At 33.4% G+C, this 72089-nt stretch overlaps 1 protein-coding gene across 1 annotated transcript; it reads right to left on the bottom strand.

Moving 5' to 3' along the window:
- Positions 1 to 16213: 16213 nt before the first annotated feature.
- LOC124366227 (neuroligin-1-like) lies at positions 16214 to 34259 on the bottom strand. Its single transcript, XM_046822616.1, has 11 exons — positions 33853 to 34259; positions 31660 to 31966; positions 29955 to 30107; positions 27886 to 28071; positions 25873 to 26242; positions 23336 to 23582; positions 20594 to 20745; positions 19127 to 19245; positions 18371 to 18517; positions 17297 to 17467; positions 16214 to 16730 (listed from the first exon to the last, which is right to left on the bottom strand). Exons 1-11 carry the CDS (start codon positions 33955 to 33957, stop codon positions 16531 to 16533), a joined length of 2157 nt encoding a protein of 718 aa, XP_046678572.1. The 5' UTR covers positions 33958 to 34259; the 3' UTR covers positions 16214 to 16530.
- Between the last annotated feature and the right edge of the window lie 37830 nt (positions 34260 to 72089).

Here is a 72089-nt window from a genome sequence, read left to right on the forward strand (position 1 = left end):
GCATTTAAATTTAAAGCCTAGTCATTAAACATTTTTGCATTAGCAAAAACATAAACCTACCTCAGTGCATTCCAGCCCCATATGCTGGATTGTCTGGATCTTCCTCTGCCCTCATACTCATTCTTCCAAACGCCTTTTTGCTAATGTAGAGCTTTGTCTACACTTTCTCTATATAGCTTTCTGAGCCTTTGCACTCCCGGAACAATGCCTAGATTTACTAAGACTTTACATCTGGCTATGTTTCCCAAATTAAAACAAGCCAAGGCTTCATACACACCAAACTCGAGTGTATTGCTCATCACAAATGTCCTTTTGGGAATGCGAGAGACCAGATCATATTATTGAGCGAATCGCTCGGATTTTGAGTGCCTCCATGCAAACATTTCTTCAGAAGTTCTGGAGACGCTAAATCATTGAAAATAGATTTTATTTCAGACATTACAGTGTCAGGTAAATGAAAATGTTAATCATGATCATAAATGTCCTTATTTTCTTTTGCTTTCTGAAACTTGCACCAGCTACTTGTATATATATATATATATATATATAATGTATTCTACGGGAGATTCATATAATTTTAAACTTTCCTAAACAGCAAAAATACATAATCCAAAACTAAACTAAAGCCTTTAGAGTTATATATTAGTAATGTTAGCCCCCCCCCACCCCCCCCCCCCCCCACCCCCCCCCCCCCCCACCCCCCCCCCCCCCCACCCCCCCCCCCCCCCACCCCCCCCCCCCCCCACCCCCCCCCCAGGCACGACACCGCCCTCGCTAATTGGTTAAAACCTGTCCGTTTAACTTGCCGGTCTCGGGTGTCAAATTAAACCGATTCTATCCGCCTATCCATCCGCTCTGTGGGACTAATTAATTTGGACAACACTGTTAAACAATTAATACTGGATTATGATGTTGATCTTTCTGTGTTGTTATTACACTATAAGGAAGAAAATTTCAAATCATAATAGAAATTTATTTTTTAAGACTCCAAAATGGAAAATTAAATATTTGTTATATACATATATAATTTTAATACAAACTGAATCACAAAAAAATACTTGCTCCACCTGGAAAATATACATACCTGTAACGATATTAAAGCATTTAAACAAAAATTAATTTGTGTACTTTTATTCAAGTATACAACGCAACAACCAGCCAAAACCATTGTACTATAGTGTACATTTACGACTTTTTTTACTTTCTAACATTTCAGACTCAATCCTCAGGTTCTGACTCTATTAATGAAGTTCTATGATTCTACACTAAGGTTTAAGCCAACATAAGCTTAATTAAGTTAGGGTGATTCAAATATATGATGAATAATCCAATTCACTTACACAGGATGTTTCAAGACATATTTTGATTAGTATGAATTCTTTCTTAACAAATATGAGATCTTTTTGATAATCAGAAATATATGATCATAATACCACTACTACTGAGTTATGTTCACTCACTCTGTAAGACCGTATATTTTACACATAATTTAGGTACTTTTATGAATATATTCTTCTGTAAAAATATGGTTTAGTATATTGCATTTTTTAGTTCCAACAAATACAAACGCCCGGTTTAGTTAATAAACTAGTTTGTGCTGGATGTTTAAATGGAACTGAATATAGAATAGTTCCCGGCCTTGCAGCTTTGGTGTAGTTACTTCATTGTACATGTATCTAACTTTGAATCGTAAGTGATGCAAGGTTAAAGCATACATTAAACAAATTTAAAAAAATTTGTAACGTATTAACAATAGTTTTAGATCATTTTAATGTCCTATAGTTGGTTTTAATACTAAGTCAGAGCGTAAAGACTATAATATATGACAATTACACTTGTGGGCATACTATAGACATTATATACACTAATGAATAACAATTGGTAATGCGGAAAATTAAGATTAAAACTGTATAAAATGTGACAGATAAAACAAGTAATATCTTATCACACCAGGAGATATTAGGGCTAATAATTCCTCTCAACCAGTTTACCTGGGAAGTAACGGCTTGAATATTACTTCCGAACTCTCAACGAATGCTTGCAAGGAGAGATCGGTCAGCGGTCCAAGTATCCAAGCAGCAAGCACGCTGCTTGATTCCTTTATTTCATTAGATAGGGTTACCCGATAGACTGATACGGACGACATATATGGTCAATGATATGTAAAACCCAATTGTCCTTGTGTATTGCGCTTTGTGAGTAGCAAATGCTGGCTCTTAATTGCGCATGATAGTATTTTAATTTTTTTGATTTCTTAAAAAAAGATAAGTCAGATTTATGGAAAAAGAAACGACTAACAGGAATTTAAAGGAATGATGTGTAAGGCACTAGACCTAAGAGAGCTAATATAACTTTTCGCATTAAGGGTCAGATGATTCAAAGACAAATCCAGAAAAAAAGCGAACGCCAACAAAAGGAAAGTAAGAGTAATTTACAAATAAATCGGATTGATATACTTCACTAGAGACGGTCTTGGTGCTGACATACCACTTATAGTCATGTATAGTAGTATTAATTAGGAGATAACCTCAATACACGAGTCACGTAGCTTGAGTGACGTATTCAGACGTAGTACTATAAAACTGCAAAACAGGTATATCATATCCCATTGCTAATGATTCATAGTATAGAACATTTATTAATTACTACCAGCTATACAAGACTTTGCACTCAATTTAATAATGCACAAAAAGAACATCATGAACGTATTCTTTTTTAATAGCATTTTAAACAATCCTGGGTTAAGTGATAGTTGCTATCTGATAAAAGTGGAATTTCTCTAGATCTATTTTCCATGTAGCCTAAGTGTAAAGATGGGGCCGAAGCTAGAAAGTGAAACTCTAATTTCTCTCCAATATTGTATAATATTCTATTGAATAGCTCAAATGGCTTCAGTAGCAATTGAATAGTTGTAGATAAGTGTGAAAACATTCTGTGAGTGTGAAAACATTCTTTATAAAGGAGGACTAAAGTCAGAAACCTTAGCCTTTAATTTTCTTTAAGTTAGTAAACTTATAAAGTAATAAACTATGCAATTTAGTTTATTTAAATATAACAATAGAAGCAGAAAAGTACATTTCTGCATTAATAATTCATAATGTTTCATACAGTTAACTCAAATCCAATATATAGATTCACCATATCAGAACTAATTCTTCTATATGAAGAAATGAAGTGTCATGGAACATTTAAATTCTACAAGTGTAATGCTTCACGAGCTGTTTTACGGATAAATATGCTATCCGTGTAACCTTTTCCCATGTTAATTTGTCATATGGTTTCAATATTATAATAGTTTCAACATGAATTTATTGCGTAATTTTATCGTGGGAATCATGGTTAACCGTAAGATCTATTTACAAAAACGATAGATTTTTTCATATGAATTCCTAGGATTGACATATCATATAATCTAACGATATTTCCTTGTATAGAATTCAAGCTTAATACACAATTTTCTTCCTGTACGTCAGTTCTTTTGCGAGATATATTTAAACATATTTGCTAACACTCTTGCAATGAACATCATGAGTTAAAACGAAAAATATTTCTTTATTTGTTTTTATTAGTATTAAGAATCAGTTAAAACATATTAAATTTGATACAAGTTTATATATCATACGATATAATTCAATAAATTTTCAGAAATGTTTTTGGCATTCTCAGCGGAAAAGATTTCATATCGCATATAGCAATATGATCTACTTGTTTCACTCAGTGTTTGATGCTGTATTCAGCCATGTTGTTGCCATACATTTACCAACCACTAGCTGTCAAGTCCTTCATTGTGGTAACAGCTCTTGGAGAGCATAGAGGATATCACATTTAAACTGAAAATACCGATAAAAGTGGTTAATACTATGGTACACCTTGTGGTATATATGCATACATCTTATTCCTTCAAAGTCTTCAGTAACATTAGTAATTGAGTTTAAAACAGATTCACTTAATTCTCTGCATAAGTCAGGAAACATTGCAGTCTGCGTGACCCCAATATATTTAATTTTCAAATATGATCTGCATGGCATTGTTTTGTAAAATAAAAGGTGATTACTTAGGTATGTGTCTTAAGAATAAATTAGTAAACACTGTTAAATTTCATTATTTGGCCGAGAAGTAGTGCAAAATAATTTTGAATATTACGTAAGTTTTCTCGAAGTGTAATTGGAAAGGCGATGGCCGCACCATTAAATAAATGAACAAAGTTTTACACAGATCTCTGAATCTTGTTTATGTAATCCATATTCATAACTTCTACCTGGCACATGGCTTTTTTATTAAAACAGTTTCGGTAGGCAGCTGAATAATTAATTTCATTAGGCTGCTGCTTGAAAAATGGTACTAAATTATCATTTTAAAATATTTGGCAGAGGTAAAACCGCTATTTTTATATTTTTGTGAAGTATATTACATAGAAACATTTATAGCAAGATAATAATAATTAAAAATGCTCTCGAAAATATAAATAATAATTAACTATTATGATTGATAACATCCTGAGAGTGAAAATAATATTATATCTGTGTGTAGCGTATTCTAGACGTACTGAAAAACTATTGTGCATATCTCATATTTCATAATGTAGAATAAATGTAAAAACAGGTGAATAATTTTTTCCACTTCAAGTGAATTATTAGTATCATTTAAAGGTTCAAAATATAAAACCTAGTGCCATTGATATTTTTGCCATTATAAGTCAAATCCTTTATACATATCGGGTTTTAAGAATTCTACTGAGGTTGTACCATTTTTTCAGATCAGGAATAATACACTAGTTTCATATTATTAAAAGGTAAAATGTTTAGACACAAAAATGGCAAATTCGCGAGTAGAGCGGCCAGCAGTTGATAAACAGAGCTCAATCTTACGAAGAGATTTTAATGTCACGCGAAGATTTCTAAACCGAAGTTATGTTATGAGAGTTAACAATAATAATAGTTGTGAGTATTTATAGACTCTTATATACTTGATAATTTAAAGAATAATCATACAGTACGTTTAAAGAAATAAAAAAATTATTTATTGTTTGATTGTTTTCGCTAGAAGTATATCACAATTGAAATATAAAGTGTGGGTGTATAACTAAACTTTGAGGGTTTCAATGACATATAGATGTACTATGTAGGTCGAAATAAATCTTACCAACAAAATGTAAGACACAAATCTTTACCTTTAATAAAAGTAATAAAAGGAAGAGAAACTTCCAGTAGTATTTTTTCTGATGGTTTTTTTAAATATAGTTTATCTAAGTATTAAATAATTAGATGAAAATTTAAATGTAAAAATTGTAATAGTCAATGAAATAATAAAATAATTTCGAGTATTTCTTCGGTTAAAATGAACTTCTATATAAAAAAATTAATATCAAAGCCGTTTGCACAGTACAAATATTAAGTAGGCGTACATTCCCCCCCTCTGTCTCTCTCTCTCTCTCTCTCTCTCTCTCTCTCTCTCTCTCTCTTCTCTCTCTCTCTCTCTCTCTCTCTCTCTCTCTCTCTCTCTCTCTCTCTCTCTCTCTCTCTCTCTCTCTCTCTCTCTCTCTCTCTCTCTCTCTCTCTCTCTCTCTCTCTCTCTCTCTCTCTCTCTCTATCTCTCTTATAACGTTTAATCGGGTCAGGGATATTATAAAAATATATAACCCTAAGACACCGGATAAAACAGTCGAGAGGGGTAAAATCCAGGGTTCGAAAGGGAGAGGTAGTTTCCAAGTTCAGCTCAGAACCGAATTAATGTAAAACCAAAAGCCGAAGCAAATACAGCACCGATGATCAACGGATCAACATGCTTTCATCATCGCAAACTCAGAAACGTAAGGGAATAAAGGGAAGGCTTCATCATTTGCTTTAGGATGACTGTTCCACTACCTAAACCTCCCCTAATACGACAGTTGTTAGTTCAACTGAAGCTCGAAAACGAGGAACGCTGGAGCCAACTTACGACAAGCGACCCAGCGGCCAAAAAAAAGAGAAATGATAACTAAATAAATCTAAATGTGAACACTAGTTCGCTCGAAATCACACATAGCTCGACTCGAGCTCGAAACTAAGGAACGCTGGTGCCAACGTACGTCAAGCGACCCAGCGGCCTCGAAAAGAATCGATGAACTGAATAAAAACTAAATGCAAACACTAGTTCACTCAAATTCGCGCCTAGCTCTACTCGAGCTCGAAACTAAGGAACGCTGGTGCCAACGTACGTCAAGCGACCCAGCGGCCTCGAAAAGAAACGATAAACTAAATAAAAACTAAATGTAAACACTACCTCGCTCGAAATCACGCCTAGCTCGCCTAGAGCTCGAAACTAAGGAACGCTGGTGCCTACGTACGTCAAGCGACCCAGCGGCCTCGAAAAGAATCGATGAACTGAATAAAAACTAAATGCGAACACTAGTTCACTCAAATTCGCGCGTAGCTCGACTCGAGCTCGAAACTAAGGAACGCTGGTGCCAACGTACGTCAAGCGACCCAGCGGCCTCTAAAAGAAACGATAAAATAAATAAAAGCTTAACTAAATCAAAGCTTAACTAAATTACGTCCTGCCCGATGCTAAGGAACGCCGGTGCCAATGTACGTCAAGCGACCTAGCGGCCTCGAAAAGATACGATAAACTAAATAAAAAATAAATGTAAACACGAGCTCGCTCGGAATCGCGCCTAGCTCACCTAGAGCTCGAAGCTAAGGAACGCCGGTGCCAACGTACGTCAAGCAACCCAGTGGCCTCGAAAAGAAACGATAAACTAAGTAAAATTAAATTAAATTAAACCTAGCCCGAAGCTCAGGAACGCTGGTGCCAACGTACGTCAAGCGACCCAGCGGCCTCGAAAAGAATCGATGAACTGAATAAAAACTAAATGCAAACACTAGTTCACTCAAATTCGCGCCTAGCTCTACTCGAGCTCGAAACTAAGGAACGCTGGTGCCAACGTACGTCAAGCGACCCAGCGGCCTCGAAAAGAAACGATAAACTAAATAAAAACTAAATGTAAACCCTACTTCGCTCGAAATCGCGCCTAGCTCGCCTAGAGCTCGAAACTAAGGAACGTTGGTGCCTACGTACGTCAAGCGACCCAGAGGCCTCGAAAAGAATCGATGGCCTGAATAAAAACTAAATGCAAACACTAGTTCACTCAAATTTGTGCGTAGCTCGACTCGAGCTCGAAACTAAGGAACGCTGGTGCCAACGTACGTCAAGCGACCTAGCGACCTCGAAAAGATACGATAAACTAAATAAAAAATAAATGTAAACACGAGCTCGCTCGGAATCGCGCCTAGCTCACCTAGAGCTCGAAGCTAAGGAACGCCGGTGCCAACGTACGTCAAGCAACCCAGTGGCCTCGAAAAGAAACGATAAACTAAGTAAAATTAAATTAAATTAAACCTAGCCCGAAGCTCAGGAACGCTGGTGCCAACGTACGTCAAGCGACCCAGCGGCCTCGAAAAGAAACGATAAACTAAGTAAAATTAAATTAAATTAAACCTAGCCCGAAGCTCAGGAACGCTGGTGCCAACGTACGTCAAGCGACCCAGCGGCCTCGAAAAGAAACGATAAACTAAGTAAAACTAAATTAAATTATGCCTAGCCCGAAGTTCAGGAACACTGGTGCCAACGTACGTCAAGCAACCCAGTGGCCTCGAAAAGAAACGATAAACTAAATTAAACTACGTTCAATCCTAGTCCAAAATTCAGGAATGCTGGTGCCAACGTACGTACGTCAAGCGACCCAGCGGCCTCGAAAAGAAACGATAAATTAAGTAAAACTAAATTAGATTACTCTTAGGCTGAAGCTCAGGAGCCCTGGTGCCAACGTACGTACGTAAAGCGACCCAGCGGCCTCGAAAAGAAACGATAAATTAAGTAAAACTTAATTCAAACTCTTCTTTACTAGTAATAGAATCTAATCCTATTCGTACTGATCTATTTTCTTGCTACACTTTATATCTATAATTATATTCTGTTAGCAGCTTAAGTACGCAATGTCATGTACTTATCCTATCGTTAGTGACTAGGCAAGTTCAGGTAAAAGTGTGTTTTGGCAGGTAAATAAGCACCTACTTACTTGCACCTTATCGTGGCGTGTGTGGGGGCGGCGACTCCGACTCGACGACTTCGACTGCTAGACACCGACCGAAAGACAGCGACCGAGAGCCAGGAATCCAGGCATAGCGTACTTACGTACTGTAGTACTGGAGTCGTCCGCTGTAAGGCGCTTCAGCCCTTGAAGCGAACTCCGGCGGATGTATCCTGAAACTCTGCCTTACCCGGCCGAGCCGCACCCCGCCAGCTGACGTCTCCTGCGTTGATGTTGTGCTTCTGGAGTATAATTGTAGGTGGAAGAAATAAAAATCATAACATGTCATTAACTAAAAAATATTCTCCTCTCATAAAAATAAAAATGACTTATTTAAACCCCCTGTAAAAATGACATGTTACATCCCCCACCCACTTCAGGGAAACAAAATGAGAAAAAAGTTAAACTTTCGATTTCTATCAGTTGGATCCCATATACGTTTTCACGTCTTTTACGTGGGCCGTTTGAGTTTTGTTTGTCGAACGGTCTTTCAACTCGACGATATTTGGGCCTTTGAACCTAATTACTTCGAAAGGGCCTACAAATCGGGGCGCTAGCTTCGATGCATACGCGTCAGGAGCTGAAGACAGGGTGTGATGTCTTTTCCAGACCAACTGTCCAACACGGAGGTTATGATCTCGTCGTCTGAGGTCATAATATCGAGACTGCCTCTGAAAGGCACGGGCTAATTTGCGATGACAGCTTTGATAAATCCTTTTAAATTCTTCCATTCGTTGCTCGTGTCGTTATTCTCGTGTAGTCGTTTCCTGGTCGCCGGAGTACTCAAACGCAGGTCCACATATTGCTTTCGGCAGTCTGAGCTCACGTCCAAAATTAAGCACGGCTGGCGTGAAGTTTGTCGATTCATGGTTCGCTGTGTTTAATGCATACCTAAACTCACTTAGTTTAGCATCCCACGATCGGTGGTCTTCACCAACGAATTGCGATATCAAGGTTTTGATGACGCGGTTAGAACGTTCTACTGGATTGCTCTGAGGACTATAACGGGCCGTCAGTTGACAGTCGACGTTCCAGTCCCTACAAAGATCCCGAAACAAATTGGGGCCCATTATCGGTTATTAAAACGCTAGATGCGCCGTATCTGAACAAAATCATCTCTTTGAAATTCTTTACCACATTAGCTGCCGTGGCCGATCTAAGTGGACTAAGTTCTAACCGCTTGCTGTAGTAATCTTGACATACTAATATAAACCGATTTCCACTCTTCGATCGTGGTAAGGGGCCCACAATATCTGCTGTAACCGTGTACCACGGACCTTGTGGCTTACGAAAATACATCTTCCCGGCGGGCTCCGTTTGTTCAACTTTATATCGTTGACATATTAGACATTTTTTTACGTATGCCCTTACATCACGAAACCAACCTGGCCAGTAATAACACTGGGAGAGCTTTAAGGCAGTTTTTCTAACACCCAAATGACCTGCAGTTTCTTTGTCGTGATTTTCTTGCAGTACTTTCGGGCGGTCTTCTTCGCGAACACACATTTTCCAGTGGGCTTGTCTGCGTCCGTTATTTCCATTTACTACTATTCGACGATAGAGGTTCCCATCTTTTATAATTAGATTTGAGTCACCCTTTGTGGCCATCTTGTATAGCCTTTTATACCATCGGTTCCTATCAACCATCCCTACATCACTGGATTCATGCGTAATTTCCTCCTTACGTGGTCTTCTGTTTACCTGTCTTTTTTTCTGAGCTGAACAATTTTCAGCCGTAAACGATCCTATATGTTCAATTTGTTGCTCATATACCGGGTTTCTCGTATAGTTTCTTTGTTTAATATGTCTATTATCGATCAAGCGAATATTGTGTTCGACTAATGTTGTTTTACCCCTAACATGATCGAATTTAGGCATCTCCTCTTTTAGAAATTTTTCGAAGACCTCTTGTTCATCTTCTGATAGCTGATTCAATCCGCCAACATCCCCTACATCACTCTTCTTTAAGAAGATATTACGTTCATGTCGCGTCCGGGGAGGGAAATCATATGTCAGCAACCCCAACGATTCAATCGAATCGACACCAACTATCAGGTCCGAAGTAAGTGACGGCACGCAAAGTGCCTCGAACGTATGCGTCGTATCTCTATAGGAGATCAAGCCTTCGAACTTATAATATTCGTCTAACGATGTCTGTGAGCCATCAGCCATCCGGATTTTCATCGGGCGTTTAAATGGTACATTTCCGTTTCTTCTCAAATGCTCAGCTAGTCTCTTTCCCACCATCGAAATCGTTGCCCCAGTATCTATTAGAGCAGAAAATATGCTACCGAAGATTTCTATTTTGATGTGTGGTCTGCTGTCCATGTTTCTACTACTCTGTACTGATCCAGAAAAATTGGCTATTGTGCGAAGCCAACTCTGCCAGTCTTCTAGGGTCGTTTTTAATTTCTTCGCTTGGGACTCAGGTGACCCCTTCTCGGCTGAGTCCACCGATCGTTTCCCGTCTGGCAATTGCAAGCGGTAGTTGCTATACCTTGTCGCTTACAATAAAAACACCTTAAGGTCTTGGGCCTCTGGCATTCTCGAAAAAAATGCCCCCTTTTTTCGCAGTTCCAACATATGCTATCGTTACGTATACGCCTCACTGTGTTAACTGGGGTTTGGAACCGTACGTTAAGCTCACGTTTATCTTTTTGAACGTTAGGTTTGACAATTTTGGTTTCTGTCGTCCGCCTTTGCATATGGTTCGCCTCGCCATGAATGGTGCAACTCATTTCGTTTTCTACTTGAGCGGGTTTTGTCTTTGTAACGCCGTTTTCGCTAACCGCAGACGCTTCGTGGGATTTATCAAACTTCTTATTTGCTTAGTATGCCGTCTCTGGAACTAGGGCGAATGATGGCAGTGGAGGAGGCCGGTAAGTGTTTCGAGCCCTCAAATATTCTTCATACTGCTCAGCCTGGTGAATCTTATCAGATATGGTCCTACATTCCTGTCGTTTCGACGTAAGTTTGTACTCGGGACGCATGTTTGAATATAAAATATTGAGTTTTTCGTCTAGTGTTAACGACCCTCTTCTGCGCATTAATGTCATTAAAGCCACGACAAAGTCTTTAAATTGCTCCTCTTGACCTTGTGTACGCTTCCGGATCTCGTCGTCAAGATTTTGCTTGTATCCAGGAGGAAGAAACTGTGTTTCAAAGTCCCTCCGAAAATCCACATAATTGTTCCATAAGTCCTTGTTGTTCCTATACCACAGGAGTGCAGAGTTTTGGAAAATCTCTGGCAAGGCTATAAGGATGTCGTTTCGTTCAATGCCGTACGCGTCGAGTAGCTCATCCAATCTCTCTAGGAACGAGATCGGTCCTTTCACTCCGTCAAAACGAAGATTCCATTTCCTTACTAGGTTGCATAAGTTAGGCGAGTCATTCTGCAGATCGAAACAACCTGGTCGTTTTTGTAGTCCGACCGGATTCGTTTGTGTATACGTCGGAAGTGAATAGTTCGGTAACATCGATTGGTGGCTATGTACTAAGTTTGTGTGTGGAGTTTCCATCGTGCGATTAGCTGAAGTTTGGGATTCTCTAATGGTTTTTAACGATAAAATCATTTCCCTTAGAGTTCTGCTGTCAGCGTTAGGAGGGAGTTCAAGAATTTCACGAAGAGCAATGCTTTCGTTTTGCTCGTTGCTGCTCAGTACCCTGTGGGTGAGAGATACGGAATTGCCTTCTAAGACGCCCGCATAGTCCATTCTATTATTTTCGTTCTCGACCTCGCGCTCTGAAGTCGTTAATTTATCCGACCGTAAATATGCTTCGTATTGTTTTCTTAATTCGTCAACTTTTCCCTCACTATCAAGATTGTATTTTAATAATTCGGTACGTAGTTGGTTTTTGTCTAAGCGATAGACCCATCCAACATATGGGTCATTTTCCGTTGGGGATTTATCTTTTATTGTTTCCGGTTGCCTAGTGGGAACATTAAGTGTGGCCGAAGGTCGACTTTCTGTTTACAGTGGTACAGGCGTATCTTTATCACCCTCAGTACCGTTAGCCTTATCAAAATCGACCCTTTTGTTTGAGGTAGGCGAAATATACAATACTCCCAACAGCCAGCGTAATACTGCAAAGAACTTGCAAAATATAACGTTTTCAAACATTTTAAACTAATTTCCTTAAATAATCAGATAACTAAATTAAATTTTCAGAAAACTATCGTTTAATTTCGTCCAATTGTTCGGGCGCCAAATTTATAACGTTTAATCGGGTCAGGGATAGTTTATAAAAATATATAACCCTAAGACACCGGATAAAACAGTCGAGAGGGGTAAAATCCAGGGTACGAAAGGGAGAGGTAGTTTCCAAGTTCAGCTCAGAACCGAATTAATGTAAAACCAAAAGCCGAAGCAAATACAGCACCGATGATCAACGGATCAACATGCTTTCATCATCGCAGACTCAGAAACGAAAGGGAATAAAGGGAAGGCTTCATCATTTGCTTTAGGATGACTGTTCCACTACCTAAACGTCCCCTAATACGACAGTTGTTAGTTCAACTGAAGCTCGAAAACGAGGAACGCTGGAGCCAACTTACGACAAGCGACCCAGCGGCCAAAAAAAGAGAAATGATAACTAAATAAAACTAAATGCGAACACTAGTTCGCTCGAAATCACACATAGCTCGACTCAAACTCGAAACTAAGGAACGCTGGTGCCAACGTACGTCAAGCGACCCAGCGGCCTCGAAAAGAATCGATGAACTGAATAAAAACTAAATGCAAACACTAGTTCACTCAAATTCGCGCCTAGCTCTACTCGAGCTCGAAACTAAGGAACGCTGGTGCCAACGTACGTCAAGCGACCCAGCGGCCTCGAAAAGAAACGATAAACTAAAAAAAAACTAAATGTAAACACTACCTCGCTCGAAATCGCGCCTAGCTCGCCTAGAGCTCGAAACTAAGGAACGCTGGTGCCAACGTACGTCAAGCGACCCAGCGGCTTCGAAAAGAATCGATGAACTGAATAAAAACTAAATGCGAACACTAGTTCACTCAAATTCGCGCCTAGCTCGACTTGAGCTCGAAACTAAGGAACGCTGGTGCCAACGTACGTCAAGCGACCCAGCGGCCTCTAAAAGAAACGGTAAACTAAATAAAACCATAACTAAATTACGTCCTGTCCGATGCTAAGGAACGCCGGTGCCAACGTACGTCAAGCGACCTAGCGGCCTCGAAAAGATACGATAAACTAAATAAAAACTAAATGTAAACACGAGCTCGCTCGGAATCGCGCCTAGCTCACCTAGAGCTCGAAGCTAAGGAACGCCGGTGCCACCGTACGTCAAGCAACCCAGTGGCCTCGAAAAGAAACGATAAACTAAGTAAAATTAAATTAAATTAAACCTAGCCCGAAGCTCAGGAACGCTGGTGCCAACGTACGTCAAGCGACCCAGCGGCCTCGAAAAGAAACGATAAACTAAGTAAAACTAAATTAAATTATGCCTAGCCCGAAGTTCAGGAACACTGGTGCCAACGTACGTCAAGCAACCCAGTGGCCTCGAAAAGAAACGATAAACTAAATTAAACTACGTTCAATCCTAGTCCAAAATTCAGGAATGCTGGTGCCAACGTACGTACGTCAAGTGACCCAGCGGCCTCGAAAAGAAACGATAAATTAAGTAAAACTAAATTAGATTACTCTTAGGCTGAAGCTCAGGAGCCCTGGTGCTAACGTACATACGTCAACCGACCCAGCGGCCTCGAAAAGAAACGATAAATTAAGTAAAACTTAATTCAAACTCTTCTTTACTAGTAATAGAATCTAATCCTATTCCCACTGATCTATTTTCTTGCTACACTTTATATCTATAATTATATTCTTTTAGCAGCTTAAGTACGTAATGTCATGTACTTATCCTATCGTTAGTGACTAGGCAAGTTCAGGTAAAAGCGTGTTTTGGCAGGTAAATAAGTATCTACTTACTTGCACCTTATCGTGGCGTGTGTGGGGGCGGCGACTCCGACTCGACGACTTCGACTGCTAGACACCGACCGAAAGACAGCGACCGAGAGCCAGGAATCCAGGCACAGCGTACTTACGTACTGTAGTACTGGAGTCGTCCGCTGTAAGGCGCTTCAGCCCTTGAAGCGAACTCCGGCGGATGTATCCTGAAACTCTGCCTTACCCGGCCGAGCCGCACCCCGCCAGCTGACGTCTCCTGCGTTGATGTTGTGCTACTGGAGTATAATTGTAGGTGGAAGAAATAAAAATCATAACATGTCATTAACTAAAAAATATTCTCCTCTCATAAAAATAAAAGTGACTTATTTAAACCCCCTGTAAAAATGACATGTTACACTCTCTCTCTCTCTCTCTCTCTCTCTCTCTCTCTCTCTCTCTCTCTCTCTCCCTCCCCCAACATTACTAATATTTTGCATAGAGTTTATTACGTTCTACGTTAACATATAATATACAATCGAACAAAGTATTCTTCACATAGAAATAAATCTTTATTCGAAATTTCAAGGCCTTGAATGATTTTGACCTTGAGAAAAGGTGTGGAAAATCAGACATAAAGGAAGAAAGACAAACAAACCGAAATTAAATTTCCACAGCGGCTCAATGAATGGACGTCACGTAGGATCATTAAAAAAAGTATTCTCAAGGATAAAATGAACTATCAGAAATGCAATTTATATAAATGATGAAATAACATTTAATTTTTTACATTCGACAAGCTACGAACTAAAGAATGGTAAAAGATGGTGGTTATTAAGAAGACATTTTAACAAGGAACAGTATATTTAAATACGATTGTATAATTGTATACATGTGGTTATAGATAACAACAAATTATCAATGTATGACGTTAAATGGCATTCATTAAAAATTCATATTTTACAATTAACCTGCTATTTACATAAATTCTGTCCATATATATACATATACAAATTAATTGTATTTCAATGGGTTTACCAGAGCCAAATAATGGAAACTATATTTACTGACCCTTTCTCAGCATTTCATTTTTCTTCTGTAAATATTTTCTCCTATAATTAAGTTTTTCTCCCTTTCTTGTACTTTTACAAAATTGATTTATTCTATATTGTGCCTTGCATTGGTACAGTTTACCTTAATCTCTATTTCCCAGCACATATTTTATCGTTAATACAGAAGACATATCTTTGTCACAACGAAAAATTCAAGAAATTGTATCCATTATTGAAAAGTTTCAGTTCCTGAATACAAACCTAATACTCAATAGTCATCATAAAATTTGCAGTATAAAAAGTGTTGCATAAGTTATTGTATATTGTTATTGTTTCTTCCAGGTTTCAAAAATATGTTGTTCCATCTTTCATAAATGTATATAGCTTAATTATATTGCACAAAGGTAAATAGTAATATTATGATGTTTAGAGATTTATGCGGTCTGCATAAAAATATTATTTTACATCAAGAACATTTTTCCCGATGGTATTTCAAAGATTGATTATCTAAATATTAAATATTCTCTTTCCAATGTGTACTACGTTGTCTATATCACAACGTAAAATATCTCACCAAACGTTATTATACCAATGTTGTAAGTTTATAAACGATTACTTCTTATTATCGCTGTAAATAATAAAAAAGCTACTGAAAATTTAAGTAGTATATTTTTTGAAAATTTATACACACATACTCTTCTATGTACGTATACTTATTAGGTATTTATTACAATCCTTAATACATTAATATAACTTTAAATTATAATATTTAAATTAAATTAAATTAATTGTTTAAATTATTTTGGTGTAGATTCTAATAATGTATAGGCTATGTAGTTTAGAAATGGTATGATTAAAACAAATTTTTGAACAGATGCAAGCCAAATAGGTCCTGAATATAATTTTAACTCATCACATCATTGGGCAATAAATCAGCTGTTACAAAACGGTTTATGTTTTACAACGTTCTGGAATTGCTCGTACATTTCAACAAACCCTACCAATATAAAATGTAATATTGTGTAGTTTTAATTTATATTCCTTTTTATGTTCAGTATGTCAGTATGTTAGAAAGTAAATATATTATATAATACTGTTACACTTTAACAAGTTTTCACATTTGCTCATAAAGCCCCTTAATATAAAGTTATATTTCCCAATTTTAATTTAATTTTTTTTTCATTTTTCTGTTACATGACTTATTTTAAACATCACCCAAACAGGGCTATAGACTCCATAATACTTTTTAAATATGCCTATTTCTATTTTGTATCAATAGAATTAATTGTAAAGGAAATTTTAGCACAATGTTTAACATAATAAACATAATAATCAAGTAATGTGTAATTGATTTCCCCTGTCTGCAGGATGAAATTAACAGCCGGATTATTTCTTCCACAATATCGCTCTTGCCTATTCCTTTTTAGCCCTTTTTCTGTATGTCTTCTGTGATTGTAGTGCAAGGTATAGCAAAACGTCCTATTCGACTCGAATTTAGGATATCGGGTTGAACTAAACTGAAATTTCGTCTTCAAGATGAACTCTTCTGTGAGGGGACGGACAAGTTAGGTCAATCTCAGGACTGTGTAGCTGGAGAAGGTCGTGAGGATTCGGTCTGGAGACTCGACGTCGCGCCCGACACACTGTGGCTACCAGAACAGCCAGGTTCAGAGCTGCTAGGAGTCCTCCCGCAGCAACCGTGGCTAGGAGGCCTATAACATAAAACCGTAGAGGTTCAACTACACAACCACTTTCTGTTAGCTTTTTGGAATATTATTTACTCTTAAAGTTTAGTAGAAATAATCTTATAGTTTACAAAAATATTTGTTTGTGTATAACGTTTATCTCGACAAAACCTTCAACAATTAGTGTTAAAAGTGAGTAAAAATACTATTCATATTTTGTTAATACGTAGTAGTGGATTGGATAGGTTTTTTTAAGTTCCTTAACTATAACAATGCTACTAAAGAAATAAAATTATTATTGCTATTTTCTATTCACGAAACATTTATAGTCTTATTAAAGAATATGATATATATCCCACCATCGTTGAACTAGACAATAGGAGTCTTGGGAACAATTATTCCTTTGATGAAGAGCCACTTCTAATTATCCGGTCGTTACAGTTCTTTCTTATTTTTCGGCCATGATAATATAATGTAATTTGAACGTTATATTGGATCCACAAAGTAATAAATCGTTAGAATGTATTTTAAAACACTAATTTTAGTTAAGTTTCATAATTAATTTATAACTTTATAAATTTAATTAGTAACACCTCTTCCTTGGTGTGTGGAGGACTTTCTGGGAGTTCCTTGTTCCTCTGTGCTAGGCTGTGGTTCGCCGTCTTGCTCCACAGTAGAGGAGTTGTCACAGTCCTCCGTGGGTAGCAGAGGGGAAGTGGAAGGAGGAAGGGAAATGCGAGTCACTACTTCCGGTCTCACGATTCCTGTGTTGTAATCATAAATATTTATTGATAACAGGCTTAGACTTGTACAACACATTAATTTATCAAACTAAATAAGGTATGCATTATCATGGGGTTTGATTACAAGTAATCTATAGTTATAACCTATAACTTTAAATAAAGCTACTCCACCTGCATTGTATGAATTAGTACCTTACGTCTTTAAATTTGTAAATAATATCATAATGTTAACTTCAATTCATATACATTTAACAGATTAGGTAATTAGTTAAATATCACCTTCTATTTCGATCATATTCAAGGATAATGTTGGCAGATACGTTCGTCACTTATTTTAAAATTTTTGTGAAATTATGGACTAATATACCGTAACAAATGTACTAAGGATAATTGTTTGAACACTTGACATATCTTATGTTCTGTTCTGTTTACTTAGGAATAGATGCTGAGGAAATTCTTCATTCCCTTCATTACTGACAGGAGATTTAGTCGGATACCAGAGTGATGTTATATTACGGATGGGTTAGTTTGAGGGTAATACCGCTTTCTACCAAGTTCCCGTGTAACCTGGAGAACCGATACTGTTTTAGTTATGTGACTCTAGGATAAAATTCAATCATCTGTACCTACCTCAAAGCAAAATAAGGAATCCCCTATTTTCATGCTTAAAATACTTTTAACACTAAAGAGCATCAAGCAAATCTCAAGATCGCATTTAATTCTACCTGCTAAAAATGCAATCCCCCGAAATTCATTATCCAAACACTTTTTGTTAGTGATGTGCTGCTTCTGTACAACCATAACATAATTACGATATCTCAACGGATTTTCAGGTTACAATTCTATACCCAATGTCGGCGTCATATTAATTCTCATCTTAATTGCACAAGTAAATATAATTTAGATAGCCACACGGAGACATACCGTCATAGTGGGTGTTATTCCGCTGAAAGAAGTAGTGGTGTCTCATGGCCACATCTCGGTCTCCAGGCCGATGAAGCTGAGGTAGAAGGTTGAGCCACACGGACATCTTGTGACCGCGATAATGACTTCTCATCCGTGGCTTTGGTCCTGCCATGAATACGAAACTATAGCTTTAGCACCAATTTTACTAAATTGATTCACAAATACTGAAGACTTAAAAGAAGATTCAAATTTTCCAACTTTAAAATGTTCTTTCATGTAATGAAGAAACCACATTAGTCACTTGAAATATTTTCAGAATTTGTTTTTTTTAAGGATAAGAAAATCACAATAAAGATTTGCCCCCATAAGTTTTTATATTCAAAGGAACATACGGATGGAAGTATTAGCAGTTTCTGTCCAAAATATGTTACTTCAGTTGGCTTCTTAAAATGTAATACCAGGCGTGTAAACTCTAAAATTACAAATATAAGCAATGCATGAGAGTATTGAAATAATAGTATTGTCTTTGGATAGTTGTGTAAATAATATGAAATACTTAATATTTTCTATTTTTAAAATTAATCAAAATATTAGGAAATTTAGTGTTCGAAATTATTAGATGTGTTTGATTTAGTCGGGCAATATATTATTTTATACGTTTGTTGTACACCAGTTAAATATAATGAACCAAAGTAATACAGTTTAACTAGTTAATAGTTATTATTGGATGTAAAGTTTTAATTATCGTGCACCAATTGCTTTATATATACATACCAAGACTTAAGTAAAGTTGACTGTTGGGATTGTACTGTTCCCAAGTAAGTCCCTTGTGGACGTCCTTCTCCTTTAGGACTCCGAACTCATTGCGCTCAAATTTTGGTTCATTGGGATTCCTAAAATGATTAATGATCATCATTCCTTAATTATTAACAACTTACTGGTCTAGGCATACATCAAATATATATCACTTGGAACAGTGTGAGTTTACGTATAGTTTAAATCGTGCAACTATAAAAATAACACGATAATGTATAGGTAATACTTGATTATAAATTATATTTGATCAAAATACACTCTCATTATTCTTGTTAAAACATTAGTCTTTAAATGGCGTATGATTATTAAACTGCAGGTTATGTCTTTAAAGTATTTATTAATGTTTATTAGTAAATGTAAATTCCAATCCTACTGTAAATATTATGTACAATTTATCATACACTTATGATTTAAAGTTTCAATATTATATATTCACCTAATAAAACATTCTTTTCTTTAAGATCTTTAAGAAAGATGCAATTTAATCTATATTATTAAAGCGAAAGTGCTTATGTTTATTTGTGGTTGTTTGTAGTTGGTGCTATTGCACAATAACTATTCAACAGCATGTACCGAAATTGTACATGGAAATTCGTAGGGTCTCTGGGATGAATATAGTCTTATTATTATTTCGAAAATCTCTCCGGGCTACACATCACTGGTTTCTAGCTTTTTGCTTCTTTCATATTTCATATTACCATTCAAACTTGGTGTATAAAGTTGTGTATTATGGAGTTGAAAGAGCCTGTTAAATTTTAATTCTTGTGCAAAAATTGCGTTACGACAACTCGAAGACATGATTATTTCATTTAACCACTATTTTTAATTTGTTTAAATTTATATAGAGTCAATGGATATCAAAAGTACTAACTTATGTGATACGTGACTAAATCCATTTATAAAATATCATATGACCTTATCAAAAGTGTTTTAACTAAGGTTATCAACTTCGATTTTGGATTTCCTCTATTGGTCTGAGATAGTTCAAGTGTTACATAAAACGTGGGTGCTTTACAATAAAATTCATGAAATTTTGCATAGCAATTTTAAACCCAGGTATAAGCTAGTAAATATATACCTTTTACATTGTAGGCACATTAATAAAGTAAAAAAAAATTAGTAACATTTAACACTAAAAATGAATTACATAATTGGCCAGTTCCCTTACCTTAACTACAAGAAACCTAATAAAAAGTATGGAGTAGCGTATGGATGCTACTTTATAAGATTGCCGACTAAATTACTAAACATCATGAGCTATACAAATCCATATATCTTCCGTGTGCATAGAAAATCTCATATTTGTAAAAAGTATTTAAATATCAACCTTACAAAATAGAAAAAAAATCCTTTACTAAAATGACGCTGCTATTATGGCTTATCATTGATTATGAATTAGTAGAAAAAATGGAAATGAAATCTTACCCAGTTTTAGCAAAGTTAGTAACAAAACTAAGAATTGTTTCAGAGACCGCTGCGTCAGCTCGGGTGTAATTCCCTGGGTAAAGGGGAAGACCACCCACCAGAGGTACACCCAAGACGTACGGCAGGTCTTCGCCCCTCAAACTTCCAAGCCTCTGTAACAAAACAACAAATTATACAAATTATAAATTGTGAGAATAAACTTCTGGTCTCACTATTTTCTTCATTAGCAATGGATCACAACGTATACATTAAAGAATTAATTACAAAATATTTTGGAATTTTTTGTTTTGAAAACCAAGTAAATATACAACCGCTGATATCTTTATTTATTTATTAAATGTTCTTTAACATAACAGGAAATTTGACTAAAGTGCTACCATATTAATATATTTTAAACCAAAATTTATTAATCATATTTTTGGAATCTGGAAATGTTTATTTAGTTCTGATATTCTATTAGATTAGTAAGAGTTGATTAAAGTATGAATTTAACATATTAAATTTACTCATCGCTTATGATAACTCTTTTTTGCTCATCCAATAAAAGTTCTGTTATTTTGACATTAATTAATTTTCACTACTAAATAAGTATTTCATTAATAAATATAGCTTGGTTTTGCAATCAAATATAAAATATCATGTCTTGTTAAAAAGTAGAATTTAAAGTATGAGTTTAATGAGTAATAATAATGAGAAATATAATTAAATGCGAAACATTTTATAGTAGTCTAATTATTTACCTTTATATTATTACAAATATTATTTTTATTTAATTTTTAATTTCCAAATATATTTAATACAATGAATATGTGTTATTTATTTTTGATACATTTCGTGTTTGAGACAGTAAATTGTATTACATAATTCCTATCATTAAGTTTATTATAATTCACTCCGAATTCATTGTTTATATTGTTTGTTTTCTTTCACACGTTAGTATTTCGTAACTTAGCAAATACTAGGACCGCTTTGTATAGTACATTTGTTGTATAAACAATTACATAATTTAAATCACTTTTAAAATTAATTATATATGCGTTTTCCCTGAATGATTTTTTTATATGAAAGATAATTATGTTTTATCCTACGTTAATGTATTAATGCATATAATAGTTCTATTATATTTTTAATATTTGAAACATTAGAGCCACAGGAATTTTACTTTTGTGTATGTCACTATGTGCGATAGGGCAGAGCGGTTATAATCTGTAATATAAAGTGAATAATTTGATTTGGCTCATGATGACAAATATAACATCACAGAATAAATAAGTTTGTAAAAATCTGCGTACAATTATATCACTTTACTGTAGTACTAATTGTACCCAAAAGAACCGCGCTTAAGACTGATATTTTGCGATAATCCTGTTACGTTACGTGTGGTCTGTAGTGCTACAACTTTATTTAAGGGTCAAGGGAAATGACAAATATTAGTAAACTGTAATAATGTTCCATTTTGATTGTATCTCAGCTATCTTTAATTGCATCAAACAGTCATGATTACAAATTATGTAACGAGTTAAGAAATATACTTATCATACAAATTACGAAAATCTCCCAATATGCGTATACTGTGAATGTACACTACAATCTTGAGCTTAATATTATTATCAAAAAATGTTTAATTCACGATTGGGTATAACATGGAAATGGGATTTCATAAACATGTTTGAATAGTTTATCAACACACAATCTAGCTGTTGAAAACATAAACACGACATAAAGCATCTTAATTACTGTGCTCTGTTAATTAAATTGGTAATGGCTTGTTAAGTCTAGGCTCTCTAATACGTGAGTAAATGCTTTATAGTTCTGCCTCAGTATAAACATGGCTTTTACGACAAAGTTTAATACCAAACTCTTATTCAAGACTAATTAGCTCTGCAATGTAAGGTACACTTGCTCATATAATTCTTTCTTCATGCCTGGGAGGAAAAGAAATCAACTATATTCTGGGGAAGCTACTGTTGCGAGATATATCATCATTACACAACAGAGGACACAAATACACACTTTCTTACATATGTTAATAACTATAATTATTCATACTCTAGAAATAGACTTTGTAAAAATTTAACGGTTATCTCTCTTACAATAAATAGTATATTTCGCTATTAAATATTCATAAAATATGCAAATACGATTTATTTTATGTTAAATACATGCATAGGTAAATAGAAAACTCAATTTCTGTAAAATAATTCATTAAGAATATAAACATTAAATTTAAATGTTGGGTAAACTTTATTTAAATCTATTTTATATTCCAAAACATATAAGGTTTGGTACAGTCGTTATGCGTGCAAATTACCCTTCTAATTCTTGTACTATAACAAGATTACCACTAAACATTATAACTCCTAAGAAGTAAACGTTCGACATAAAAGCATCTAAAAAAAGTCTTGATAATACATGACAAAATAGAAATAGGGATTATATCCAAATTATTAGTGATAGTAATAAATATTCCATTATGTTTGTCACTAATATCGGATAACACATAAATTCCCTTTTCTTAATTATGTTAACTGTGGGAATTTTCAAAGGAATATAATTAACGTTCACAAATTACTCACCACATGAGTTTTAAGATCAAAATATGAAAAGAGGATATTGTAATGGAAATATTTTCGACAGTTTCATAAATAAATATTTCTAATTAATATAATGCTACATTTAATGAAAATCTATTCAGAAAGAAGTCACTACACACATTACAGCCTAGATGGGTTCTATATTTACCTGGATATAATCTGTTTCCCTAGTCTGGTGATTGAAGTGCAGTAGGAAGGTTGTTGATCCTCTCCTCGAGTGTAGGACGGTCAAGTGTACCATGGGAGAGACGGTGTGACCATCGCTGAGCGCCTCCAGGGTGGAATCCCTCAGGTTGATGGGGTGTATGATAGGCTTGTCCCAGTCAGTGTACTCGTTCCTCACCGTAGAGAACAGCTCGTTCAGGTGATACAGGTATGTGTTCCGGATGAACGTTCTGGAAAGAATTTTGCTTCTCAAAGCACGTATTATGTGTTACAAGAGTTGTAAAACTTTTAAAATGAATGCTTTAAAAATGAGGAAATAACAAAAAAGATCATGGAAGTTCTCACACCTTCTATCCCAATACATAACTAATTTCGAAATTGGGTCAAACACACCCTTTGTTACAGATAATCCAGCCTATCCTGATTCTCTGACCTGGTTATGAACAAACTCTTAGCACACATTTATTGGTAAAGCGTTAGTGGAACCTCTTCTCAAGGGACCTTAATATATTTTAACTCTGCACATATGTTTGTAAGATATCTAAAGAACGATATGGTCTATAAACATTATTTCTATTAGATTACATAGGGTATAGTGGTGGTTTATGTCACTTGATGGCTGAGCGTCAGAGGAAATTTTAAAGGTGGTCTTATGGGAAACCATGTTGCCTATACTAAATTACAGAATAAATATATCTTTAAACCAATTAATTAGGGTCACAGGACATTTGACCCTATGAAACAGTTATATAAACCATACCAATAAACCAGCTAAGTGGCACAAAATTTATTTACTACATAACAAAACAAAATTAAGTGAACAAAAAAAAATAAAAAAACCAATACTGTAGAAATGTATTATTACTTAAAAGTAGGTATGATTTGCTAAAAAATACACCAACTTAGCTTAAATGGCTTTAAGCCTAGAAAATACTAAAAAACCCATTGTATGTACCGAACTTTAAGATTAAATAATAAAACATTTATAAACTGTACTGTAGTCCCTCCTCCATAATTTTCGCTTTTTATAGGAATTCATAATTGGCTTTCATATATTCGATGTCTTTGTATTTATATAGAACAGTCACTTTACAGCTTATTGTCAAAATTAAGTTAAAAATTACACAAAACAAAATTGTGTCCCATATTAAACATATTATTATTCATGCTTTTATTTAAATATATGAAATACATTGAAATAGTAATAAATATCTCTGCATGATGAGATATTTTTATAGAGTTATGTAAACGAAGAAACCTACAAGTATGTCAGTGCTTCATTAGAATTCAACATCACGTATCATTTAAACCTGAGTAGTTTTGATGTTGCTATATTATATTTACTATTATTTAAGTAACACGAAAAGATTTTTATAAATAATACAATGTAAGTAATACATACACATTTATGAATCTTTTAAATATATATGAAAAATAATGTTTAAATACGGGATCAGCAGCATCATAGCATAAACACCTTTACTAATGCTACCTATCATACGCAGTTACAAAGTTACATTCCGGGCACTATTCCAAGTGTTTTCACCCTCTCAGAAAATCTATAAGTTTAATAGAACGAATAAATTTTTTTACAAGATGTAATTTTAAGAAATGCCACGTAGTTTTGAGTGTTGTTAATTAGGCATAATTATTACATGCAGTAAATATTATTCTACGATAAGTGATATACCGACATATTTAACACTTCCGAATCTTATATTTATGTATACGTTCAATTGTAAGCTTCGAAGATAAGTTGCACTAGACAGATAACGCCAATTTTAATAAATGAGTCTAACATAAGAAGTATATTTTTACGAAATTTGTTTACATTATTTAACAAATATATTTTTTAGAATATCTCATTCCTTTTAGAGATAATTTTAAAATGATTAACTAAACATAAATTAAATAGGAATTTTAACCCCTTTAATATTGTCTATACATTTCGGGAAATATAAGTAATGTTCCTATACTAATAAAAAATATTTACGAGTACTTTAGCCCTTATCAACCCTGATCAAAAAGTTAAATAAACATTCTCTATTAATACTGTACATATTAGCGTGAACATATAACTATACTAGGGTTTTGCGAATTGAAAACCTGTCCATGCTTCTAGTCAAAAATTGTTATTAGATAAAGCCGTTTCGTTCTTAATTGTATCAAAATCCACAATCTAGCAGCTAAAACTGGGCATATCCTCGTTAAGTTTAACGAGTTTACCTGTATAACAACAGATTTTGTTAAGCGTACGAGTTGAATACCATATCGATAACAACAATAGAAAAGAGCTAACTATAAAAAAACGTGTCAACCTTTACGACAGCAATGAATCATTAGCAAATTTGAAGAGAAAATAAGTTTAATCATGGGAAAAAAGTAATAAATTAATACTCCCTAACTCATATTATTTGTATCTCTACGTTGCTTAAGGTACGTTTAATTCGTAAAGGTCGAATTACAGTTACAAAAACTATTGATAAAATTCTAATAAAATAAGTTTGTTTGACTTCTTACCTGAGAATCCTGTTCCTTTGGTCTTCCTCAAAACCTAACTGCACCTGATGAGAGTTGAGGTCGAGGTAGCTCTCGGTGGATACGACACCTACCATGACTGGTCTGGAAATGAAAGAATCACCGGCACGATCCAAGGACGTCTGTGGGTCTGTGGCGAACCAGGGGCCGTATACTGAGAGGAAGCGTGGTGCTTGGAGGTCGAGGGTGAGAATCTTGGAGAGAGGAGCGCGTCGGAGACACTCGGCGAGGTCGGTGTCCGAGGGACAACCGAGGAGAGCGCCGACCTGGCGTGCTGTGGAGTCTGGTTTTGAGGCGACCGCCCAGGGACATAGTATAGACCCTGACAGCAGTATGACACGGTGGAAAAGACCTAAAGACATTAAGTCACATCCAAATCAATTATTATACACTGCTTTTTTAAATCGTATCTACATTTATTTTAAATGTATAAACATTTTAATACATTATATTACTATAATAATTTAAAGTTCATTGTTGTAATTCTAGTCTAAAATCATGTAAAAGCTTTAGCTCATAACTGTCTAAAGAATTATTACTCTGCTAATTGTTGTAAATAATATGTTTAATTTCAACATATCCGAGGGCTAAATAACACGAACATTGTTAATTTTGAAATAAATTGTCATTTTATGTCACAGTTACAAAATACAATATTGAAAATACTCGTAAATTTAGTAGTTATAATAACTCTTTTTACATTTTAGTTGACTTCCATTATATTTCATTTTTAAGCTTACCATTAAAATTGACAGTAAAGATTGTACGTCATCGGCCGCTTCTCTGGAAGCTTCTTACAATATTTTCATTTGCTTGGCACTGAATATTTTAAAGTGAAAGTTTTGTTGTCCCCAATTGGGCTTTGAGTTTCTTCTTACAGTTCAAAAATAACTTATACAAATCCTAAAAATGTTCTTTTAATTTGACATAATGTTAATGGAAGTATTGAAATTTGGTACAGTGTTGATATGGTTTTATCAATAAAAATTTAATGAACTATGCATATCTATTACAATGTAGTACATTAAAAATATTACGCATAGTGGGATATTAATTGAGTTTTTTTCTATATCTTGAGAAATAAAACGTAACATTCTCTCTTAGTGAAAGTACATTTATCTAAGTTTAGAAGTTTTCATTTGTTATTATAGTTTTAATGACACGTTTTATTTAGAATCAGAATATAATACAAACAACAGTAAATATACAAGCCGATTTCTGTAAAACTATAATTACAGTAGGAATATGAACACATTTTAATTAGTTCTCATACAGTCTATGATAGTAATAAGTAACGTATTTGCCTAATTTAATATTCTCGGCATGGCAATTGAAGATCAACTCAAATATATAATCCGAAATATCTTGGACCGGAAATATATGATGAAGGCTACAAGTAAAAAAACGCTTTTGTACCTCAGTAGGTTTCTGATTCCTATGTACTTTTATTTTCTAGATCGTTCCAACAAGGCAAATTATAATTAATTCTAAACAGAAATGCTCCTGCATAATATAAGAGTCAGGATAAACTACGATCCTCTTTACTGTAATTGATAAAATATATGTACCTAATGTTTGGCTTATTACGTTACAAAAATTCATACAATGAGCTGGTGCACAATAATTGCTGAGGGTTAAAATAATTCCTAAGTTTATAAATTTTAAATTAACATTGTATATTTGAAACAAAAAAGTATTTTCATTAATGTGAGCTCTCAATTAATTAATATAAATATGAAAAAATGTATGTACGTTATATTCTCCCACGATGCAATTAACGGTATAATATAACTTTCCATGGCATCGCTACATAAGTATAAAATGTCTTACGAAAATAATTTAGTTTTATTTCAGTTTTATTTTTGTGAAGTAATGTTAATCAATAATAAAAAAACTTATATAAATAAGTATATAAACACGCGATTGTCAACTCACAGAAGGTAATATATAACTATTTAATTTTCTACTGACAGTCTAATAGTCCTCTAGCATTACCTGCCGCAGTGTCTGCCAGTAGCAGGCTGTTGACTAGGGCAGCGCCTGTGTCATGTCCGACAAGAGTCACTCTTCGCGGGTCGCCGCCAAAGGACACGATATTCGTCTGGATCCAGACCAATGCCGCCTCTATGTCGCGTAATGCGAAGCAGCAGGACTTCGCCCCACTGTGGGTCTTCAGGAAACCTAAATTTGTGGGTATCCATGTAAATAAATCAATGACTTATCAATACGTCATACTGAATGTTTAACGAACACAACGCTCCATTGAGCATCTCACAGCGGTATTGTTTTAAAACACACGATACACAATCTATGAATAATGTCATTTTATAAAAATTAGTAACGAAAAGATCTCACATTTAATTTTGTTACTTAACTTCAACTAATTAATGACAATGCTCTTAGTTTCATAATATCAAATCTAATATTATTCACCCTTATTTTAATGACTGGTATTAAAATATATAATCTACGTTATTAGGGTCTACGTACCAGTAATACATTGATGCTACATGTTATATATTGATGATTACGCACATATGTATTATCTATTTCATTATCAATTTCTAAATGAGAAAAGTAGTATATCGAGGGTTTTATTCAATTTGACTTTATTAACACAGATGGTACTTATGAGTTGATTTATATTTTATAATATCTTCAATGTCATGTTACATTAGTATATATTTTTCATCCATTTTCCTAAATGAAAAAACCTCCAAGAGGCAGCAATCATGCTATTCAATTTAGAATACTGGCAACTGTACCCAAAAGTTACAATAGAAAACGCTGATGTTTCATCTGGATGTTGTATATTACGATGTATTTTATTGCATTTTTAGTACATACAAATTTAAAGTAAACACTAATTTAGATTCATATTTTGCATATCAAGAAAGCTAAAAGTAGACCTATCCTTAAGACAAAAATCTTAAATTATTTGAAGATAACTGACAGGCTACCTCCTTAATGTGTTAGGATACACTGTACAACTGTCTTCCATAAAATTAATAAAATCATTAATATATGTGTATATTTCTGAAAATGTCCTCGAAGAAAAATAATAATATGAACTCTCATACAAATTCATACGTTCAATTTTAATTAATTTAAAATCACCTTTTCGCTTATCTATGCCCAAGTAAGTAAACTCGTGTTTTAAAAATTAATATCCAATGACTAATTTCAAAAACATTTCAACCGTATAAGATAAAAATAATAATCTTTTTTGACAAATCAGTCTTTTTAAATTTATAACTTTGTTAATAATAAATATATTGTACCCGTCCTTTTTGAAATCTATTTTTTACGATGGAGGAATGGAAAACGAATCAGAATGTTCCGGACATTTGCCACCGTTCAGTTCTACAAATATTTAATAAGCGTTACTGTTTGTTTTATATCACTGAACGATGGAAATGTCCGGATAATCATGTTTCTTTTAATATGCTAGTGTTGTGAAACAACTTTATAGTCATACATAAAGGGTAACTAATCAAAGAGAAACACATATGTTTTCCACTACATTCGTGTTTGTAGAATAATGAAACGAGCAGCAGTTTGGAGAAGATTTACATTTCGCCACAAGAGAGGTGACAAGAAAGTGACGTTACAAATGTGCGGTAATGTACGGAATGATACATACTCCCCATTGTGAGGGTAGGGTCCTGGCTCATATTGTAGCAAGATGGCTCTATTTGGCCCACACATTTCGCCGTCAGATGTAAGGAAACAACCTTTGTTACAAAGATTGTGCAGCGTGTAGGTCTCAATCTGCTTAAGTTTATAGTCCAAGTAAATGGAAAATATCTCAATATCGTCAATTTCTCGTTATTAATTAATGGTTTATCAATTATTTTAGTGCAGGTTTTTCAATCATTCTGTCAGACCGTGATGGATTATTTTTTTTAATTGTGTAAGATACTGGAAATATTGTGAAATATAAAAAATGAAACATATCAAATGGCTCCTGTATGTTTAGAGATATACATTGTGTATCTGTAAATTTACGTAGCATACCTAATTTTACACGTTACTTCATTCAGTCATTTAATAAAAGTACTTACCCAAGAGTCCCAAGCGGTAGTTGATGGTGACAGCAATCACGTGACCCTGACTGGCCCACACGCTGACGTCATAAACATGACTGGCTCCCCACTCGTACGACTCGCCATGAATATAGACCATTATGGCATATGGCGCTTCCTCTCCACGGCTTCCTGTTACCGAAATAAAAATTAACAGCGTTCAAATATATTTTAAATACATTATTTTGAGAAAAATATGAAATATTTATTTTAAGGACATTTTTTTAATTATGTACCGTATTCAAAAGTGACTTACACCCATCTTAAATAAATTACGCACACCTCTATTATGATTTTAAATCTGTTTATAAACGGTTCATGTTATTTAATGATAGTAAAAAGTACATTTCCTAATATAAGTCAATTATAGGCGGTGTTAAGGTGAGTCATACACTCAGTGTAGAACACTTTTGTTAACACGCATTTCATTTTAATGTTACTCTTTAAATTCTTGCCATTTATATTGGGCATATATCTTTTTATAGTATTCGTTCCATAATTTATCAATAAATAATAAGTTCCAACTAGTTTTTACGCTAGTAATTATACACCACTGGGATAAATAATGTTCCATTTTAAGTACTTGCATAAGGTTAAATTCTATTAGATTATAATATTTCTGTACATGCCATGAGAATAATATTATATTAATATACGTGTATAAGCGCAAATGTATTGCTTTGTAATTACAAAATTTAAAGAAACTACTATTTACAGGGAAAAAATAATTATGAATTAAAAGTATTTTCCAAATAATATTTTATATATGATCAGATTAATACTTATCAAATGTTGAAAATCGTGATCAACTTTATATTTTTCTTATTGGACATAACATGTCATTAAACATTTTGAGAGTAGAGATAAATTAAGATATTTTTATTTTTGGATAATGTTTTTAAATCCTCACTACAAGTATATACGTGATAAAAAAGGGCCATAATTAGAATTTTTTCATGACTGTATGTGTCATAAGATGAAAATATTGAAAACCAAACATCAGAGAAAAGTCTTAAGTTAATTTTAAATATTTTTACACTCCCAACTACATGTGTGATAAAAATATATTTGTCAATTAGAATTATCTATTAAAAAATAAGGATGTAATGGGTAACTAACATTGTCAATTAGGCACTTCCAACTATCATACACTGGATTTTACAACCAATTTTTCCATATTTATTTTAACTTTGGAAAAAATTTACAAACAGTTTTTTTAGTAACTAATGCCTTATAATTAACTTTTCCACCTGAAGACATATAATGTGTTTTCTAATAATAATAGGTTTAGCTATAATATTTTAAAATGGTTGCCAAAACATATAGTATATATATTTTGGAACCTAATAAAACATAGAAAGGCTCCCCGTTTATTATATTTCATTATGTGTAGGGTTTATAAGATTAAATGTCAATATACTAAAAAGACAAGACAGCTGCTGTTATCCCCGCTGTCCCAAAGTCAGTAAATAAACGGCATCGCAGTGAAGGTTTTGATAATATAATATAGCTAGTGATGTACGATTTATCATAATTTCATCAGCTAGAACTATAACTATCAGCAGTAAATCATCTTACATGATTCTTCAACAATGAGATAAAATTCCGCCATTTAAGATACTTGAAATAATATTCATTTTGTACCTCTATCTGCTAACTAGCGTTATTATAATATACAACTGACCACTGGCAGGCACATAGACATTGAGAGTGAGGCAGTCCTCGCTCTGATTCCTCAGCAAGGGCACAAGTCGCCTCAAGTGCTGATAGCGGTCCCTTGGCATGCTGAGTAGTGCGACTGTAGCATTGGCGGATAAGGGGGATCTCTGCGGACAGGCGTGCGGCTGGGTGTCTGCCAAGCGTGTGCCGCTCCAAGGCAGTGGAGGTCTCGGTGGTCGGAGTCGTAGGTTTCCTACTGGTGGTGTGGCGTAGGGGACGCCTAAGAAACACTCTACCGGCTCCAGGTGTGGCACAGGCAACTCTTGAATAATCTAAAGTAGTACAAAACACATTGTTGATATAAAAAAATATTAAGAATCTTAGTAGCAGAATCGATTTAAATCCGAATTATATTTTAATAAAATTTGACCAGAGGCAGAGACAAATCTCGAACTGAATCGGATAGAACGATTATATTCGAACACTTGTCGTCTGAAGTAAGAATCTAAATTAAATCACTGGAGATCTCAAACAAAACAGTGAACCAAAAGAGTTTAAATCTGGACCAAGACACTTTTTGTTGTCAAAGCATTTTACTCTATTGATGTGTTTAGGCTGCTGGGATATAAGTCAAAATTGTACCATTATTTATTTCTGTTTTATTGTATTCAAAACGTTTAAAAATAATATATGAATTTCCACATTACAGTGTGGATAATAATGTGCCTAGGATTATGCAATTATATTATGAATTATAATAAAGAATGTTATACGTTTATGACATTATGATAGGTTAATTTATGTATTTGAATACATATTAGGGTATAACGTTTGCATGACAGTTTAGGCTACAGTTTTTTAGTAATAAAGTATTATTGTTATTATTTTTTAAATATCTTTCAGCTGAAGATTGAACAGACAACTCAATTTTCCTACTTGGATCTAATCCATATTTGGTTGGCAGCCAAAGAGGCATCCTGTAGTTGAGCTATTTCTAGCAGAATAAATCAGAAGATATCAAGACGTTTCGTGGAATGAGGTTTTAATGCGGTATTCTTTCTCTATCGGAACGTACGATCCCTCAAATTCAAATTTCGAATTGTACTATATTCGTTAATATCCTTATTTAGAAATTATTTTTTGGTTATCGAAAAAAAGTTGCAATAACTGTTAATTCAATAAAAGTAAAAACCCAATAAACATTTAAACGTAATAACAAATCCAAGTATAGTAATTTGGTTTTTTAAAACGTAATATAAAGATCCATGTAGTAATAATCTAAAATAATTTTCTTCCTGATAATAGGCCGTTGGTTAATAATTTTATTGAATACACGACCTAAAATAATCCTTCTTCCAATGGTTTTATCTTAAATATTCAATAACAAGGATTTATTTAGACCCTTTTATGTCATTTACTCTGAAATTTTGATTACGTGTACACACATACTACAATTTTAAAACGGTTTTTAAAACGTAATATAAAGATCCATTAAGTAATAATCTAAAATAATTTTCTTCCTGATAATAGGCCATTGGTTTATAATTTTATTGAATACACGGCCTAAAATAATCCTTCTTCTAATGGTTTTATCTTAAATATTCATGAAAAAGGATTTATTTAGACCCCTTTATGTCATTTAATCTGAAATTTTGATTATGTGTACACACATACTACAATTTGTCAAAGTTTACTGAATAAGTTTAAGACCCTTGTGCAAGCACAGAATACGAAAAGATAATATAACGGTGAAACGCATAGTTCGGTTCCTCAATTGTGACTGAACCTGATGAGTGACGGCCGGATGTAGGAACGGCAACACTGTACTCGAAGCTCATTGACTGCTGCCAGCTGCCGTGCCATCTCCCCCCCCCCCATACTGACCTCAGTCCTATTTTGTAATCGATTCAGCTATAAAGTGTACGTTTTCTTGAACACACTTGGTTAAAATATTGCTTACACAATTGTTGGCCTCTTCCATAGAGCCAATTTTGTTAAAAGATTTCTAACTTTAAGTGCATATCTATTAAACAAAAAGTTTAACTCTGTAAACCACTCCTGCTTCCAATTTTGAAATTATCATTTAACAAACAATTCAGCAAGCTGTTTTACCATTAAATCTATACAATATTGGAGATCATTGGAAGGTTTATTAACTAGCTATTACCAATTGTAAGGAATACCACCCAGCTAGTAAAGCATCTTCTGTAATACTCACCCCTCTTATCTGTCCGCTCTGAGTCTCTACAATTCTTGAACTGTACCGGGGGCCGGGGGTGGCGCCTTGTATCACAAATAGCACTCCCAGCACACATGTCCACATCCTCAGCCACAATCGTCCCCATCGTAGCTCACCCTCAGCATAGTTTCACATATCCCCGGTTATTACCCTCTCACTATTCGTCCCCGGTCTTCCTTTTCCATTGCTTTTTTGAATATACAGCTTCCACGAGTTATTTTTTGCTGAGAAAACCTTTAGCAGCAGGATCCTTCAGACATAATTATGTTGAATGTTGTAAACACAACTGTGTGTTGAAGTTTTATGTAAATTGTTTAATAATTACGACATTATTCATTGATATTCAAAATTGGCAATTCTATATCGAACGACCCCAACTGCAACAAAAGGAGCAAATGTGTGAATTAATTTTGTAGTACATGCAAAAATATAGTTTAATTTGACATATAGCTTAAAAAAATATTAAATCACATAATACAATAACAAACACATTAATGTAACTTCATATTTCACAATTGTAAACATATTTAATATAATTATTAAATTATAAATATATTCTAAGTTACTTTTTTAAATAGCAACAGGAAATATATTTTTAATCATTACATAGAACAAGTTTATTTAACATTAGTGGAACTTAGGTCACACAGAAATTTGCTTTACTTACACATTAACACTGGTATTGGCTAGTTTACGATACCAAATTTTTAACACTACTAGTTAATCATTGAAATCTGTCCTATCTTTGAGGTGATACAATGTTTAGCAATTATTCATTTATTAAAAGCTACAATGTGCAGGCACCAATGGAATCCCAATAAAAAGGAAAAAAGAATTGAAATAACCGAAAACTGCTTTCAGACCAGGAGAACATGAACTCCAGCGATTTACTTCACAAAATACCAGCCACAAGCACAACTGCAGAGCACATACACACGTCATATCATTACAAGTGAAAGAAGTACATACAAAAATAAAAGATTCAGTATTTCCTGAGGTATTGTAGCGTGTCATCTGAAACAATTAGACAGGAAGTCAATGATGGTTGAAGGATAAATGCGGCCGCCTGCCAGACAAAATTTTTGCATGGATCATAATGTCATGATGTATGTATGAAATTTCTTGGCTAAGTTAGGTTATTTTTTATTGTAAAAATCGTTCTACGTTTCCTAGTTAGTCCTTTAAAATATTCGTATGCAAAGTGACCTAGCCTCAACCGAACGTTGAAATAATGGTTAGCATGCGAATTTTATGTATGAGCCTCAATAAATTTGCCTTTAAATACATTCTTAAGGAAATACACCAAACAAGAAAAGCAATTTTTTGGTAAAAAGTATTGTGAGAACGTTGCGCCGTTTATAAACGATGTGGCAAGATTCAAATAATGTATATGAATATTTATGTTATTCTTACAATAGAGCAAAATAAGATGAAATAGCTAACAGTAATGGCAAAGCAAGAGCTTATCTTCTGCTGTACAAGGTTTACAGATATTCGTAGCTTCTAATAAAATACCAAGGATAGAAAAGAAAAACAGTGGTTGGCACGCAAATTAGTCATATATTTACTTTCTTGGATTCACACTTTTCTTTAATATTATTACTAAATCGTTATATTTTTACAAGTTTAAACCTTTGTGTAGCGGTATATGTCTGTGTATACATTATTTCGAAAGCCATGATACTGAGTGTGAGATTCTAAGCTTTTCCCGATTTTTAATGTAAAATTCACACAACTATTTATGATTATGAAACAGGCACTCTTAATAATAAGAATGAATAATTGCTGATTTGATTTTGCTAAATTTGGATAGCCCATCCTATCTGCACATCATATCAGTATTATGCAATTAAACATAACCAAAATTATTTTTAAAACTGCTTCAACCTGCTGGGATTTTATCATTTAGAACATAATTGTAACGTAATATTTAAAATTAATAATAAAATAATAATATTAAAATCGTAGGCTAAACTGTATGCGGTTTCCCATATATATATCTATATACCATCCATATCGGTCTCTACTATATATATATATGGTTTTTTTATTGGTAAAAAAAATATTATATATATATATACTTTTTGCAATTTAATGTTTATTGAAATTAAATAAGGCTACTGCCATTTATACAAAATAATGTATATAAATATAGAAAAAAACCAAGCTCAGAGAAGACCAGCAGGCATTGACATGAGATTGAACTAAAATATGCATGTTCTATATTATATATATATATATATATATATATATATATATATATATATATATATATATATATATATATATATATATATATCAGAGTACCTGTAATAATACACCTATTGCGATACTTTTATCACGTATTGCCTCGTATAAAAAATATTATTAACTATAAGAGAATTGTTAAAAAGAAATATACAGTGGATGAACTAATCCATATTGATAAAATAACAGACCCATTAAACAGTTATTTGTAGCGCCTTTAATTGTTCAAGAGGAAGTTTTCCTCCATCAAGAAAGCAGGAAACAGTCGTAAATTAAAAATAACTGGCACAAGAAGGCTCTATAAATCCATAAAATGCGTTAACACAATTTAGCGCAGTAAGAATTACTGAATAGGTTTATCAAGGTCGTCATTAATTTAGTAAAGTAATAATTTAAAAAAGATTATGAATTAATAATAGATTTTTATATATCATTATTTATTATTAATATATATTACATATATAAATAATGTATTATATATATATATATATATATATATATATATATATATATATATAAGGCTATTGCCATTTATAAAAATTACATTAATGTAAACAAAAGTCGTTGGGCCAGGTATTTGGTCTTCCAATTTTATGTTAGCTTAGTTATTTAAACGCGTATGTGACATATACGGCCAAATACAATATTATTGAATCGTAAAAAGTAAAGGCTCTGTGGTGTAATGGTAGGACATACACCCGGCAAGTGAGAGATCCGGGTTCGAGTCCCGGCGGAGCAAATACTTTTAGTGATTCAATTTTTATTGAAAAATTATATACATATATATATATATATATATATATATATATATATATTTATATAGAATAATTTATTCATGAAATAATTTAAGTTCACAATAGAATACTTTAATTGCTTCCACATTAGACTTTAAATCTGAGTTTTTTAAGTAATGTAATACATAAGTATTGTATCCTTTTAACGAAATAACTAGCTCTTAAACAAGGGAACGACTAATACAGAAATAATTCTTGGCTGATGTATAGCAAGGTCTGTCCCTCGAGAGGCTGGAAATATTCCATTTCTCTCTGTCTATCAGTCAGTGGTTGCGTCTGTATTACTGCCTATCTATGGGTGTCACTGAAGTTTCATTTATATATGAGCAACACTGAGTTAAATGTGATGGTGAATGTCACTCCATAGAATGTGTGTGCGTTAGACAATAAATACACATCATGAGTCCTACGGGTAACCATTATTCCAAAGAGAAAAGAGCAGAATAAAAAAGCAGAACAATAACATAACTCTATTAATAAGAATTTTTATATGTCATATAGCAAGTCTCTGTCTACAGATTTCAATAATTCTATAACGATGTATGTCTAAATAAGGTGTAGGTTCTGTTAATTTCTTTTCTGGATGGACTTCTGAATGTCCACAGTACATCTCCAGAATTGGATGAGTCATAGATTAAAAATTATTCGTGCAACCTTAGCGATACCTGTAATACCATACGTAGAGTTTTTTTGTGCTACTATTTTTGTTTTATTAAATGACTTCAATACAATAACATCCATAAAATTAGAAATAAAAAAAAAACTTTTTCACAGATCTTTCGTGTAGTTTTCAACATTATCCAAAATCCTACATATTTTCATTCACAATACAAATTTAAAGGCGATTTTTATAAATCTCCATTTCCTTTTGAATCCTTTCTTTAAATAAATAACACTGAATTAGTTGAAATTAAATATTAAGGCTCACTCAGGAATCGGACTAGTTACTTCATAAAGTGGCTTTCTTTCTCTTTAAGCAAAATCGAGTAAAATGCACCGAGTGAAATTCATTTCATAGGATATGAATGAGCGTTCGCGTAAATTTTTAACTGGTACATCATTGCCCATTATATCAAACTAAAATAGCAAATACAGATATTTTTAGAAAAATTAATACTCGTATATTGCATGACCTTTTACATTTCGTAATATTATCATATTTTAATTCTAATATAATGCACTATAGAGTTTTGCAAGAAATCTCAGAAAAGCCTTTTATGCAAAATAAGATGATATCCCACACTAATTTTCTAATTGAATATTTAGTTTAATTTAATAGTATGATTTGAGGCTGATGTACACCAATAAGAATGATGGTGCAGATAATATTCCCATAGAGAAAATTATTTGCTAAAGCTGTCCTAGCTGTACTAACTATGTAACAGTTGGAAATGAAATTAGTATATATTAATCCTAGACTTAATTTAGAATTATACACTAGCTTTACTGATAGCATTCTCTTAAACAATAAAATAGATTTTGAAGAATTTACATAAAATACCTATAACACACCCTACCCATTTAATATTTTGTGTTAGTACATAACAGATCAATGGAAATGTTATACAGTAATATGATTTATAATTTGCGCCAAACCCTGTAGATTACGTATATTGTACAGACTCATTATCGTTTCAGTTTAACATTGTGATCTGATGCTTTTCTAAAAAAAATTAAGACAAAATTAAGAAAGTATTTAATTCTAAAATAAATAACATTGTTTCAATTTAGAGAACGAGAAAGGGTTGACATAAGCAAGACAACAACTTGAATTGCCAGGAGACAAACTTTGGAGTTTAACATTAACAAGACTTTGCTAAACTGGTTTGTGCTTGAGAAATAAAGTTTATTCAAAGTTCTTTGTCTCTTGCAAGGCTGTTTAGGCCCTTTAGGTGTGTTTTATAACACAAAAGGCAGTGTAATTCAGCGTAATACTTGCTACTTATTTATAGTTCGTTTTATTTTTATATATTAAAACCCTTTGTATAGATAACATGTATAATAAAAGATAAACTAATTAAAATCTCTGAAAGAATTTGTAGGTGGTTACATCAACTATATAACAATAACCATGATACTTTCTTTAGAAATCAAACTTAAGTTATAGTTTAAAAAGATTGCTAAGATTAACTTTTTACGTATTAAATTTTACTTTCATAGTTAAGCAACTAACAATCCCAGCGCACGTCAAATATGGCTATGTACAATTTCTTTCTAAAGTAGTTTTAAACACAATCTCTTGTAAAATGCGTAGATATATGTTCGTGACAAAAAAAAACTCTGACTCATGTTGCCATGTGTTTTGAGTAAATTAAAGATGTTAAATAATCAATCATTAAAGAACTTTAATCTCGTACTTCAGAATAATTTGCATGAACCAATTTAAAAATTTGTTTTGTAAAACCTCACATACAAATTCATGATAATCATAACTTGATCAAAGCTAAAAATTAACTATAAGTTTACCACATGAAGCCAAAAGCTTCCTATAAAATATTAATAAATGATTAAAATTAAGGTGTACTGCAAGAAAGTTATTCAGCCAATGTGGTACTATATCCACGGAAATGATGTTTACACCATAATCTTACTCACTGTGACATATTTTACAGCTGCCACCTATCCTATGTAAGATATAAATTACTCGTATCAGGGCACAGCTAGTCTAGGGCTAATAGCGGGTTTTTATATAAAATCATAAATTTGGAATTTCAATTTGCTACAGATCACGAAAATAGATTAGTTTCCATAGAATAAAAAATTCAAACTCAATAAATTGTGACGATATCCCACAATAGATACAATTAATATGTTTTTTTCTTTTTTACTCTTTACCAGATACTTGGTCCACCGGAAGTCGAACCTAAATCTCACTTTCCGGTTGAGTGAGCTTCTAGTTGTTTGGATTAGTCTTAGTCCTTTCTATTCAATGTTGTTATTATTTATGGTTAGACATTTAAAGAAATGTTATTTTTATTCTGTCATTATATTAATATGGCTTTTATATAACGGTACGCAAATTTAAAAAAATATGTCTTCTCAGCACTCCGACGTGTAGTCTTTCTGTGAGATTCCTATGCAAATAAGCTTTGTTATTTTCTTTTATATAATAATTATGTGTATTATGTGGAATAAATAAATACATTATTTGACTTCAACAGAAAGGCCTTGCTTTTATCATTCAATTATTTTATTTTTGGCTGCTCCGGTCGCATATGTGTATCAATTAGGCTATTAACATTCAAAAAATTTTAAAATGATGTGAATAAAAATACGTTGTACAGGTTTTTCGATCTTTTTTTTTTATTTATATATATATATATATATATATATATATATATATATATATATATATATATATGTCAGCTATCGTATATTTGGTTATAACGTTTTTACTCGAAACCTTGCCAAATTCGTAAAATATTCTTATACAGAACATTGCAAAAGAAATACGCAAATATGTTTTGTAAATCTGGTCATTGAGACCAAAGAGTGATTTAATATATTGAATGTATATTTAAGAATAAAAATTTGCAGCTGCAAGATAGATAAATAATCTAAATTAACACAAAAGTAACAATGATATTAATGTTACAACGGTAATGGATTAAAAAATTATTTTGATAAACAACTAATACGGGTTAAGTAATAAATGTTGACTAACGAATAATATGCAGAAATAACTGTAACACTTTATTGAGTTGAATTGAAGTGTTCTGGATTTTACAACCAGTAAAAGCTAGTTTATTGATGAACATTTTCAAGAAACATCTGATATAAAATCGTGAGTAATCTGGTAAGTAGGAAGGTGAGAAACTTTCCTTTCAGTTTTGACAAGAACACTACCGAAGTTTACTTTTAAGGTCGAAGTTAAACCAAGTTAGAGGGCTATAGATCATAGAAGTTGGAACCAAGTTTGATGTAGGTAGGCGTAGTGTGAGGATGGGTTGGGTGGGTGGAACAAACCCTTAAGGGATGGAAAATGAGACTTCCAACTCAATAATGTAACTTAACAATGTGCATTTATGGCTCTGGATATTTCCCACATACTTTTACAAATCTATTAACACCACTTATGCTATAGCACCACTGTAACATAATACATCTTACGCTTACATTTAAAGTATGTAGTTAATTATAATACTTAAATGTCATGTATTAAAATTTTAGAACGTACTCAAGCATTTGCTATGGCTTGCTCTATACAAATTCACTGATACGTCATGAAAATTTAACAAAAAACTATTAAATACATTCAATTTAACACTTTCCGGCGAAGAATTCACTTGAGGGTAGCTAATATCTTGCAGTATAGAGAAGCCTTGAATCTGAGAAGGATGTTTGAGTATCAGTCATTCAAAAGTTAGTAATTACGAGTAATATTCAGGAAATAATAATATTTTCCACAATTAATACATTTCCACAGGAACTATAACAATGATTGTCGAACAAACATAACTGTTGCTACTATTTTTATTTTGCGGATATGAATACTAATAGTTCGAGTGGATTTTAAAATGAAAACTCTTTATAAAACGGACCTGTTCCAATATTAGATTACTGATTGTGTAAACAATGGAACATGTTGTAAATATTTAGGTTTTATGTAACACATCTTTCTATTTTGAATCAGTTTTAAAGTGGTATTATTTACAATGAAGTAGGTCTATAATATATCGTTCATGCATACGTAAATTAAATTTATATTAACACAACAAAGCCCATTCACTGAGGTTTAAGCGTTGGCATTCAGCCATTTGGCATCTAAGTGTGCTGGTTTTATCTAAACAAATTGAGTTTCTCCGGGAATTGAGCCCGTGTATTTTTAGCCCTGTGCAGGCGTACTTAGGATATATACTAAATCTCGTATTCACTTTGGGGGTATAAACGTACTAATCCCTCAATGGGCTATACAATAATTAGGTCCCCCTCCAATTTTGAATAAATCTTATAAGATCAGTTACTTATACAGATGCTATATCTTTAGAACATAATAAATAACCCAGAGTTTCTTCAAGGTTCATTGTTAATAAAACAATTGTATTAATCTGAACATAAAACAAAACAAGCTTGTTTCACCTCAAAATGTCTCTTGACTGCAAATATCGGCTCCCCATTTCTTACTTACAGATTTTGGTAATATTATTAGTAAAATGAGCAGTAGTAAAACCTACTACTCGTAGTACTTGATAATTTAATTTTTTTACTTTATATGTCGACAAGATATCTCAAAAACGAACCTATTTATAAAGTTAAAACTTAGCATGGAGCACTTTTTATATTTTATACAACATCAAATACAATAATAGTGATTAAATATTATTATACTGATTCTATAAATAACTATTGCCAAAAAAGTATTAAATATTTACATATTTATACATGTAAAACACATAAATATTTGAACAAATTAAATCTACTCATTTAAATCAACATGTACTCATAGTATAGAAATATTAACTCATAGTATTAGGTTAAATTTTTTTAATGGTTTTTTATGATCTTTCAATAGTATAATGCATATGTTTATCGGTCTGCATGTCATCTCGAGAATGCACTGAGCTAGAGAATCGAAAGTTTTCATGCAATCTCAGGGAAATCTGTTAGTTACGTACAATGTGGTATCGCGTACTTCTAACTTGTTATGTCTTATTATTTATTTACTTTTAAGATTTTAATATTTTTCAGTTTCAGTGTAGTGATAACTTGGATATCGAAACAACCAAAATTACACTAAATTTATATGTACATAGACGAAACTACGAGTATTTATACTTCTTCGTCGTATTCAAGAAAACGTTTGAAAGTATAAAAAACTGAAAATAAAAAAAACAAGGTAATAATGCATATTTGCATAAGACGGCGTCAAAAGATAATTCTTCAAATGTCTATATTTTGTGAGGTCTACTAAAATATACCTTTCAGTACGTTGGCAGGATTATTATCTGTCTGCTTGGAGGCTGTAACTTTTCCTAAGGGGAGATAGTAAAACAGGAAAGAAGTTGTTATAATTGCAATTCAAAATGCATACTTCAATTCGTTTTTGAGGTGTATATATTTTTTGAATAAAACATACAGGAAGATAAAAGGACGGACATACGGATAATACATTTTTTCAGAATGCTGAGATGTAAATAAACCAAACTATAGAAAATTTGAATCATATTAATATAATAAACCTTACAACCACGTTCACTCAGAGTTATAGGGTTTCCTTGTTCTTAGCCAAATCACATAGACTTAAATGCACCGTGTAAAAACTTTATAGTGTCTACTTAATATATAAGTGATGTAAGTAGTATCGAAGAACTCCGTTAATTTAGTGAGAGTCTTAGCAATCAATCAAATATAACATGTTAAAATGTTATATGATTGAATTAAATCCTCTTTACAACCTTGTTTATTCTATGATTTTATCCTGACCGTCATGCTTACCAATAAGATAAACTTAGATTTTTCGATAAACGATTAGCCAGATCCTATGGGATGACATGCATTATTATCGAACTTATCCTTCCCCGTACACAAAGGATTAATGAAACATGTCAAGTCCGAAATTACTAAACAAACCAATAATTATTAATGTTTTATTGTTACTTGTAAGCACAATTAATTTACGTTTTAACGATAATTTAAATGATACTAAATTCTTCATAAAAATAAACATTGCTTGGATGTAAATATATTTAAATAATATTATTTTCGACCTTCCTATCGTGTATTTGTAAATACAATGGTCGTAATATGCTGTTAAGTAAAGTTAGAGTGACCGAATTCGAACATATTTTCAGGCTGTATTCAATAAGGTTCATTATCATTACAGATAAGAACAACCAGAGATTTTCATACTGTTATGTGTAGAATGTGAGAGTAAGTTAATACTATATGCTGTATAAACTATAAGTTTATTCACGCTTTTGGATATTAAAATAAATTTGAGCAAATTTAGAGTAAACCGATGCAAATATAAAAATTTATATACACACATTTAATACTTTAATCACTGAATTTTCAGAACACTGATTATTATTCTAATAAAATTTTACGTACTGAAATAATTACAATGAATCTGAATTAAATATCTCGGAATTGAAAAAATGTTTTTTATTCGAATCATAAAAAAATTCAAATCTTACAAATAATATATAATGTGCTCCAAAATGTTCTTTGTAATTTTTGAATGATAAGCAAACTGTAATAAATTCAATAATAATTTATTACACTCTTTTGTAACCAACGCAAGACTTTTTAGACATTGCACTACTACGTAAGATGTTTATCTTATGGTGTTCCCTCAATGATGTTTGTTTAAGGAAAGAAAGAGAATAAAAGCTGCCCTTCAATTAAACCTTACACGTGAAAGCTCTCCAGATGTTCACATCCATACACTTCAATTAACATTGGTCTCTGTATTCCGACTGGCTGTATTTTCAAAGTTAATTAAATATGCTCTTGATTGCGCAAAACGTGTAAGGTGACTTTCCACTTTTGTATCTAAAAACCCCACTTTTCATATAATTGAAATATCAGTGTACATAATTAATTCTTTGTATACATTTAATTATTAAAATTGAGATTCAAAGAATAAGACATTTTGGAGCATTTGCTATTATTACTGTTTAAATGGAGGAGAAAACAGCGTTTTAAAGATAATAATATATTAATTTACTAAGTTGCCATTCAACCACAGGTAAAAGGTTAGCAATATAAATATTATATCTAATAAAAGGCAATTAATTAACGTGATTAATAACTGATAGTGAACAGCAGTAGGAGTTCCAAATAAACATTCTCTTGAACTATATTTTTAATACAAACATTATTTCCCACATAATAAGAGAGTAAAAAAATACTTAAACACTGCAAAAACTTAAAACCTTTAAGTACAGCAATTATTTGGGGCTGATTGAAAACTTGTCCAATTTAACACATTAATTAGCTAAAGTTTCACGTGAAGTGATAAAAAACCTTCCTGCTTTTTGCGTGCTCAGGGAACATATCTTAAGGAGATACTAATATAACATAAGAAATATTCTATGACCCAATATTGATTGTACCATTTTAGAGTGTCACTTAAAGTTGATTAAAAACTTTAATTAGATTATGATTTTTTAATACATTTGGAGTTGCTAAGCTAAGCATTGTTTCCTAAAAATTTTCAATACGCATGTAATTCCTGATAATCTAGGTAGTAGTACATCCACCACCTATCGCGTAATGTAGTTCGCTGAGGTTGTATTGAAAATTATAATTTATGGCATGTTTCATTATCGAGATGTCCTTCAGCAATATTTACTGACATACAGGGTGAAGGTAAATGTCCGGAGACACAACTTAATATTGTATCGGCTCACACTAGAAAAAATAAGCCCTCAAAACCTTTAAGTTATGTTATGATGTACTTTTCGGCATATGTTATACTTCGTTCTTAAACTATGACTTTTGTAGCAACTAAATTATTTAAAATTATGGACTCTAAAATGACCTGACAGAAAAGAAATTTTTAAGGATCTGAGAAAAGAAAATTAACAACGCAAACTAAAGGTCTGTATCTTAACATGGTGCAAAATGAAGAAAAACTGAATGTTTTAGAGGTTTACTAACTAATTAAAACCTAGGCATAAGCAATCTAAGAATTTACAACAATGTTATGGAATTTTAATTAGATTTCTTTTCTTTTCCTTTATTGGTAACATAAAGATACGTGTTGCTCAGACATATCTTCTTTTCCTCCGTTGCACCCTTTTATAAATACCTAAAAACTTTCACTTAGTGGCACTTCAATATAACATTTTTAGCTGTTACCTAATCCTAAGTTGTAAGTGGTTTATTCTAATACAAAACTCCAATGGGCCGCCATTTTGTACAAGGATAAGGTAGATACATTAGCTTTCCGTTGTTAGATTTCTTTTATTCGGACTTTCAAAATAATTTTATTTGGAGGACCAGATGGGGCTTATCATTTCAAATTTGTGAGTTTCCCAAAATTCTGCACTTTTGTGAACCAAGTAATAATATTCCCATAAATTATATATTACATCACATAATATAAAGTTGTATCGAGTTTGGATTTTGTAGTATAAGCCTTTACAATATTAACAGAGGATTTCCAAACATTTTATTAACCCTGTATATCGTACAACAAATAAATGTTTATATCTCACTTAAAGACAAAGGAACTAGGGCAGCCTACTACAGTAAGTGACATTAAAATGACAGTCAGCCAAGCACAATGGTTAGACATGTATCATCGTAAAACATAAAACGTGTTAACATAACAAGTTTTGTTAATTCAGTTACGTTTAACAGCGGCGTTTAAATCATAAAAAATTATACATATATTTTCCTGTAAATAAAACGTCTTTTTATTGAAAAATGGTAAAAATGTAAATAGACACTCTAAATATGATAAAGAAACATCCTTATCGTATAAATGTTTCTTTTACTTCTGTTTGAAACTCATGGCATAAGGCTTTTAAAATAAAATAGTGTGTTTGGTATCAAAGAATGTTCCTAACGTTTTTTTTTTTGGTATTTTTACCATTTATACATTGGATTACTCGAAAGTGTAGAGTAAACGTAGGTTGAAAACAATAAAACATGGGATACGACTAGAATACGCCAGGTTTTACGTGGGCTGAGAAAGGAGGTGAAGAGGATCAAGCGCTGGAGAGATTGAAATTAGTGTCAAGTCTCTGCCATTATCCTAAGCACCCACCTCAGCTATCCTTTATATCCTGCTTGTGTTATCCATCTGTAAATGCAAATTAAATGTGTATGGATTTTTGCCAACTGCGTACTTAGGAAATGGTTACGATAAAGCTGTAGGAAACGTGTATTCAGAAAAAATACGTTAGGGATGAACATAATTGAAAATTAAACAAACATTTCTTTTTATATTTGGTAACCACTAGATGAAAAAAAATCATTTTACAGTTTTAATTATTTAAAGCAAACTAAGAGTATTAAACCCCATTTAAAACGTGTTATATGTAGATCAATGCACTGTAATGTAAAAATATCTATTTAAGTCACATTTTATTTTGATATGTACTGATTTACCTCGTTTTTGAAATCCATAGAATCAATTAATGTTAAATACAAATATTTAAGTTAAAAATCATATGCATTCTTTTTTAAATTATTTGTACTCGTAGACGTTAACTTCATATTTTTGGACATTCGCCCTTAATTAGTGATACAAAAATAGAATGAATCTATTTTGACATATGAAAACTTATCTTTTTAATCATCCGTAAAAAAACTGTTCACAAGCTCTACGTCAACCCTTAAGTATGAACATCTGTTAAACTTCAAGCAGCTCAGGTACCATTGCAGAACTGTTGGTCCTCTCACTGTCGTCAACGTTTTATGAACCGCATTAACCAGTCAGTTATAAGCAACCCTAAGCTCCTCTGGGGCTTTGTAAACCAACTGAGAAATGTATCATCTTTCCCCACCAAGATTACCTTCGAAGGTAGGAACGGCTAAAGACTCTCCGATTCTATCTCTAACCTATTTGCTGACTACTTCTCCACAATCTTCAAGAACCAGCAAGTGAGCCCCCCAACTTACAACTACACACCAAGTCAAAGAACATATCAATCTGGCAAACATCTGCTGTGACCGTCGAGAGGAAACTAAAAAATCTCAACCCTGACAAAGGAACTGGTCCTGACAACATAACTCCTTCTGTACTGAAGTTCTGCAGCTCAATTCTCGCTCCTCATATCTCCATCTTTTGGAATTGCTTCTTCTCTTCTGGCATATTTCCCTCCTGCTTAAAGCCCGGGTTTTATTGCACCTATATTTAAATCCGGTGACCGCACAGAAGCCAAGAACTATAGGCCCATAGTTTATCCTCTCTTCTCTCTCAAAAGTATTTGAATCTCTCATAATGGGATGGCCTGTAGTTTGAGCCTGAAAACACACAATTATTCCTGAACAACACGGTTTTAATGAGTGGTAAATCTACAACCACTAATCTTGCCTTATTCCACCATTACATAACATCTGCATTCTCAAACTGAAATCAGGTTGACTGCATATTCTTAGACTTCTCTAAGGCATTTTGACAGAGTGAGCCACAAGCACCTTAATGGCTAAACTTGATGCCATGGGATTCTCAAACTCTCTTTTGACGTTCCTTCATTCCTATCTCTGAGATCGTACACTCAAGGTTAGATGTGGAGGCGCTATTTCTCGGTCAATTAAGTGCTTTTATCAGGGGTTTCCCTAGGATCTCTCCTCGGGCCTCATCTGTTTAACCTCTTTATAAATGATATCGACCACTGCCTTGGAGTTGAGCTGCTACTATTTGCTGATGATGGAAAGGTATTTCATATAAATAAACTCTTTTAACTGATCACCAACTGCTTCAATCAGCACTTTTCCATATCGAAAAATGGTGCCTTATGAACGCTATGGACCTTAATATTATCTAAATGCACTGTGATGACCTTTTCAAGATCTTTTACACCCTGTCTCTTCAACTACTCTCTTTACAACACCGTTCTTCATCGAGTAGATAAAATAAAGGACCTTGGCGTCACCATCACAACACCAACTCTTCACCCTGCTGAGCACATCCAATACATCTGTAATAGAGCAAACTCAACTCTTGGATTTATCTTCCGCTCTACTCGTAATCTTTTCAGTAGAACGCCCTGCTAATCCTCTACAAAGCACTTGTTCGTCCTCTCCTGGAATACAACTCTTCCATCTGGTCACCTTCCCAAGAAGGACTCAAAACACAACTTGAAAGAGTTCAGCATCGTCTTGTCAGAACAGCTGGGTTCAGAGATGGCCACCACTACATGAATGTTCCAATTGCTGGTTATCAACTACAGCATGGCCTTGCTCCTCTTGAGGCTCGTAGAAAGATACATGATCTTATCTTTCTCCACAAGATCATCATCGGAAGCATTGATTGCCCGCAACTACTCAACAAAATCTACTTCCATGTTCCTGGGCATACGAGACTACGAGACACCTTTGCAAGACTGTACTATTCAACGACCTACCAACAACAGAGTACGATACCTCGACTTCTACGCAGCGGAAATGAGATGGGACATCTTGTTGACTTCTTCGCCACCAGCCCTGCTAGATTTCGAGAAGAAATCATCAAATTAGTATATGGCACTCTATAATTCTGTTTCAACTACACCTTTTTTCTGTTTTTACTTACTCGCATTTTTTTTAGTAGTACTTTGTTATATATTATAGTCTTTGCATTTAAATTGTTCGATATTGTTGTTGTATTTTATAGTGTATTGATTATTTCATGTACCTGTTCTTGTTGATCTTGTTTAATCAACCCTGTTTTGGCTTGACTCTCTGTGCATCTTAAATCTCCAAACTTTTCTTGTTATATTGTCAAATGGTTTACCTGGTGTTGTTATTGAATTATTGTTATATATTGATTTAGTCGTTATCAAGTTATTGTTATCCAATTGTATCAGTTGTTGTGTTCGCTTGTTGCACTCTTATTCTATATTGTTTATGTTATTTTACTATGTAATAGTATTGGAAAAGTGGCGATTGCCGTGGAAATAAATAAATAAATAAATGAAATGAAATAAAAGAGGATAAATAATTTCACTCTTATTTATAATTTAAGGCAATGTTAACAAATCGTTCTAAATAGTCACATAAGTTACGACAAAAACTCTTTTTTCTAACCTATGTTGCCATTATAATACTTTATATGGTACTATTACTACTATACTTTAGTTGTGTTAAATTCGCAATAATAACAAAAATCTTGCTTGCATCCAATCATCACATTCTGAAACAATTTTTCTTTTTTGGGTTTCACGATACTGCAAAGTTCCAAACGTGACATAGTTTTAATATCGAACAAATAATATTCAAAATTTATAACGTTTTATACATTTTTACTTCTAACGCGATTAACAAAATACAAGTTTCATATTTTGCGTTAGCACTTCAGAATGTTAAATCTACCCGATTCGGTAAAGTTTCAAAAGTGACTTATTTTTACCATTAATTTTATGTCTTTTATACATTTTTACATATAACGCACATAGCTGAATACAATTTTCATATTTTGCGATAGCCCTTGAGCATGTTAAATCTCGAGTTGTCATGAGCACAGTTATAACGACAAATAATCGTACAGAATATAATTTGGAATTTACCTGGCATAAAAAATAAATATTGTATCAGCCTACTGATACAGTAAGCTTATATTACGCTCAGTTAAATTGCTTAGTTGAACATGTAACACCATATAATTTTATTCTTTTCAATGTGAAACGACGTTTTATGTAAACATAAACCATACAGATAAAATATTTCTCAATATATCTTACAATATGAAACATTTACATTTCTGTTTATTTAGTTAGGTTCCATAGGAGTTTTTTTAATAATACATGTTTCATCAAAGGCAGGGAAGGTACAAAAACGTAAGAGGGCACCGAAATAAATCTTGTCACGCATTTTATACATTGACGTTCAAACACTATTATTTTTTCTCTTTACGTAGAAATAGAGTACATGTGTCAATATTCAACCTTTAAAACTATCATATAGTTTAACTTAGCATGTTTTAATATTTATTTACAATACTCTTTCCTTGCTGTTATCATAACTACACATAATAAAAAAGTAAAAATGTTTGCAAAAGGTCAGCAATAGAAGGAATGACATGCACTATCATAGAACCTATATAGAATTAAAAGTCTTTTTTAAATTTCAACTTTTTCTTGATCTGGGAATATACATAAAAGTATAATTGGACAAAATTCTAAATTTTAATATTTCTCACTAACTATGTTTAAAATATTTTATAGCTTTTAATTGAACTCTCAAAAATTTCCACCAAATGATCCTGTGTAATTCTTTTCTGTTACATATACTAGTACGATACAATTTTGATTACAACACTGGGCTTTAGGAAATATATATATATACTATTATAATTACATATTACAATTATTTAATATCAGATACGTGGTAGTTTTCCAGGTAATAAATAGGTCAGACATAGGCCTTCCACAAAATGAAATATATTATTAGATATTTTGCAATATGCTTTCGATATAGAAAAAATAAAAAAGTGTCCCATTTTATATATAAATGCATCAAGCACCGACGAGCTTACTAAGAACATTTCCCTTATTTTTATAATATCACACTCTCTCCATTATTTTCAGCCATAATCTCCAACCTAAACGTATACAAACAGATAGAGTTGTAACTAATGGAACCTACCTTGAATAGGCTATCTAAACTACTATCAGAATTAGATTATAGTTATGTAAAGGCTGAAGTATAATAAGCGGCCACCATCACAGTCGAATTATTGATATTTTTGATTAGCCTATCTAAACTACCGAATTTCATTATAGTTATTTAAAACTACAGTATAGTATCGGAACTGGATCCAAATTAGATTATAGTTATTTATTATTGCAGCAAAAATAACCGACTAATCGGTTACAATAAAATAACCGAACTAACCAGTTATTTTCATTCAGTTATTCCTACCATTATTAACAACTGTGAATATTTTCTGCTGAAGTTCATCAAAGAGGCAGAAACATTTGTTCACATTTAAAATTTAGAAAGTTCATATTTTAAATTATTAAAGTGCTTGATCAGTAGTGTAATGCAGATTGCAAAGATGAAGTTTCACCAATTGTTCTACGTAAACATTATAATATTACAACACAGCCATAATGTTTTTCTATTTTAATTCCAGGTTTTCCCGACAGTTTGTGCTGCTATCAAATTTGTGCGTTGTTTTGTAACATTCTGTAATAATTGTGTGAGTGCTAATTGTTATAATACATTAATAGAGATTGAAAATGTTTGAAGTGCATAAAAAATTATAGTTATTTATTAAAGTCATTGAACTCATTTTGCAAATTTATTGAAGTGAGTATATTAGTCGCATACCTCAAATAACCTAAGTAGCATACAAATCAAAAGGTTGTGTTTCTATGTGTGAATATTGTTAACAGTTTAGATAATCAAGTTTTAAACTAATTGGATTTAAAATAATTTGTTGTAATTTACATTTTTTAATCTGCAGTCAGAATTGGTCACATAAGTTCAAATTAAGTAGCATACAAATCACATGTGTGAATAACTTCTTATTGTTAATAGTGTAGGAATTGGTTTTAAATTAAATTCTGTTGGCTAGTTCCGATATTATACTGTAATTTTAAATTACTAATTTTATAACAAGTATATTTTTTTAATTTACAACTTAATTTATCGTAATGCTATTGAATGTACAATATTTTATGTTAATCCTTCAGGAATGTACATAAACAAATTAGATGGTTTTCCGATAGAGCTGAAGAATAAGTGGCCTCCATCACAATCGAATTATTGATATTTCTGAATAGCCTATCCAAACTATTGAATTTCATTATAGTTATTTATTCGGTCAAATTTAATTAAATTTTTAATTACAAATAATTGTTGTTGATGGTGGAGTGTTTTATATTGGATCCGACAGACTGCGCTACGACACGTAATACAAAGTGAACTGATACTTAACAGCTGTGAATATTTTCAGCTGAAGTTCACCAAAGAGGCAGAAACATTTGTTTACATTTAGATTACATTATTATAAAGTGCTTGATCAGTAGTCTAATGCAGATTGCAAAGTTAAATTTTCACCAATTGTTCTATGTAAACATTATAATATTACAACACAGCCATACATTTAATCAATAATAGTCTTGAAAGCATAGAGTAAGCATAAACATATAAAAATAACACCACTTCTTATTTCAATATATTCTGTACTCACTTTGGAGGATAGAGATTATCCAGATATAAAATTGGAAGTTTTAGCTTTTAACTGAAATTGACAGTTTGTGCTGCTATAAATGTGTGTGTGTTGTTTTGTAAGGTTCATGTTTCAAAAGTAAATACGTCAAATAACATTAAAATATAATAGAATGAAATTATAAAAAGTGTACTACGTGGCCGCGTTATAAGTTTATAAAAGCCAACAGGCAAAAAGAAGAAAATAAAAAATAAAACATCGTGTAATTATTGTGTGAGTGCTAAAACTGTAATAGTACATTAATAGAGATTATTGGTAGCATTACCTCAAATAACCTAAGTAGCATACAAATCAAAAGGTTGTGTTTCTATGTGTGAATAACTATTGTTAACATTTTAGATAATCAAGTTTTAAACTAATTTATTTAAAATAATTTGTTGTAATTTACATTTTTAATCTGCAGTCAAAATTGGTCAGATACGTTGATATTAAGTAGCATACAAATCACATGTGTTAATAACTATTGTTAATAGTGTAGGAATTGGTTTTAAATTAAATTCTGTTGGCCAGTTCTGATACTATACTGTAATTTTAAATAACTATAATGAAATTCGGTAGTTTAGATAGGCTAATCAGGAATATCAATAGAGGTTAGCCAGATATAAAATTGGCAGTTTTAGTAAAATACACTTTTAACTGAAATTCGTAAATATTAAGTGTGCAGCGATTGATCAGTTAATTGTTTGTTTATAAACAAATTGTTTTTTATCGTGGTATGTTTTAAATTGGATCCAGCAGAATGTGCTACGATCGCAGTTTCAAATGTTTTTCTATTTTAATTCCAGGTTTCCCGACAGTTTGTGCTGCTATCAAATTTGTGTGTTGTTTTGTATCATTGTGTAATTATTGTGTGAGTGCTAATTGTAATATTAAATTAATAGAGAATTACATGTGTAAATAACTATTGTTAATAATGTAGGAATTTGTTTTTAAATTAAATTCTGTTGGCCAGTTCTGATACTATACTGTAATTTTAAATATCTATAATGAAATTCAGTAGTTTAGATAGGCTAATCAGAAATATCAATAATTCGATTGAGATGGTAGCTGCTTATTATACTTCAGCCTTTAAGTAACTATAATTTGGATCGTCATTTTAGTAGTTTAGATAGGCTATTCAGATATATCAATAATAATTTAATTGTGATGGTGGCCACTTATTGTACTTCAGACCTATAGGGAATACTTATTTAGTATATTAGATAAATTAAATTCTGTTGGCCAGTTTCGATACTAGCCTATACAGTAATTTTAAAAAACTATAATGTAATTCAGTACTTTAGATAGACTAATCAGAAATATCAATAAGTTGATTGTGATTGTGGCCGCTTATTATACTTCAGCCTTTAAATAACTATAATCTGATTCGGATCGTCATTTTAGTAGTTTAGATCGGCTATTCATTAATATCAATAATTCGATTGAGATAGTGGCCGCTTATTATACTTCAGCCTTTAAGTAACTATAATCTAATTCGGATCATCATTTTAGTAGTTTAGATAGACTATTCAGATATATCAATAATTCGATTGTGATGGTGGCCACTTATTGTACTTCAGACCTATAGGGAATACTTATTTAGTATATTAGATACCGTAATCTACGTTGTTATACATTTTTATCTGAAAGTTACTTAATTAAAATTACATATTCAATAAGTTACTCATATTCATTGTGTACTATTATACAGAATTTTATATATATATATATATATATATATATATATATATATATCGTATATATCGTATACATAACATATATATATAATATAGTATAATATGGTATGTTTTATAACATATATATAAAACATACCATTACATTACGGTGTTTCAAGACAACCCGTCCCAAATGTCTTGCGGTTACATACCTAGCTCCTAAAGTTCAGTTTAAAATTATTTCTTACTAAATTATTTCTGAAAAATATTTTTTGCATAATTAAAACTTTGTAAAAAAGCAATATGTCTAAAATAATGAATATTATTGAAAAAATAAATAGTTGTCTAATAGTACAGAATATTATGTATGTTGCTTAAATCAATTTTAAGGAATTACAATTTCTTACAATATATGTTAAACCACGTACTATCTATGACCTTTAATTTTTAGAATTAGTATTTATGTGTCAAAGTACCTCCCTAATATTAAAAACTATAATCATATAATTTGAGGTACGAGTGGAATGTTATTAACTTATTTAGCCCAAGAAAAGCCCTCCAGAGTATTGGATGCATATTGGCTGGTGCTAAATGGTAAAATTTATTTTTTTACGTAAATATAAAAGTACACTGTATCCTGTAAAACTGATTCTCACAATTACTTTATAAGAAGAATACAATGTTATGTTATTTATCACTCGTAAGGCTAAGGAAAGGAAATATCACATCGATCTGATAGCATCGTCTAATAATAGCAACTAGGATTATTTTTTGGAGAAAAAGTGCATTTTGAGTTTGATAAGTGATATTTATTTGGAAATAATTTAAACATTAATTACATTTCAACATAATTCATTCCAAAATAATACAACTCAGGTGAAGTTCTTCAAACATGTAAGCCGATTGTCTGGAACGAGTGTGAGAGGGCTGAAGCTTTGGATAAATCTCAACAAGATATACTTTAATAAAAGTCAATGACGAGGAAATTACTGTTACAGGCTGCTAATGTTATAAGAACATATTGTGCAGTATTCTGAGAAAACACCGATGAGTTTAAAACCTGTATGAAGTCATACTTACCCCACCTTAACTGTGTTCTAATAGTTACTGCGTCCACAGAAGGAGGACAATTTTCAGGAGTTTGTTTAAAGTAAATACATGAGTAGAATAGGTTTCCCCTAACGTGAACAATTATTGTTGAAAAACATTTAGGCACAGAGAAGACCAGCAGACATTGACATAAACTTTATTTAAAATGCGTATGTACTATAAGTATCACAATATCTGTAATATTACTTCAAATCAAATCAAATCAAATCAGCTTTATTGCAGCGACAATATTACAATGTATAGCAAACGTCACAAATTTTAATCTAAAATTTCTTACATTCATGCCACAAAATGCTCATTTACACATACAATTTTACACTTATGCACCTTTCATCCTTCGCCAATATATCCCACTTTAAACAGCAGAATCAGTCTTGTAATTGGGCGGTCTCCCAGTTAAATGCTAAAAACTACCCTGCATTATAAAATGCTTGTGACACCAAGAGGTGTTTAAGGCGCCTTTTGAACGCCTTGGGCGTTAGGGAATTTTTTATTGAATTTGGCAGTCTGTTAATAAAATTAACACCTGCCTGTGAGGGCAGGTGTTTGAAAACCACTGTTCTGTGGCTTGCAGTTCGTAGTAATTCTCTACCTCGTGTCTCATGCGTATGTATGTCCCGGCCTCTGGTTAAGGCACACTTATACATACAAAACAAAGTGGTTTTTAAAATGTACAGACACGGGAGAGTTAACAGCTGTAATTCCTTAAAAGCTTGCCTGCACGACTCTCTGAATTTTATTTTTGCAATTATTCGAATAGCTTTTTTTTGGAGTTTGAATGCTCTCTGAAACTGAGAGCTTGCGCACGCTCCCCACAGGACCATTCCGTAAGACAAATGGGGGTAAATTAAGCCATAATACGCCGTTATCAGTACCTGACTTGGGCAGTATTTTGCTAAGGATCTCAAGACATAAATGGCTGAGGAAATTTTTGCGCAAACATGATTGATGTGTTCATTCCAAGTCAACCCTCGATCAAGGTGTATTCCTAGGAATTTTGAAGAGAGGACTTCTTCCAGTGTGGAATCAGCTAACAAGACGGCAGATCCACAATGGTTGCCTACATCGCGCAAAGCAAAATTTAAAACGTTGGATTTTGAGGAGTTTGTTGTGAGATTGAGGCTTTGGAAGTATTGTACACAGTTATTGATGTCAACAAAGGCCTGTTGTTCCAACACTTCACTTGATCTTGCACTAAAACAGAGAGTCGTATCACCAGCATACTGCACTAGTCCTCCATGCAGAAGTGATGATCCTATGTCGTTGACATAAAGCAGGAAAAGCACAGGACTGAGAATGGATCCCTGGGGAACACCGTACCTCAGTTCTATTGATTTTGACAATTGATTTGATATTTGGACAACTTGGGATCTATGACTTAGAAATGAGCTAAGCCATTTAAGGGGCACGCCTCTGATGCCATGGGACCCAAGTCTGTGGAGCAGTATGCTATGGTCAACACAGTCGAATGCTTTGGACAAGTCTAAGAACACACTCATTGTGTGGTTCCGACATTCTATTCCCTCTACAATCATATCGACAAGACTCACTACTGCGTCTGTCGTCGATTTGCCCTTTCTGAATCCAAATTGTTCTTTTGAGAGCTAACTGTATTTGTCCAAAAATTGAAGCATTCTTATGAGAAAAAGCTTTTAAAAAATTTTGCTCAATACTGGCAAAATTGAGACAGGCCGATTGTTATTGATTGAAAATTGATCGTCTTTTTTGAAAATTGGAACAACTTTTGCAATTTTCAGGAGGGAGGGGAAAACTCCTGTTTGGAATGAAGAATTTACGAATGTATTTAAAGGTCTCTCACCAAATGCTTGCAGCATTGTTTGATGAGCCATGTGGACATTAGATAAGATCATTTGACTTTTTGGCTGGGAGCTGCTGAATAATTCGGTGAAGCTCATCCTCAGTGGCAGGCGTCATCAACATTGAGGGGCTTTTTTTTGAGGAGTTAATTTTGGGCTCCCTTTCAAGTTTTATTCCACTGACGACAGCTTCTTGTCCGTAGTGGTCAGATATATAGCTGTGTTTACCACAGACACTGCGACACTTGAATGGTTGGTGATGATTTTGTCGATAGTCGATTGGGTTGTAGCCGTCACTCTCGTCGGAGTTTTGACTACTCCAAGTCTCAAACTCCAAGTCGAATGACCTAAGTAAATCAACTAATCGAACTGTGGAATGGTGTGTGTTGTCCAACGCGTCAATGTTAAAATCCCCCATCACGACATATTCCTGACGTTGATCAGTCAGGTCTGTCAGTAATTGTTCGAATTTTGAGAAAAAAATATCTTCGTTTCCACTGGGAGACCTATATATTCCGATCACTACTAATTTGTCTGTTTGAATTTTGATTCCGACTGCTTCATAATATTTTTCGAGTGATTATTGGATCGGAAAGGGGGAAACGTGAAATTTTGTTTTATAAAAATAGCAACCCCTCCTCCTTTGGAGTAGGGTCTACAGTACGCGGAAGCTAATTTATAATTTGGAATTTTGCACAGTGCGATGTTATCACTGTTGAAACCGTTTTCAGTGACAACAAGCAGATCTGTTTTGAGATCCACATGAGTTGAATTTCTTCCAATTTGTTGGTTGCGAATTGAGCATTTTGATGAAGCAGTTTCAGTTCAATTTGTTTGTAAATTTTTGAATTTGTTCGTGTTTGAAGGCGATTCTTTGCCAATTTTGTCCGCTGATTTAAAGAGGGGTCCCTAAAAAAGCAGTCTCAATTCTTTGCTCTTGTAAATTTGAAGCTGCAGAATGGACAACAGGGCCGTTTCTTTGATCTTCCTTCACGGCGTCGTCACAAGATATAGTCGGCATCGGGGGCTCTGGAGTCAACTGTATAGAGTCTGACGGCGGCGGTGACGGTGAGGGTGGCGGCGGCGGTGGCAGTGACGGCGACAGCGACGGTGGTGGCGGCGGCGGTGGCAGTGACGGCGGCAGTGACGGAGTTGGCGGCGGCGGCGGCAGCATTGGTGGGACAGCAGTGCGGGTGTCAGGAACAACCTCAGCCTTCCTGGGCGCAGCTGTCGAGAGCCTCCACGATGAGTCTGGCCAGCTGCCACTTCCCTCTAGTGTGGAGATGCATCCCGTGCCTCGTGAAGTGCTTCCGCTGCATCGGACATCGGTTCATATCTAGGACAGAGATGTGGTGCCTAGCAGCCAGTTCTTCTATATAGGCATTCACGAGGGCGGTGTGCTGGTTAATATCGTGCGTAGAGGGCAAGTCGTGGCGATGGGGCAGCGTGGCGACAATCAGCCTGTTGTGAGAAGCTACGGACGTGATGCTCTTCTCCAGGTTGTATATATTCCGCTGCTCCCCGGCCGCAAGGTCATTGGTTCCGGCGATCAGGACGCTGCATCGAGTCCCTTTCGTCACCGGCTGAGGTTGGGATGAGGTGATCTGAAGCAGCCTCGCCCCGGGCTTGCAGACCCCTGTCACAGAAACGCGTCGAGATAGGAGCTGGGATGTCATTCCAGCGGTGTGGCGGACGTGGCTATCTCCCTCGATCACAACCGACTCGAAAGGTATGGGGTTAGATACAGGTAGTGGAAGAGGTTTTGGTTTTCGGTTGTTATTTTTACATTTAATTGAAATTTTGGTAGGCTTTGATGGTGAAAATGGTGTCAGGTTCGAAACTTTAGGTGGGTTAGGAGGCTGTGAATTACCTGGTTTACACTGTTTCGAGGGGTGCTTAAGAATAGGAAATGGATTGTTTAATTTTTTGTTTTTTTTGTGTTTTACGAGTTTCCAGGTTGCGTACTTCGATTGCGATACTTTTATTACGTATTGTCTCTCATTAAAACTATTCTTTCCTGTAAGAATATTGTTTAAGGAAATATAGATTGGATGAACTAATCCATATTGTTGAAATAACAGACCCATTAAACGGTTATTTGTAGTGCCTTTAATGGTTCAAGAGGAAGTCTTTCTCCATCAAGGAAGCAGGAAACAGTCGTAAATTAAAAATAACTGGCACAAGAAGACTCTATAAATCTATAAAACGCGTTGACCCAATTTTGCGCATTAATAGTTACGGAGTTAATAAATGTATAGACTTGGCAATGTCAACGTCTATTTATTAAAATAGTACTTTTGTAAATTTATTACTTTTATCTAAAATATTTTTATATACATATATTAAGAAAGAATAATAATAATAATAAAATCGTTCAGTTTTACAATAAAATACTTATTAAATTTTACTTAAAATCTGCATTTGTCAAGTAATAGAATATATAAGTATTGTTGTTTAAATAAAATATTTATTTTAAAAAGAAGGCAACTTTTAATTCAGTAATAGTTATTGACTGAGCTATGGCGAATCCTACCACACGACAGAATATTCCGTTTCTGTTTGTCTATCAGTCAGTGGCTGTTTGTGTCCTTCTTCTTATCTGTCGGTCTGACTGAAGTTTCATTTATATATGGGCAACTCTGAGTTAAATATGATGATGAATGTCACTCCATAAGACGTTCCTAAGCGTTCGTAAATTAATACACATAGTTCCAATTGGTATTCATTATGCCAACGAGAAATTGGCAGAATAAATAAATTCGTAAAAAACTGCGTACAGTCATATCTTACTTAGAAATGTGACGTCTTTATTTATATACAGTTATGAATTAATAACATGTCTTTATAAAAAACATCTTTATGTACCATATTGAAAGATTTACCCAAGTGTAATTTATGTTAATTTCTTTTCTGTACGTTTATCTAACCGCTGAACATCTCGAGAAGTGAATGAATAATAGATTAAAAATTATTCCATGTTAACCATGCGTGTTACGCCATGCGTAATGTTGCGTACTCCTAATTTGTTATTTATTGATCGATTACAGTAAAATAACATTCAAATATTATAACAAACACATTTTCTTTGATGGTTTTTGTGTATGTTTAAAATTAACTAAAATGAAACATATTTTCTTGCACTACATGTTAAAAGAAGAACTTTTGTAAAATATTTACATTTCTTTTCTAGCTATACTTAAAAAGTTACATGGAAGTAGTTTAAACCGAAAATTTAGGTCCACTAAGGAAACTTAATAGTTAATTGTAATATCATAGACAGGAAATAAGTTATATATGTGTGAGTGGTGTAAAATGGGAAATTTAAAGCAGAACTTTTACACCCTAAGGCATAGCTTGAAGCTGAGACGTTTACTCAATCCCTAAAAATCAGAAGTAGATTACACGGGCCAAACGTAGACGCTTTTTGATAGAAGTAGGCTGCTTTGAACTATTTGCATATACAATTTCATTTTCTGGACAACAAGCCAAGCTCATATTTTGCACCAGAACTACAAAATATTGGAAGCATAAGAACGTGACGTCAATGCTTAAGTTTGATAATTTTGTATTTAGTAGAAAGTCACTCATTTCTTTCAACAGAAGAGGAGAAATATGTAAGCTCCTTAAATTTGAAATAAATAACACAGTATTAACTCCTAAAAGTACCGTGAAACGTTACTTAGTAAAAAATATTTTAAATTTTTATAAAGTAGGTATTGCGTTCTTCTCATTGCAAAGGCAAAAGTTTAGCTTCAATCTACAATTTACTGAAATCTATAGTGTTTGAGCTCAGGTATATGTTACTATACTGCACAATGTTCATGAAATTCACAAATTTATATCTTACATGATTCCTCGTGGTTTTCGGAAGCGATACCCTCCTCTGTGACTCTAAGCGATAGCTTTAGAAACTCGCTCCTTCCGGGCGTTGTGTAGCTGCACAGGCATCTCTCCATGGCCTTAAGTTCAATTACGGACTAGTTCACCAATATAGTTTATATAAATGTTCTTTAAAAAGCAGCTTATATTCCAGAGTTTAGTAATTGTAAATTATTAGCTGAGCGTTAGTATGTAACCTGTTGCTCAAGGATATATTAAATGTTCAATTGTGTAGCTACGTCTTTACCTGTCAGCATGACATCTCGAGAACGAACTGACTAATATAATTGATATTTTATTTGGATCTTCTTTATCTTTAAGCCATACCGAGTATACTAGTGGTGCACTTCATTCTATTGCATATGAATGAGCGTCATCGCAAATTCTTTAACTGGTATATGTCCATTATACATAATAGCAACGTAAAATTGCGAACAAAAAAACTTTTAGAAAACTGAATACATTCGTAATACATGTTAACGTTGATATTACTATTACAAATTCTAATAAGATGAGCTTTAGGTTTAAGCTTTTGAAAACAGTGACGTGAGGTGGTATCCTGTTATAATCGATAAATTGAATATTTAGTTTAACTTAGTACTAAATTACTGTGTTTGATGATGGACTTACTCTAATGAGAAACATGTTGCAGCTCATATGCATATACTGTAAATTATTTGCTAGAGATGTCCTAGCAGTACTTACTATGTAATAGGAAGAAATGTAATTAGTATATACTTGACCTAGTCTAAATACATAATTATTCAGTAGCTTTATTGATAGCATTCTCTTGAACAATATAAAAGATTTTTAGGAATTTACATAAAAATACTTATAAACCACCCTAACCCGTTTAAAAATATCTTGTAGTATAAGAATGGAAATGTTATAAAGTAATATAATATATAAGTCGTACCTAACCCTGTATATTACGTACATTTTACAGACTCATTATCGTTTGAGTTTAACATTGTGATCTTTACCGATTCTTTATAAAATAATTTAATAAAAAATTAAGAAATTATATTGATCTTAAATAAAGGTGTTTCAATTTAGAGGATATGAAAGGGTTAACATAAGCAAGACAACAACTTTAATTGCCAGGAGACAAACTTTGGAGTTTAACATTAACAAGACTTGCTAAACTGGTTTGCGCTTGAGAAATAAACTTTATTCAATGTTCTTTGTCTGTTGCATGACTTTTTCAGACCTTTAGGCGTGTCTTACATAACACAAGGCAGCTTAATTGTGCGTAATATTTGATAATAATTTATAATTTATTTTATTTCATATTTTAAAACCCCTAGTTTACAAAACAGATGTAATAAAATGTGAACTAATTAAAATATCTGAAAGAATTTGAAGGTGATTCATTTAACTGTAAAATAAATTTTCTTTAGAATCAAAATTAAGTTATAATGTAATAAAATAACTAAATTTCACTTTTCACATATTAAAAGTTTATTTTCATTCTTAACCAACTACCAATGCCAACTCACGTCAAACATACCTGTATGTAAACTCTTTCTCAAGTAGGTTTACGCACATCAACAACATCCAACACATCCTCTTGTAAAATGCGAATGTTTACGACAAAAGGAAACTCTGACTTAATCTGTTATGTTTCTTAGTAACCTACATGTATATGTTAAATAATCAGATATTTAAGAAATAATATCACGTGCTTCAGAGAAATTTGCATAGATAAATATAAAAATGAGCAACATCTTAAATAAAAATTCATGATAACCATTGAACGCAGATAGCTAGTTAACTATAGGTTTATTACCAAAAATCCAAATTTTCTTTAAAATAATGATAAGCGATTCAAACTAAAAAGTAATGCAAGAAAGTTATGTATCCAATGTGGTACTATATCACATAAATGATGTTTACCTCATAATGTACCTCATTAAGACATATTTCACAGCCCCAACGTATCCTATGTAAGACATAAATTACTAAATTTGGGGCATAGATCATCCAGTGCTGATAGGGGGTTTTCATACAAAATCATAGATTTGGAATTCATAATTCGCAAATATGCATCTATATAAATACAATTACCTGTTGATATCAATATCTCAGAAAGGAAGAATAAGTATTTGAGAGAGATTTTCTACATGTCGCGAGAAAATAGATTAATTTGACTAAAATTAAAGTAAACTTCAAACTCAAGGAATTTTTAATATATCCACCAATGTATACACATTAATATATTTTCCATTTCTACTCTTTTACATTACCTAGTACCCGGGACTCGAACCCAGATCTCTTACTTTCTGGTTGAGTGAGCCAACACTACACCATAGAGCCCTTAAATTTATGATTCAATTTTTTTGTTTTTAACCGTTTCTGTCACATATGTGTTTAAATTAGGATATTCTAAAAATGTAATTAATGTAAACAAAAATACGTTGTACAAGTTTTACGATAATTTTTTTTATTTGTTGTGTATATTTAGCAGTTATTCAGCTAATGTACATTTATTTCTGTTATTCAGCAATTGTATATTTTCTTATAACGTGTTTACTTAAAATCTTGGAAAATTCGTAAAATAATGTCATAAAGACCGTTACGAAATAAGCAGAAATAATTGTAACACTTTAAAGAGTTATCCGCTCTTGCTGCTGAATATGTTTAATGCATGTTTGGTAGTGGGTGTGTTCCCATCGCGCTGGAAGGTTGCTAGGTTGGCGCTGATCAGCAAAGGCAAAGGTAAACCGAACTCCCCGTCGGCATACAGGCCACTTTGTATGCTTGACACCGCGGGGAAGCTCTATGAAAGGTTGCCGAAACCCATATTGCAGTCGTCCATCGAAGCCGCCGGAGATCTCTCTCCCCGGCAGCACGGCTTTCGAAAGCGACACTCAACTCTGGACACCATTACAGAGGTGATCAGTGCCGTCCAGCAAGCCGAAACAGCTTGTCACCAGGCTCGGCCGATTGTGCTGTTGGTCACCCTTGACGTAAAGAACGCGTTTAACTCTGCTGGGATGACATGCTAGAGGCGTTGCAGCGGGACTTCATCGTGCCCGACTATCTCCTGGTCGTTGTGCAAGACTACCCGAAGAACCGTCGGCTGTTCTATGAAACCAAAGACGGAATGAAAACGAAAGAGGTCACTGCCGGTGCTGCTCAAGGGTCTATTCTCGGCTCAGACCTATGGAATGTTTCATACGATGGTTTGCTTCGCCTCGAGATGCCCCACGACGTCTTCCTCGAGGGTTATGCTGATGACGTGGCTGCAGTCATCACGGCGAGGACTCTGGACTTGGCACGGCCTTTGGCACGCCTTAATCAGGTAATGATTCGGGTAAATTCCTGGATGACGAGCCATGGTTGAGCTGGCGGTCGCCAAGACCGAAATCGTTATGCTCACTCGACGGAGAATCCCCACTCTGATCTCTATGAATGTGGGGGGTGTCGAGGTTCGGACAAGGACTGCGGCGAAGTACCTGGGTGTGTTACTCGACTGCCGTCTTCGGTATTGGGAGCACATTCAGGCGGTGTGTGACAAAGCCTCTAAGATGGTTATGTCTCTCAGCAGGCTGATGGCTAACGTAGGAAGCCCTAGGTCAAGTAAGAGACGCCTCCTCATGTCTACTGTAAACTCAACCCTTCTGTATGGCGCAGAGGTTTGGGCGGGTGTCATGAGGATAAGGCGATACAGTCAAAAGCTGTTATCGGTACAGAGAAGAGCGGCACTTAGGGTTGCCTGCGCCTATCGCACCGTTTCCGGTTCGGCCGTGGCACTTATGGCTGGGGTGATTCCTATTGATCTGCTGGCCATCGAGAGACAGATCGTCTTCCGGGAGGCTGCCGAGCGGGGTAGAGAAGATACCTTAGCTGCTGCCAGGGTGGAGACTCAGCACGTTTGGCGGCAAAGGTGGACGGAAGGATTGGACGGTCGCTGGACCTTCCGTCTCATTCGAGACATTCAATCGTGGATAGATCGTGGCCACGGGGAGATAGATTTCTAACTGTGTCAGTTCCTGACGGGGCATGGTTACTTTAGGAAGTACCTCTACAGGATGGGAAAAGTCAAGTCGCCTCGGTGTGCTTATTGCCCGGAGGAGGATAATGATGTTCATCACACCTTCTTCGCTTGCGGGCGCTTCACCGAGGCCAGGCAAACGTTCACCACCACAGTTGGCGATGTTTCGGCAGAGACCATTGTGGAGATGATGCTGCAGAGTGAGGACGCCTAGAATGCAGTCACCATTCATGTACATGCGATCCTTCATCAGAAGCGTGAAGACGGATTCCTGGCTGACCCCAAGCTTCCGAAACAAGTAGCTTTGTCCTGGTTGGGACATAAGACACACGGACCAGGCAACATGTCATTCGGGCCTGGGCCCTCCGTGGCCTGTAGGGGGTTTAGTGGGTAGTCCGCAAGGGAGTCCCACACTCTGTGCGCAAATGCATTCCCCCTACGTTAAAAAAAAACAAAAACAAAAACTTTAAAGAGCTTAATTAAAGTTTTCTGGATTTTAAAACCAGTAAAAGCTTCATTATTGATGATCGTTTTCAGGAAACAACTGATATAACATTGTGAGTAATCTGATAAGTAAGATCATTTTTCCGATCATTTTTTAATTTGGTGTATATATATCTCAGCTAAAGTATATTTAGTTATAACGTTTTTACTTAAAACTTTGGCAAATTTGTAAAATATTGTTATACAGAACATTGCAAAAGAAATACGCGAATGTGTTTTGTAAATTTTGTCATTGAGACCAGAGAGTGATTTAATATATTGAATTTTTATTAAAGAACATACATTTGCAACTGCAAGATAGATAAATACCTAAAATTAGCGCAAAAGTAAAATTATGTTACAATTACAACAGTGATTGTTTAAAGTTTCAAATTATTGTTGACCAACAACTACTATGGGTTAAGTAATAAATGTTGACTAACAAATAAGATGCAGAAATAATCGTAACACTTTAAAGAGTTGAATTGAAGTATTCTGGATTTTATAACCAGTAAAAGCTTTTTTATTGAGGAACATTTTCAGGAAATATCTGATATTACATTGTGAGTCACCCCCCCCCCCCCCCACCCCCCCCCCCCCCCACCCCCCCCCCCCCCCACCCCCCCCCCCCCCCACCCCCCCCCCCCCCCACCCCCCCCCCCCCCCACCATTCCCCCAAAAAAAGAGACGCCATACAAGAACAAAAACAATTAGGGATTAATAACAAAGCTATAAATCAAAAAAATTTTATTTTTTTAAAAAGATTTTTTTATTTTATACAGTTGAAATTTTTTTTGAAAACTTTTTGAGTATTAGGGTTAAAAACGAAAGAAAATTTTATTTGGGGTATAGATGACGAAAAGGGTAATTTTAAATTAATTAAAATTTGAACTCGTGAATTTATATGAGAGTTAATTATTATTTTTCCCCGGAACATTTTCATATTAAGACAAAAAATTTATGATCTTTTTAATTTGTGGAAAAAAAGTTTTACAGGGGATCCTAAAAATTTAAAAAGGGGCGCCCTGACTTTAAAAAAAATTTTTTTTTTTTTTTACCAAGGTTTAGGTATTTTTTTTGTCTTTTGCTATGGTTCAAAATTTCGAGAAACTTTTTTTTTTTTTTGTTTGGGGGTTAAAATAACCACATTGAAAAATTTTTCTGCTTTTTCCATTAAAAAAATTTGGGTTTTCTTGCCGTATTCTAAATTAAATCGCACGACCCCTTCTGTTGGGATTTTTTTTTTCTTTAGGAGGGGAGAAAAAATATTTTAAAAATAAAAGGCTTTAAAAGATATTACAAAATTTCAAAAAGGGAAAATATCATTGTCTTAATAAAGCTCTCGTAAAAATCCTTTTCTCTTACTGTTCTATTAGGGAAAATTTCCTCTTAGTTATTTTATTACATCAAAGAAGTCAATTTTTTTTTAAATTTTAATTTTTTCCCAACAAAAAAATAGGTTTTTTTTAAAAATATTGAAAAAAATAAAAAATTTTTTTCCCTAATAGAACCCTTTTTATGTTATAAAACTTTTAAACGCCCTAATTTATTTAATGCACGCTTTTTAAACTTTTTTCTAAATTTTGAGACCAATCAGAAATTTCTTAAAATCTTTTAATTTAAACATTATATTTATTTTTTTAAAAATAAATCATTTTAATTTTGTAGTGAACTGTTTGGTACGAAACTTCTTACATTAAAATAAAAAAAAATTTTAAATCTTTTAAAATTTTTTGGGAGGTTTCGATATCAAAAAAATCTTCTTAGACACATTAAAAAAGATTTTGTGAGTTTTCTGAAGAAGATATCCTTGATATCGAAAGGCCTCAAAAAATAAAAAAAAGTTTAAATTTTTGGTTTTTTTTTTTAATGTAAGTAAAATACATTGTAATAGGTACCAAATAATACACCGAAAAGTAAATATAAATACATAATACGTAACTCTATAATTCCTGGCACGAGACTCTAGAATTTGTTATTTTACACGAAAAAATAGAAAAACCCCAGAGAATTTAAAAAAAAAATGACCCCCCCCATTCACTAACCCGACAAAAGGCTATCTTTTTTCCCCAAAAGCAGTTTCCAGTAAACCAGATAAAAACGTATTCCAAATTGTCTCATTGGTGCACAATTTTTAAGCCCATAATTTTTTTATAAATCGTAAAAAAACACGCGGGAAAAATTTTAAAAACATTTCTTTTAAGAATGCCTCATTTTGTACAAATACAATCAGCTCTAATTGAAAAGTTTGGGTTCAGAAAGGTAAATCGACAACCGCGGATTATTTGGTCCTTTTCGTATGGTTGTAGAGGGGGTTTAATGCAATCACACAATGAGGTGTTCCTCGATCTGTCCAAAGATTTTGACTGAGTTACCAAAAAAATTTGCCCACAAACTTTGGGCACAGGCAAAAAGAGGCGTGCCTTTTAAAAGCCTTTTTTTTTATTTTAAAACACAGAAGCAAATTTTTCCGATATAAAACAAACCCTCCAAGCCAATAGATATTACATTGAATGCCCCAGGGGGTTAAACCTTTATCCCGTCATTTCCCGCTTTTTTCAATGACATGAACATCGCTTCGAAATTGAAGAACAGTGGATTTTGCAGATGATACGACCTTCTTTTTAATGCAAGATCAAGCGATTTTTAGAAAACCGGCTTTTTTGAAAACAACAACTGTTTCCAACACTTCAACACCTAAACCCTCACAAAACACTTTCAAAAACCAACGTTTTAACATTTTCCTTTTGCGCCTGCGGGCAACCTGTTTGGACCCTGCCATATTGTTTTGTGATTCCACACTGGACGAAAGTCTCCCGTTCGAAAAACCTCGAATGTCCCTTTGATCGAGGACTGAAATAATGACACTTTTGATAAATATTTGAGCCCAAAATCTGCTTAGGATTTTTTTCTGAGGACTTCAGACTGTTACGGCGAAAAAAGGCGGGTTTAAAACCCCCCATGGCCTAGGGGAGTGATCCTTTGGGGAGCTTGTGCAAACACCGTTCCAAAAGAGTTTTCCCCAGACTCCAAAAAAAAGCAATTAAATAATCGCAAAAAAAATTCAGAAGCGGCGGGAAAGGGTTTTCCTAAATTGAGTGTTGACTCTGCCAAGTCTCTACAATTGGAAAAACAATGTTTTGTATGAAAAAATTTTCCCTTTAAAACCAAAGGGCCAAGACTACACAGTATAAACACGTTGCGAGCAAATACCGACCGGGTAGAACCAAGAAGGGTGGTTTTTTAACACTGCGCTCAAAAAGCGGTTTCCCTCAACAGACTCCCCAAAAACAATCAGAGGGGGCTCCAACGCCCAAAAAGGGGTTCAAGACGCGCCTAAAACACTTCTTGGTGTCTCCGCAGTTTATAAGCAGGGTTTGTTTTTGGCTTTAACTGGGAGGCAGGCCAAATTTGAGACTGCTCCCCGTTCAAGTGGGTTGCATTGTCAAAGAATGAAAGACGTTGGGTTTTTAAAATTGTATGCTAAATGTTTTGTTAAGTAGAAAGACAGGCATTTTAGGATATCATTTTTATTTTTCGTTTGCCAACAATAAAAAAGGTTTAAAGCAAAAAAAACAAAAAAAGGGGGAAAAATTTTATTTGTTTTTAATAAAAAAAGTCCTTTTTTTTTTTTTTTTTTTTTGGTTTTTCAATACTTTTCTTTTTTCACCTGTTTCTTTTTCCCTTTTTTTTCCCTTTAAAAAAAATTCTTTTTTTTTTTATTTTTTCCCTTTTTTTCCTTTGCTTTTTTATTTTTTTTTTTCCTTTTTTTTCCCCCACTTTCTTTTTTGCCACCTTTCCTTTTTTTAAAATTTTTCAAAATCCGATTTTTTTCCAGACCAACTTTTTTTTTTTGTTTTTTTTCCCCCCTTTTTTTTTCCCCCTTTTCTTTTTTTTTTTTTTTTTTTTCCCCCCTTTTTTTTCCCTTTTCCCTTTTTTCCCCCCCCCATTTTTTTTCCTTTTAAATTTTTTTCCCCTCGGCCCTTCCTATTTTTTTTTCACCCTTTTTGGATGCTTTCTTTTTCTTTTTTCTTTTTATCCTTATTTTTTTTCTTCCTTTTTTTTTTTTTTTTTTCTTTTCCCCTTATCTCCCTTTCCCTTTTTTTTCCCCTTTTTTGTTTTTTTTTTTTTTTTTTAAAAAGATTTTCTTTTTCTTTTCTGCTTTCTTCTTTTTTTTAAAAAACCCTTTTTTATTTATTTTTCCCCTTTTCCCTTTTAAAATTTTTTTTTCCCCAAACCCCCCTTTTTTAAAATTTTCTTTTCTTTTTAAAAAAGGGTTTTCCCAAGACCCCCCTTTTGTTTGGGAAAAATTTTTTTAACCCCTTCCCATTAAAAAAAAAGAACGAAAAATTTGTAAAACCCTTTTTTTTAAACCCCCCCCAAAAAAAAAAAGCCAAATTAAAAATTTTCCCCTTTTAAATTCCCTTTTCCCAAAACAATAAAAAACCCCAAAACCCCAAAACCCCGTTTTTTAAAAACCCCCCCTTTTAAAACCCCAAAACCCCCCAAAACAAAAATTTTTATTGAAAAACCCAAAAACCCCAAAAAAACCCCCCCTTTCCCCCCCTTTTAAAAACCCCCCCCTTTATTCCCCCCAAAAAAAATTTTTAACTTAATTAAAAAAATTAAAACCCCACAGGTGGTTTTCAGCCCTTAAAAATTTTCAAAAAACAATCCCCCCCGGGGGGAATCCCCCCCTTTTTCCCCCCCCAATCCTAAATAAAAACCTTTACAAAGGGAAAAAAAAAATTCCCCCTTTTTTCCCGGGGAAACCAAATGTCTTTTTTTTGGTCTTTAGGGGGAAATTTTTGGTTTCCCCTACAGAAAAAAAGGTTGCCAAATTTTTTAATTTCTTTTAAAAAAAAAAATTTTGGCAAAAAATTTTGGGGGTTTAAAAATTTTAAATAAAAATCAATTCTTTAAGAAGAACTATATTATCTGTAAATGATAACTAAAGAAAATAATAAAGACCATACGACACTTAAAACAATATTCCCCTTTTCAATTTCTTGTCTATATATCTTTCTAATAAATCCCAAAAATATCCAAAAAACTTTCTTTTCACAATTTTTAAACATGAGCCTTTCATACTGAATAAAACAATGACATACTTTCTTGACTTGTACTTGACTACTTCCCCCAAACAAATTTAATTTTTTCTTCTTACGGTAAAACATCCATGATGCTAACTAAATAATGAATCTCTATTATTAGCTAGTCTATGAATTAAACTAAGTCCTTCGGTTCATTTAACGTAAAGACTAATATTAGATTTTTATTTATGGTTTCCGTATGCTAATAAATACTATGGACTATAAATAATATTTTAAACAAAAATAAAATTTACAAGCTTATGACTTTTGTTTGAATGCCACTGCTGTAACGATATTAACCCTAATGTTATATTTCAATTGCCTTATACATTTTGTACACCATATACTGCAATAAAACTACACATATACATGCACAAACAGAATTCATACACGTCTACTGTAAATAATTTTTAAAGTAAAAATAAATTATTTACGAATTATATTTACTTAAACGTAATCCTATAAAATGTGCAATAGTAAATTTTTTATATTAAGAGCTTTAAAAGTTGTTATTAAAATTATATTAAAAAATAAATAAAATTTTATAATAGACTGTTATCTTGACTTAACTGTGAAGCGAGCAATTTTCAGAGTGCATATTAAGAAATAATCAATCATACGTCAAAATATGGTAGGTAATCTTATATGCAGCGAGGCAAGAACTTAAGTTCTCTTAAGTTGATAAGTAAATAAGTGAAGTTTACTCTGAAGGCCCAAGTTGCGCCAAGTTATATGGCTATAGATCACACTTGCCGGAGTTAAGTTGGATGTCGTTAGGTGGTGGGTAGAAGCAGGGGTTACTCATAAGGCCGATGTAAGCCAATTTAAATGCGTATATATCATACAAGGTGGAGATTACCTAGATGTAGGTAGGCGATGACTGAGAGGAAGAATTACTATCAAGGCCGATATAAGCCAATTTAAATGCGTATATATCATACTAGGTGGAGACTACCTGGATGTAGGTAGGCGATGACTGAGAGGAGGAATTACTATCAAGGCCGATATAAGCCAATTTAAATGCGTATATAGCATACTAGGTGGAGACTACCTGGATGTAGGTAGGCGATGAATGAGAGGAGGAATTACTATCAAGGCCGATATAAGCCAATTTAAATGCGTATATATCATACAAGGTGGAGATTACCTAGATGTAGGTAGGCGATGACTGAGAGGAAGAATTACTATCAAGGCCGATATAAGCCAATTTAAATGCGTATATATCATACTAGGTGGAGACTACCTGGATGTAGGTAGGCGATGACTGAGAGGAGGAATTACTATCAAGGCCGATATAAGCCAATTTAAA

This window comes from Homalodisca vitripennis, chromosome 7 (assembly GCF_021130785.1).
Source record: "Homalodisca vitripennis isolate AUS2020 chromosome 7, UT_GWSS_2.1, whole genome shotgun sequence".
In the NCBI taxonomy this organism is placed as follows: domain Eukaryota; kingdom Metazoa; phylum Arthropoda; class Insecta; order Hemiptera; family Cicadellidae; genus Homalodisca; species Homalodisca vitripennis.

Excerpts from the sequence above, each read along its gene's own strand:
- LOC124366227 (XM_046822616.1), bottom strand. The coding sequence starts at position 33,957 with ATGTGGACATGTGTGCTGGGAGTGCTATTTGTGATACAAGGCGCCACC. Across the intron at positions 26,243-27,885 it reads ACTGGCAGACACTGCGGCAG|GTCTTTTCCACCGTGTCATA; the intron begins GTAATGCTAGAG and ends TAATGTCTTTAG. Across the intron at positions 23,583-25,872 it reads CAAAGGAACAGGATTCTCAG|AACGTTCATCCGGAACACAT; the intron begins GTAAGAAGTCAA and ends AATTCTTTCCAG.